This window comes from Uloborus diversus, chromosome 1 (genome assembly GCF_026930045.1).
Source record: "Uloborus diversus isolate 005 chromosome 1, Udiv.v.3.1, whole genome shotgun sequence".
In the NCBI taxonomy this organism is placed as follows: domain Eukaryota; kingdom Metazoa; phylum Arthropoda; class Arachnida; order Araneae; family Uloboridae; genus Uloborus; species Uloborus diversus.
This window is the reverse complement of record NC_072731.1, coordinates 68848780-68909727: the sequence shown is the minus strand read 5'-3', so window position 1 is coordinate 68909727 and position 60948 is coordinate 68848780. Positions and strand designations below refer to the sequence as shown.

At 33.0% G+C, this 60948-nt stretch overlaps 1 protein-coding gene across 2 annotated transcripts; it reads left to right on the top strand.

Annotated features, from left to right (window-relative positions):
- The first annotated feature begins 426 nt into the window (after window positions 1-426).
- Window positions 427-33370, top strand: LOC129234638 (nucleolar protein 56-like). 2 transcript variants are annotated; one of them, XM_054868674.1, is made up of 11 exons: window positions 427-611; window positions 6367-6571; window positions 11641-11811; window positions 12658-12859; window positions 19592-19779; window positions 26201-26352; window positions 26706-26806; window positions 27591-27739; window positions 29250-29368; window positions 30210-30394; window positions 33225-33370. In XM_054868674.1, exons 1-11 carry the CDS (start codon window positions 609-611, stop codon window positions 33343-33345), a joined length of 1596 nt encoding a protein of 531 aa, XP_054724649.1. In that variant the 5' UTR covers window positions 427-608; the 3' UTR covers window positions 33346-33370. The 2 variants fall into 2 exon arrangements, with proteins under 2 accessions (XP_054724649.1, XP_054724648.1); XM_054868673.1 differs by having other exon boundaries at window positions 33222-33370.
- The last annotated feature ends 27578 nt before the right edge of the window (window positions 33371-60948 follow it).

Genomic DNA, 60948 nt, shown 5'->3' with positions numbered 1-60948 from the left:
TACGGATTGATCCAGAATTTTAGTTTTCATTTTCGTAAAGAAAAAAAAAAAAGTGAAGGACTCATGTGTGAAAACAAAACAGTAGTCTGTAAGTAATCTAATGTGCAAAATTGTAGCTTTTTTAAAATTTGCATTGCATTCCCGAGCAATTCAACTATTTTCAGGGGCAAAACTTTTAAATTGAACTTGAGAACTGTCCCTAAAATTTGAAAACGTATACCCAATTTATTAACACGAAATTTCTTTCCTTCAGTTCTGAAACCAGCCAGAAATAACCCAAATAGTCAGTTATATTTTAAGTTTATATCGAAAGTTCAATATCACTCGTTTACTTGACCATGGAGGAGCTTTACTTCATCTAAAGGTAACCTTTCAGAGCAGGACTACTTCATCTAAACTCATCTCAATATTGACCATGTGGTTTTCGTTTGCGAGATTTGTTTATTTTCTTTATGTTCAATCAGTAGTAAGCGCGAATACAAATGTATTAAATAACAAGTGTTAAGTATCAAGTGCAGTTAAATTATGAAACGAGCTTTTAGAATCTGATTCAATTGCATTTATGCTTTCGTTTCATAACCTTTTTTGACTTGTTTCTGTAACAAAAAATGGTGAGTTGACAATTCCTAAAGCAATACTTGAAGTCTACTAAATGGTGTTTTAAATACCTGTATTTTGTGTAGCTATGCTCAAACTGAAAATTAAATGTGGAAGTAAAGCATTAAAAAACTAGTTTTCAGCTTGCTAAGACATATGATTAATATTTCACTTGTCTGTCACGCTCAGAGTCTACAGTTGTGACAGTTGCAGGGACAGTTGCAATTCCGATATTTTGATATATTATGTATCGGATATTTTGATATATATCCGATATTTTATTGTTCCCACAGGCCCTCAAAAGTCCCTATAAAGGCTTTATTTTCGAGTACAGTGAAACCTGTGTAAGTTGACCACTTGCGGTGCAGTACTTTGGTGGTCAACTTATAAAGGGGGTAATGATTTTTTTTTTTGTCATTTCTTGCACTATGTATTCATTTTTTGACTAATTGACACGTATTATTTCTGTTCAACTCACTTTCATTGTTTAGCATTACTTTGAAACAATAATTTAAAATGTTATTTAAATATTTTTAGAGATTATTTTCCCAGAATGACATATAATGTGTCATGCAAATTTAAAATTTCAGTAAATTGATTAAAAAAAAGTCTTATTGTTTATGAAAAGTTACTCATTTGATATTAATAGTTCTTAAATATTCATAGCTACTCAAAAATTACAAATTTTTCGCTTTATTTTTTTCTCATATACATTTATAACCCCATGATGATCTACTCAAACTCAAAAAGAGGTTTAGTTATGCTGCTGTTTCATTTAGTTAGTAAAATGCTGGTCTGACATCAAAAATATTCTTGGAAAACTATAAAAAAATAATAAAATAATAATAATTTGCTAAATAAAATTTTAAAAAATAAACCAAGTGGTCAACTTACAAAGGGTTTTTTACAATACTCCAAACCAAATTTAGTGTTCATTAGTGGTCAAGATAGACAGGTGGTCAAGATAGAGAGGTGGTCAAGTTACAGAGGTTTTCCTTCATTATATAAGATAGGACTAATTCCGTTCCAGACAAAAGGGGTCAACATAGACAGGTGGTCAACTTACAAAGGTGGTCAACTTTACAGGTTTTACTGTATTGTTATTAGGGGCCCCTCAAAAAGCCATATTTTGTAGTCAAAAACTCAAAAAATTAGTCAAAGGACCTATTTTTTTAGGATTTGTTTCATTCCATGTCAAATCAATAAAAAGAAAAATTCTCAACCTTACATCTCAAATTTTCATGAAACTTTCAGAAATCTTTCTCTTTGATGTCTACCTCAAATTTATGTATATATTTTTAAAATCTTTCATGAGTAATGTGTACCTAATTAATTTTTGAAATTTGTTAACTTTTTCTAAACTTGCCAGCAGTGTTTTATAGTGTTTAATTAAATACTGTTTGATTTTTAATGCATATATTTATAAAAATGTCAAAATATTTTGTGGGACCGTGAAAGGTTCAGCAGTTGCTAAAAGTTTTAACAAAAATTGCGGTAATGTGTCTTACATTATCTTCTGTAACTGATGATTCTTTAATGATCCCACTCTGAAATTCTCTGTATTCATAAATACAAAAAAAATCATGTTTTTTTTCCCAAAATTCAAGTTACATAAAAAATTAATGAGGCATGTAATTAGCTTTAAAAAAAGCTATCATACAACTCTATAGCTATACATCAATTACAAATGATAAATTTAAAAAAATACATATAAATAAATTTAAGACATCAAAGATAATTGGTGTGCACCATTGGCGAGAAGAGGCCCTATTTAGGGCCAGGCTTAGCTTAAAATGTGCCGTAAAAAGACCATATCTTCTGAACCCTGTATTTTCAATCTGCAAACTAAAGTCTTCGAAATAGTAAATGCGTCATCAAATCACTCAACTTTATTTTCTTATATTATTATTACAATCTGTAGACTTAAAATTAAGGTTTCTTTCATTACTTACATTCTAATATTTCATTTTTATCAATTTTTAATTGCATTGATGTAGCATTATTTGTTTTACTCATTTTTCTTCTTTACACAGTTGTATGATTCAGAAATAAAAATTTGCATTAGTTGCTGCACAGTCATAAGACATTTTCTTTTTTTTCTGACCAATGTTTAATATTTAATTAGACACTTTTAATATGAATTCCAATTGTTACATTGCTAATATATTTATGAACATAAAATAAAAATAAATAATATCTTACTTTGTTATATTAATCATGTGTTAATACATCATAAAAGTATAGTACATAACTTTTTGGTTATTTTTAATAAAAAATAATTAAAATTACTATGATTAATAATTTTTGCATTGAAAAAATAGTAGTTGAAAAAATAAATATCCAAAATATCATGATATTTTAGAAATAAATATCGTGATATATGTCATGATATCAGCAAACCCTGGACAGTTGTGTAATTCAAAATGATGTTATTCAAATAATTAGTAATGTCAATTAACTTGCAATTGGAAAATATTTGATTTGAAATTTCAATGCACACTGATTATGAAACAAATTTGAAACAATTCATATTCAGTTATGTATGAGGAATCACTGCTTTATTTACAAGTATATCCATTATTTCTGTGATAGAATTTGTTTTTGGAACTCTTTTCTGCGATTTTCAAGTGCTCTGAGATTGTTATAGGTCAAAAGTAATTTTATTTTGTCTTCAGTAATTCAGGACTAAATTTCAGATTTTTGAGCAGACCACTCCAATATTTCATGTTTGGTTGTCCTGAAACTAAACCTAGAGAGATGCAAAGTTTGGTGAAATTTGAAGCCATGGAAAAATAACTTTTTTTTTTAAAAAAAATTGATTTTTTATGAATTAAAAGGAAGTTTAATAATTTTATTTTCTTACAAAACAAATTATGCATATATGGGCAGTTCTCAAAAGGTGGGAACAAAAAAGTTAACTTTGAGCAATTTCAAAAATTTTCGAATTTGACATCAATTTTGATTTTATTCTATAGTATGCATACCTAGAACACAATATATGAACATGAAAAGACAGCAGGTATTTGTAAAAATCAGCAAATTAAATCAGCAATCTGTAGGTAACAGATTTTGGACATTGTTTTCCTGTAGGTAACGGATTTTGGACATCATCATAACGTAAGTTTCACCATTTTTGACAATTGTTAATCTGATTTTTAACTATTCCAATGAAAATTTTATTTACTACTTTTTAAATTTTGCAATTTAAGCAAGCAAAATTTGCATTTTTTTTGCAAGAGGATATTAATGAAATACTTGAATGGCTATACATGCTGCTCCTTACATTTAATAAAGTTTTGGAATGATTTTGAAGAAATTGATGCAAGGTTAAAAAAAAGCTTCAAATTAAAAATAATACAATTGTAAAAAGTGACATCAGTTTTAATAATGAATATTTTTTCTAATGTCATAAGAATTAAAATGTCTAAAAAAATTATTGAAGAAAGAAATTCGTATTTCTATTTGGAGATCGTTAAATTATGTTTCCAAAAGAAAGAAGAGAAAAAGAATTCTAAAATAATAAAAGCGGAAAAAAAAAAAAAAAAAATTGCTAGCGCAGGTGATAAAGTCGCCAAAACTGGTACAGCTGACGATAAACTACATTTGTCAAATTGGAATTCCTCTCTGGTAACCTTTAGCTTATCGTATACTGTGTTGTCGCCAACGGAGGTTTGCTTGGCGATTTTAGCGCAAAATGGCTTTTGGTTCGATCATAAGCAGCCATGTTTCTACTGTAATTTATGTATTGTTCAATGTGTAACATATTAATTATGCAGAATACCAATGGATTAAAGAAGATAACATTATAATAACGTTTTTTATTGAGGTTAGAAGACAGTAGATCATCAAAAATTATGAATAAATGGACAGAATTATCGGCTTCAAGATCGTAACGCCATTTGGACATCTCACATGTACGTTTAAAAAAATGGCTCTCCTCTGATATGCCCCCCTCTTGGCGAGATTTTAATTTTTCGCTCGATACGAAAATCGCCAATAAGGCGATAACTTGGCAACCCTGGTTTTGCAACTTGAACGCTGGAAAGTAGTTTCTCGAAGTCTCTTTTTGCACGTGTATGTGTGGTAGGAGGTAGGTGCTCATATGTTTCGCTCTTAGGGAGATTTTAAGTTGAATACTCTAAAATAAAGTTTCAATTCAAACTTTATTTTAGAGTATTCTTTTTCTTGTTGTTTTTTAATGTTAATTTAGTTGAATTTTCTATTTTAATTATGAGTTCGGTTTGTGATGTTGTCCAAATGTATCAATTGAAATTTTTGAATGAATCTTCTTTTTCTTTTTCGTCAGGTCGTCCAACGTTTGGACGTACCGGAGTCCTAAATAGATTTTTTATATTTAAACTAATTGAAAATAAAGAGGTTAGGTAAGTGAACATATTTTGAATTATTGTGTTTTTAGTGTGTTTCTGGTAGTTTGTATTTTGGTCTGGTTGGCATTTTTGTAGCACAAAAATGGTGTTAATTTCACATAAAATCTGTGACTTTATTGTATACTGAACGGAGGAGATCTGTGACTTATATCCGACTGTGATGTATATTAAAAGTCGGAGGGATAACGGACCGAGCGGCAGCGAGGTCCTGGCGAGCCCGAGGTCTCATAGTACTTTCGTAATGAGACCGAGGCAGAGACCGAGGGCTCGTATCCCGGAGAAACAACGGAAAAAAATTAATGCATTAATTTCATTAAATAATTAATGACATAATTTGAATTTTTCCTGTTGGCGCTGAAAAAGCATCGCTAAGAACGATGTATGACATATGACGTCATACATAGTTTTCTTGGCGACGCTTTTTTGGCGCCAACAGGAAAAAGTCGCCAAGAGGGGGGTATATCAGATTTGTCCCAAAAAAATTTATTTTTCTTCTAAGATACTGCATAAAAGCTTATGAAAACACTTTTAAACAATTAAAAATTGATTCCGAGACTCGATAAACACCTTTAAAATGAAAACATCATATACTTAGTTCTCAAAAAATAGCATTGTAAAGATCGTAAATTTTGGACATGCATCAAATTTCAAACTTACTATTTTCTAAAATCGTTTACAAAGTGAATAATCTGTCTTTACTTTTGTTATTTGTGTAAAATATTAACAAAAAATTATTCAGTGTAAGATTCATACCTTTAAATTTTTTTTGAAACGTATGGAAATAATTAAAAAAAAATTTTCTTTAATGGTACATTTGCTCAGTTAACGTTTTGGTATGTCCAAAATTGCGCCTTTTAGCAAAGAAAATATTTTTTTAAGGGCATTTAAAGAGCATTTTTTCCATAATTTATGTCAATTCTTGTCTCTATACGGTATTATAATTTAACTCAAAAATTTTTGAGTTAATTAAAATGAAAGTTATTTGGTGTTGAAGCTTCGAAGTTGAGGTCTGTGTTTGCTCCCACCTTTTGAGAACTGCCCATATCAAACATTGGAAAAGCAGTGGATATTCATTTTGTCTAGTTTTTTGAATGTTCTTGTAAGTTTTGTCCATATTGTTCAATTTCTTCCGGCATCCTGGACTTTTTACAAAAAAAGAAGGCAAAATAGCAACCCTACTCTGCCTCTGCGTTATAAAAAATATGGGAAATGATTTTCCATACAGCTGTTTTTCTTACATAGAAATTAATAAATTTGTTTGAATTTCAAAAAAATACTCTCCTATTTTAGTTTAATCACTGAAAATTTAATCATTACTTATACTTTCAGAGTAGTTTCAAATTTTCTGTTTGTCTTAATTGCTGTATTGTTTTATTTTTAGCCACAGTTATACATAATTTTCGAACATGCTACTGGTTATGCTCTTTTTCGTACTACTGAATTTGAGGAAATAGCAGCATTTTTACCTCAAGTCCGAAGCAGCATTTTAGATGTAAGCAAGTTTCGCAGCCATGTCTATTTGGTATCATATCAAGCTTTTAAAACAAAATCTGATGCAGTGAATAATTTGAATGATATTGCAAAAGGTAAAAATTTATTTTCTGTTTATTATGGTTTGATTGCTGAATATTGCGATGCACCGTTCTTATCTTAAAGTGTTACAAATGAAGTGGTTATTAGTAAAATGATTTGTTTATACCAGTGCAGGATATGGGAGGTAAGGCGGGCTTGCACCAGGCCACAACTTTTGGAGAGGGGTGACAAATTTATTCTATCTCTTTTTTTTTTGTTGAAACTCAGCAACAAAACTTAAAGATGTGTGGATGTGGGTTTCAATTCCCAGATTTGCACCAGCTTGGAAAAATTATTGTTCCAGCACTGGTTAATCCTTTTGAATGACAATTTTTGCTTGCATCTACATAAGTAAACTAGCAGTACCTGCACATCGATGCTCGTGCTAAGAAGTTAAAGGAAGTCCGTTGAACAACACTCTCCTATTCTGATGTGAAATGATCATTTTTCTTCAACTAAAATGCATACACACCTTTTCAAAAGACCTGTTGAAGTCTTTTCGGAATTTAAAACTATTCAGCAAAGCACATAAAAATAACAGTTTAGCTCTAAAGCTCAAAAGAATCCTTCAACTACATAGTGCATCGCTTAATGCGCCAAGCAGCCACGCTACTGTTACACTGCCCTTAGCGAGTGAAGCAGTTTTTTCTTCAGCCATGATTTGCGACCCATCTCAAAAGTTTTTGGCATCCTTGGAGTAGCACAAGGTAGTTTTCTTCAGAAAAAGGCAGAACTTTTTGGAACATGTAAAGCTTCAAAGGGTCAGGTGGGGTAAAATGGGTATAAAATAGCCTACTTTTGGATTTTCACTCAAGTATTTTTTTCAAAATATTTTGTTTCTATTTTTGTTTTATGTATATATTACATATGTTGATTGTAGAATTAAATCATTTTCACGTATAATTTGATACAAATTTATTTTTGAGAGGAGTGTCTATATGTTTTGTATACTCGTTTTACCCCATGCAGGTGAAAATGGGTAGCCTGTGGAGTTAAATGGGTATGAAAGGCTAAGAAGTGGTAAAGAAGCATACTATTTGTTCAATGCAGTGTGTCTGTTACGTCTATATCAGGAAAAATTTAAAAATCCCCCATCTTGGGTTTTTAAAAATATTTCACCTCATAAGTATTTCTCTCAACAGCCATATATTTGCCAATAAAGTCTTTCATGCTTGTTTCCTCTAAGTTTAATACTTATATCCAGGCACCTGTGGTTAAACTTTGCTTTAAGCATATTTTTAGCAGTTTCTATTCCAGATAGTTTCTATTCCAAACAGGGTTGGCTTTTTGCTGGCAGAAACTGGTTTTTGCCCTGCCAGTGGCAGAAACTGGTTATAACCGGTAAAAACCGGCAGAAACTGGGTAGAAACTGGCGAAAACTAGAAAACGTTTTTAATAGCTCTAGCAATTACTTAATGACAGGCAATAAAGTAAAATAAAAAACATAACTCCATTTTGTCATTGCAAAAACTTAATATAATAGTTATTTAATAATTAGTGTAAAAATATGTTAAATAACAAGACTGACATTTCCAAAGCAAAGTAAAATTTATCATAGTTGAAATTGCTATGTGTTAGAAATTTTAGCCTTGTAATGTTGTAAGTAACAAATTTTTCAGTTTGTTTATAATTATTTTGTTTGTGTTTAATATAAAGTATAATATATCAAATATTTAAATAAGTACAGATTTTTTTTTTTATTTCATTAAACTCTAAAATTCAGGAACTTGTCATTTTACACTTAATATAACTGAATAAAGCTATTCTCAAAGAGCTCCCCCCTCCCCGTCTTGATTTCTATGGAAAGCTAATAATCCAATTATATAAGTACTAACACAGTCTTCAACTTTGTGTACGTAAGAAACAATATAATTGGTTAGATTCACTGACTCATAAATGTAAAGAGTTTCATTGGTTGAAACAGTTCTACATATACATTTCATGTAACCAATTAAGTAAGCAGTTCTGTTTTTGTAAGCTGTTCTATCTACCAAAAGAGCTATTTGTACAAAAAGATTTTGTTTTGAGTACAGTTTTCTCTATGCTGTGAAGCTTTTTTAATCATGAGTGCTAAAGGTGGTAGACCAATGGATCCTACATGGGGATTTTTTAGTCAGAAAAAAATTAATAATAAATTAGTAGTTAAATGTAATTGCTGCAAAAAAACTGTGAGTGTAAAACCCTACAGAATGAAAGAACATCATAAAAAGTGTAATGGTGCTACTAGTGATGCGTACCAGCAAGCTTCTGATTCGAACTTACAAGCTACGATAGAATCAAGTGATAGTGATTTGGTGATTAACAAGATTACTCCTCTTCCTAAAAAATCAAGATAAGAAAATGTGTCTGCAGAAATTGGACCTTCTAGAATCCAAAGTTCTCTGAGTAATTTTATTATGAAAACAAACTCAAAAGAAAAAGATGGTTTGGATGAGGCAATTGCCAAGTTTTTCTACAGCTGTAACATACATATTTTAGTGAGTGAAAATCCATCATTTATAAGCATGATTATATAGTAAGTTATAACTAACTGAGACTAGGTTATAAACCTCCCAAAAGAAAACAGTTGGCTGGAAATCTACTGGACAAAATACATAGTTAGTTGCAACTACACCTTGAAAAGAAAGTCAGTGGTAAAAAAGTTTCATTGATACAAGACGGTGGATCCGTAACGAACCTGTTGTTGCAAATTGTATTCACACTGGTTCTGAATGCATGTTTTATAATTCTGTAAATATAGGAAGTGAAAAAAAAAAAAAAAAACTGCAACTTACTGTGCTGATTTAGCGAAAAATGCAATAATAGAGCTTGAAACGAAATATGACTGTAAAGTATTATCTTTAGTAACTGATAATGAACACAAGATGGAGTTAATGAGGAAAATTATTGATTATCTGTTACAACTTATGGGTGTTCAGCTCATTACTTAAATCTTCTTGAACTGGATATCGCACCAAATTCTTTCATTAAACATGTGGTTTCAGTCCAGAAATATTTCAGAAAGAATCTTCTCAAATTTCTCCTTTGCGCACAACAAATTGAGAAATTGTTTAGATTTAGAAACAGCGTCAAAACTTGTGTTTTGTTACAGGCAGCTGCAGTGTGAAAACAATGTAAAATTTGATTTTGAATGGTGATAATCTTTTAAATAAATTGTATTTGGGTTAATATTTAATTATTTTTCTTATACATTTTCTATTGCATGTCAGGAATTACATTTAAGTCATTTTTTGAGTTCCTGCCAGTTTCTGCCATAAATGTGGCAGAAAGGGGTTTTTGCCATGCCGGTTTTAATCAGTTTCTACCAGTGGTTTTTACCACCTCGGCAGAAACCTGCCAACCCTGATTCCAGATAGCTTACTTCCTCTGAATGGAAACTTTCTTTTTCCTCTATTTTTTATTTTCTTGTTTTTTAATTCATTATGTTTTTCATTTTCAATCTTAGCCTTTCTAAAACATCTTTGTCAATACGTCCTGTATTTGCCAGCACATGTTTAAGTTGTTTTGAATAACTCATGCAAGTAGTTGTCAAATCTAAAGCTCTTGTTGAAATTCTGACCATATTGCACTTTTCAAATCTTTATAAAGTCACCAAATCGTGCTTTGTGACATATTCTTTTCGGATTGAAACGAGGATGTGTTCCGAGAATTTAAAAGTACATTAGAGAAATTGATAGCATCTGATTGCAATTAAATACAAATGTGACCACCAGCAACAGGCTGGGCTTTACATATTCTGAGGAAACTATTATTTTGTGCGCAAGTGCACACCAACCCTAGAATAAGTATACTTCTGGCTTATTTTATTTATTATGATGGAACAAAGTTTGTTATAAAATCATGGCATTGCATATTATTATGTTTCAATCATTTAAAATTAACCACAAATGAATTAATATTCATTTAAAGAAAAATACCCTGTATTTTTTAAACAACTTGCTGGAATGATAAGCCTAACCATATATACCCATTTTATCCCATTTTCAAAATATGAGATTAAAAATAGAAAGAATTATTATTTTTTCTTTCCTGTAAGTTGAAGCAGCATCAAAAATGTCCAACTAAAGATATTATGACATAGTAATAAAAATTCCTCAAAAATTAGGAGCTGGAGATAGAAGTTTAAGCAGACAACATGCAGCTTGAATTTACTTCAATTTAAAGTGTTACCACTCACTAAAAAATAACCTATTGAAAAAATATATTTTGTGAAATAGAATTCAAAACAGCCAAGTCAAACTCAAAGAAATGCAAATTTAATTTAAAATATTTTTTTATATACCATATATTTTGACTACCCATTTTACCTCACCTGACCCTATAAGCTCTGTTTTTGCCCTTAGCCGCACTGATTGGTCACATATTCCCAATTCACCAGTGGCCTCTCTCGTAGAAATGCGAGGATTTCATTGAACTCACTTTTTGTTGGCCTTATGTTCAACAGAAGTGTTAATTGTATGTTTTTGTACACTTCCTAGCCATCGACAATCATTTTCAGGCTCCTTGAAATGGCATATTGCATTAAACACTTTGCTGAGGTAGATCGAGCAAAGAGTTGTTTCCTTGGTTAAACAGCTTTAAAATAGCAGATGTTTTGCTTGACATTGTAAAAAGGCTGAAAAATAAAACATGAATTGGGAGATTGATTATAAAATGATTTCTAATTGAAGTGAGAGACAAAAAGAAATAGACACTCATTAAAAATAAATTACTTTACTTCCATTCAATGATACAAACTTTGTCCGATTCTTTTTTTTTTTTTGGATGCATTCTGTATTTATACATTTACAGTAATTTTGTTAAGCTCAATTTACGACAATTATTCTAGTATGAATTTTAAGTTGAAGTAAATTTACAACATAATGAACATTTTGTGCAAAACAATAGATAAATAATTGAATGAAAATGGTTATAAATTTACGTAGAACCGTATTTCATGTTAAAATACATTTCAAGTTAAGAGAACCAGTCATTCTGTTTGTGGACCAGTAAATCTTCCAGCTTACTGGTCCAAAGGACAAGTTGTTCTTTCTAAGGATTTCTATTGAATTTTTATGCATAACTAATTACATATATTTTTTAGGTGTCTTACCAAAACAGCTCCAGCTTTTCATTGAAAACAATGTGCCAAAGACTAAAAAGTCCAAACAAGCTGTGGTACTTGGAATTCAAGATCCAGATTTAGGCAATGCCATATCTGAATCATTAGGAATAACTTGTGCTACCTCAGGAGTAATTTTGGAAGTTATAAGAGGCATGTATTAATGTTTAACTCAGATATTTTTTGATATTTTGTTGCACAAATTAAGTAAAAAATTGTTTTGTGTATTTTGTCCTATAATCTCTATTCCAATATTCATGATATTCTAATGGTGTATTAAATGTTGTTTATTTGCATAAATGTTGAAAAGTGAAAATAAGTGCTTGATAAATCACAATAAATGGCTGCTACTGTATCAAGGGTGGTACTCAATTCAATGCAATTGTTGGAAAAACTGTGTGTGATTTTTTTCTCCCATCTGTTTTGATAGAAAATCATGTTCCCATAAATAATTTAAACAATTTTCAGTTTTGAAGAAAGTTTTTATAAACTTAAAACTGAAATGAGCCTAAAGTTTTAGGAGATTTTAAATTGATCAAGATGTCAATCAAAATTGATCAAGAAGAAAGAAATTTGCCAATAGAGGTTTGCAGGGTGTTTAACCCACAAAATCCGTTCTCTCTGCAGCCTTGCAATAAAGTAATAAAAAATTAATAAGGTTATGAGAGGTTGATACCTACACTTGTTCGGTCTTTAGAATTGATTTGACAACCAGAGAGGGATTGAGTGATGTCTCAAGAGAAAAAGAGTTGTTGGAGTGCAAGAGGGCTCTCTAACTTTTCTAATTCAGGGCACCCTCTCTGAAAAATTGGAATTTTCTCAAGGCACTTTAGTCTATTTCTTTTGTGTATACTTGCAAAAATAAATATATTTTAATTGAATTTTTACCACTCTGGAGCTTCAGGATTTATTTTAATTGTACTTACGTGTTTTTATGTATGAGTGTGTTAAGGCCATAAACAAAAAAATGCATTAATATATAAATTCTGGCCCTTCCAGGTATTAGGAAACATTTCCATAAATTGGTTAAGGGTTTCAGTGATGAGGCCTTTACTGCTTGTGCTCAACGTTCCTTAGGACACCACTATTCAAGATCTCGCGTGAATTTTGATCAGACAAAGACAGATATTATGATATCAGGAATTTTAAAATTGATTGATCAACTTAAGTCCAATGTACAGAAAAATGGTCTGCGATTGAGGTAAGTTTGCTAAATAATTTATTTAGTAACGAAATGTATCTCCCAAGTTAAGTATATATAGTGAGTTTTGAAATAATTCAAAATGTAATAAGAAGTTCTGAATTTGATAAAATTATGTTCCATTATATTTTGTTATACTGTGTCAAATTCTGTGTTCCATATTCAAGCATAATCTGAAGTGCTAAGATTAGTTTTGGTAAGGACAATGAGTAAACTAACGTTGTTATAGCACCAGCTGCGAAAAACATTGCATTTTCAAAATAGTAAATAAATGTGCATGCTAAGATACAAGGGAAGAATGCAAATAAGATTCGCCAATTTTTGCTAATATACTAACAATCTAACAAATAAAAATATGAATATATACACACTATAAAAAAATCAAATTAAAAATTTCAATTTGAAGATAAACTTAATACAGGACAAGAAATTATATTTAAATAAAGTAGGACACATAAAATAAATGCAATTTTGCATCGTAAGTTGTGTTTCGATTAATAATGCAAATACTGAAAAATTACCGGAAAATATTGCGGTTTACACTGAAAAGCAAGCAAAAATTAGGTTTCCATAGTAGAATTGCATGAAAGCCGACCCTAGGAAGGCAGCGGTGACAATGAAAACTTTGCCTTGTACATGATTTCTTTTGTTCTCAGTTTCGTTTGGACAGCCGGTATAAGGCACGGGCAGAGAATCGCAGATAGCCATGGGCAAGTGGTCAAATTACAAGGGTGGTCACCCTTCACAGGTTTTACTGGATGTTTTTCTTGAAATAAATGTGTAATTAAGATGATTTGATGTTAATTCTTGTGCTCTGCTGAAATAAATAACGAAAGAAAAATTAAATGTAAGCAAAAACAATAAATGGTAAGTTGTAAATAATTTTTCGATAATTTTGAAATGTAATATGCACTTTAAAATTATCGATATCGGAAAGTACATCGTGGATAGATGGAAATAGATGTTTTTATTCTTAAAAATATTAATATAGTCGACGTTCGTTATAACAAACCCTGTCATCTGAACAAAACCTGTCACTACAGTTAAAGGCGGCTATAACGTAAATGCACAACATATTGCATGTTATTAGTTCGATAAAAATACTGGAATAACTTTTACAAGTTTTGTTTCAACCAAACTACAATCATTTATTCATTTCCAGATTAGTGAACCACAGTATTCGGCATGATACAATATGCCTGGTAAGAGCATATTACAAACGGAGGTTATTACAAACTCGGAAACCTCCATTTGAAACACCTTTGCAATTTTGCTTTTCGAAGGAGTTTGACCTCTGCTCTATCTGTACAAGACTTAAATTGATGAAATGTTCTTGGTGCCACAATTTTCTACCTTTTAAGCATTATTTTGTTCAGTATCATATTTGTCAGAGTTGTGTCAGTAGCATATTTCTTTTCTCTTTCAACATGCTTCTTTCATTTTTATTTTCTTTTTCTCTTATTAGTATTTCATTAATCTGCTAAGTACAATTTCTCAACAAGAAGTTTTTTCTTAAATTCATATTGCCTAAAGTAAACAAATTAGTTTTGCGCAGAACCTAGAAGATATACTCGTAATTAATACTTATAATAAAAACAATAAGAAATTACTTAAAATATATTACATCAATAATGTAATTACGTTAAAGAGAAACGTTAGAATCAGACTTGGAGTCAGTTACGAGGCAATGTAATCAATTACGATTATGATTACGGGCGCAAAAAAGGGGGATTACGATTATATTCCTCTAGCAAAATTCAAATACGATTACAGCAACTATCTGATTATGTAGAAAATGTAATTGATTACGATTATAATATGCCGTTTATGATTTTGATTACGATTACAGATTTATATTATAATGTATATATATCACTCATTTTCCTCAGCAACGTGATTGAAATTATGATTTTTGATTTGATATTAAAGAGATGATTAAAATTACCGTGTAGTATTAACTTAAGGATTATTTATTCTATATTATTGCGCGGTTTCAGGAAAAAAGCAATAAATGAAAGATAAAAAAAATCTAGAAAATTCAAATTGCGTACATTACACAATGCTGCAATGACTGCACAGATATAGGTACACTCTTATTCTAATGTACACACAGTGCATATTGTTTTCGACTCTGCTCAGCTATTCATTATTATTTTGCCATTGCAGTAGTTCTGTCTTAGCCCTAGCTTAAGAGCGATAACTTACTGCTAAACTGCTCAATATTTTAGAGCTTATAATTTCTGAAAATTGTGTGGTAATTTCACATTTATGTGGTATTCTCAATTAATTTGGTATATTATTACTTAATTTAATACGCCGCTATTTATATATATTATACCTCAATACTCAAATTTTGAATTGGTAGCCAATGGCTACCAGATGTTCACAAAATGGTAGCCAAATCTCAAAAAATGATAGCCAAACTTTATTTTAGTTTAAATTATTTAATTTATTTTATTACGTTTATTTATTTAGTATGTGTTTATATGTCATTGGCGTAGCAAAGAACGTTTCTTATAAAAAAATAATTAAAAATAAATAAATAAATTAAAAATAATAAAAGAATAAATAAAATAAAAAGCAAGCTAAAAATAAAAAAGGAAAAGAGGGTTGAGGAAAAATTTTGGAGGGGGGGGGGATCGAACTTGGGGGGGAACGGGCACCCCTACCCAGATATTATTTAACACATCTTTTGCTAACTATAATCTGTATTAATTCATCTTTAAACAAAACACATCACGATAAAAAAATAAATAAATAAAAAATATTATTATTATTATTATTAATTTTTTTCAGCTTTCAAAACTTCTAGAAACATCACAGCTTTCAACCAAAACACGAGTTAGTTACTTGATAAAGAAAACAAAATACCAAAAACTTGGAACAGAATGTAAAACCTAAACCATTTGGTGTATGAAATTTGTGTATATTTATGATCGCATGTAAAGAAAGCCGAGTTTTCAAAATAGCATGTTCAATAGCAATCAAAATTTGCCGTCGTGATTGCGATTTTTGTTTTCTATTCAGAATATGAACACATAGCACAATTAGCCACAATTGGACAATACTCCCCCCCCTTCCCTCCTTCACCCCCGGCGATCCGATAGCCGAACTTTTAGTGGACAAAAGAATTTGGGGAAAGGTCATATGTCAAGACTATAGGTCAGGGAAGGTTGCATTGGCGAATGGTAGCCACATTGGCGACTGAAATGAAAATAATGGTCCCCAAAATTTGAAAATTGGTCGCATTTGGCGACTGGCGACCGCGAGTTTTGAGCTTTAATATATATAAAAAAAGAACCTCGTATGGTTCTTTATGCTGAAAAACTGCAATGTAATTAAAATATGCAGAAAGTGTAAATAAAAGATACAAAACTAAACAACTGAAAATTAAAAAGAAAAAGGGAATTAAATGCATTTAAGTGTAATTAATACTTTAAAGATGTCTGGTTTTTTTTACCTCATTCTTTGAGAAGTGAAAAAATTTCCAGCAAAGCTAAACAATCATTGAACTGGAGCAGATGACGCAGTTTTTTTTTAAAAAAATACTTGATTAGTATTATTTTTAGCAAAAGGATATATATATGAGTGTTAGACCACAACAATTCTACTTTTATAATCATTTGATAAGCTATTTTCATATGCTTTGATTTCATTCTTGAATCAATCACTTACTAAAGAAATTGCACTTTTACAAGTGCTAAAAGGTTTAAACTTAACACACATAGAAAAATAAGATTTGGTGTAACATGTTTTGCTATGATTTCCACTTTTTAGTCATAATTTTTTTTTTTTTTTTTTGCATAAGGGGCATTCCACGGTATTTTTGCAATTTATGTCGAATCCGTAACGTGACCTTTTTTGCCATAACTTTTTAATTTACTGTTTGATTAGCATATTATTTTATTTTGATCTTTTCTTACCAACACACCAGCTCAAATTAAAATAATTTGCAAATCAAACGGTAACTTAAAAAGTTATGGCAAAAAAGGTCACGTTACGGACTATACATAATGTCAAAAATACCGTGGAATGCCCCATAAATGAGTATTTTATACTAATAACTATACATCACAGTTTTAATGCAGCAATGAAGTGCAATTTTTCTCACTTTAAAAATGTGACATGAAAAGATAATTAAATTTCAAAATTTGTGTGAATTTCTTGATACAATAAAACGCAAACAAATTTTATAAAATCTATCAATGCAAACTTTTTCCTTTCATACATACTCATTAATTAGAGATAATATCAGTTGTAAACATATAAACATACATTTAAGATGAAACTATGCGAGAAATTATTTTGAAAACATGCAAAAAAATCTTATTCACCAGGGTTTAGATTAGATGTCATGTAGCGAAACATAAATGCAATACGTGTAAACGTAAAAGTGTTTAAAGAATCACTGAAACACAATTGCGAGTTCGGTTTTCTTTTGACAAAATCTTTTTTCAGTCATTCACTACTTTCTCATGAAAGTATAAAAAAAAACCAAAAGCTTTTTAATGCACGAAACTTAGTTGTACTTTTGATATCATTGTACTTTTTCTGCTAAAATACGATTTTGAGACAGCAATGTGCTTCGCTTGATTACCTAACATATACAGGTGAAAGGGAAACGGATGAATGACCCCAATTGTAAGGATTTGGGAAGACGTTCCCAAGAAGCTCCTGTCAAAAGCGCCCACAGGTTACTAATTGTACTAAACACTTAAGATATAGGGCTCGATTTATGACTCTCGTTTGCAAACAGGGACAAGTGGGGATGAGCACTGAATAGTCGTTTAAAGAAAGAAGTTGTTTTCTATGTTACCATTGAACAATGTTATCTTTCCATACATTAATAAAATGCGGCTTAATTTTTTTCACTTTTAGAAAGTCAAGATTACACGATTACAAGGGGGAAATAACGGATTATTTTACTTAGATTACAGTTACGATTACTCATGAAAATCCTGATTATGATTACGATTACTGGAGTATCCCATCGACAAATTATGATTATGATTGAACAAAAACATAATCGATTACTCTGATTACGACTGCGTAATCGGCGATTACTCCAAGCCTGGTTAGAATACAATGTTCTTTTGGTGCCTTATTTTCAGTGGAAATCAAATAAGCTAGTTCCCTAAAGCTGAATCACAAAAGGTGACAAAAAGGCAAAAGAAAAAAGAAAAGTGAAAAATTTGCAGACAATATGCTTTATCTTCCCACTTCAAATGCTTATTATACCAAAAAGCAACATAAACATGTACATCTCTACAGTTGGAAAAAATGTTTGGTGAAACTGACCTTAGGGTTTAGGAGATTCGTCAAAAGAGAGAGAAAAAAGGTAGTTTAAAATCAATTTCATAATCTTTGCATTGTTTTTACAATAAAAAAAAAATAATTCGGGTGACGACGTTCCCCCAAGTCCCCCTCCCCCATCATACTACACTTTTGCAATTACATGCAACAACTACTTTTTCTTTAAATACCAGGAGGACCAACTGCCATCTCCTGACCCCCTTAAGTGGCCTGTCTGCTTTCATCACCAATAATAAGATAAAAATTAAGTTTAATTTTGTTTTAAAGTTGTCATTTCTGTGGAAAAATCTTCCATTCAATAAGCATGATAGTGGTTCTAAACTTTACCTCACACAAGTAAAGCAGGGGTGCCTATTTCCTCCAAGAGCAATAGTGCTACCCCCCTCTCCTTCATTCACTTGAAGGTCTCACAAAAACAAAAGCCCCCCCCCCCGAGACGAGAGAAAAATACCCCTAAAAACAACCCCCTAAACATTTTAATGGAGCAGTCTGTGCCACGCCCCTCCCCCGGTAGTTACCCCTGAGTAAAGAATTGACTTAAAACATCTTTTTTGCACTTTGTCCAAAAATGAAAAAAAATGGCAATGAGATGTCTTGTCAGATGCAGATGTTGAATTCACGCTGTACATTCCATTTCCAAACAAAACTCGCTAAATTTGGCGACTTTACTTAAAATTTCGGCAGACTTTAAGGCCTCATATTTCGATCACGTGGGAACGTATTTTTATGCCACAAACATATTTTACGATGCTCTTCCAAATGCTACCAGTCAGGATTTTTTTCTGAATTTCCTTGATCGTGTGGTTTCTTGGTTAGAGTTAAATTTTTTTCTGACTATTTCTCAGCGGGGGGGGAGGGGGGGGGAGATGTTTAAATGCTTCCTTTTATAATGTGTTTTATGTACAGTATACCAGATTTAACAATTGTCGAGGGACTGGAAAAAGTTATCGTTAAATTGAAGAGCATTATACACTCAATACAGTTAAATCCGAACCAATGAAATGTTTCCTTAAGTTGAGGGCATTGCTAAATTGGGTATTGTTAAATTGAAGTTACACTGTAGTTCAATAATTTGTTTCTGTGACTGTTAATTTTTTTTTATATGATAATATAGATTGAATTTGGAAAAGTTTGTCATAAACTGCTGTTATTTTCAATGGAGCGAATAGTTTCAAGGGTGCCCTTGTTCATAATAATAAATTGATTGGAAGGAGAGCCAGTTTCTGGTCTCTTCATCAGTACTTGTATATGAATTCTTGACTAATTTAGTGCAAAATATAGTTTTTATATTTCTTTTCACTTTATCTCTTGTTTAAATGTTCAGAATATTGTTTATGAAATAGCTAGAATTTTCTTGAGCTGAGTTTTAAAAATCGAGTCTGCCATTGTTATTTTAAATTATATCTCTTTTTGATCTAGAGAGTGGTATTCTGTTCATTTCCCCGAGTTGAGAAGCATTGTGTCTGAACTTGCTGCATATGCTAAATGTGTTAATGTATTGGGTGATCGCAATAATTTACCTGCTGATATTAATGAGCAATTAACATCAGTATTGAAGAATTCTACTCAAGTAGATGATATTCTAAAAGCAACTAAGAATTCCATGGGTAAGTGAGTGACAAGTACATTTCAGTTGTGATTAAAAGTTATGTATTAAAAAATGTCTCGTCATTTTTTAAATGATATTCTTTTTTTTTCCCTTTCAATATAATTTTGTCACTACTTGCTTGCTACTTGCTGGAATTTACCTCTTAAAACTAAAAAATATTCAGTTTTCTTTCATTTTTGTAAGATTCCTAAAAACTAGCTTTTCTTTTTCCTCCTTGTCAATGCTGTTGAATAATGTTAGTGGATCACAAAAGGAAAAAATAGTGATTTTGCTTTTAATATTCAAAAATATATTACCATTTTCGGTGTGGTGAATTTCATGAGATCTTCATTTAATCAGTAACTTAATCGGAGAGACATGATAATTTTTTACTGTAGTTTTCGCCCGTTGTGAAATACTGTACTATTCCCAAAGTACGAAAGGAGGTAAAAGTAGTTTTATCGGAAGTATTTCAGTTATTATGAACGATTTCAGCTAGCAGTATTTTAAAAGTACTGCTGCAGAAAATACTTGTAACTGTTTGTGAATTTTATCACAAAACTATTCTACGTTTAAATTCCTCTGTATTAATAATGCTCTAACTATTGTAGGTGCAGAGCTTGTGAAAAAAAAAAAAGAGGCATAAAACCCAGTTATACTGCAGACTCATTGTGCAAAATCCTTTTGCAAAATCTACTAGTAACTGTTTGACAACATATTCATGGCTCTTCTCTCACATTTTTACCTAACTAATGCTTAGGACATTTACTGCACAGGAAACTAGTTTTGCAGTGATTTATGCAGTCTTTTAAAAAAGTAGTATTGTCAATTGAGTTTAAATCTGCCGAATGCCCTTTTCCATCTTATGGTATCCAATACTGTACTAATAGTTGACAAAGAAGCCCTAAGTTGCATGTACAAGGGTAGTCACTTTATTTTAATTTTATTTTTAAAAACAATAAATGCAAGGAAGTCCCAGTGTACTCTTTATGTTTACAAAGTATTGTTATTTTCAGTATTATATATGAATTACAGTACTGTTATAAATAATCATTACAACGTAAGTATGGCTTAAAGAATAAAGCTTTTATTTACTGAAAACCAAGCTAGATAAATTAACTAAGCTTTCTTTAAACATAAAATGACAAAAGAACAAAAGCTATTGTTGCCAATTAATTTAGTTAAAATCAGTATTGCCAAATAGCGTAAACAAGTTTTATATTACATTCACCCCCTCCTAATTAATTTTTACAGTCTATAACAAGATTGTAGCTCTCAGCCTGTTACATAGTCAGCCAGATAGGATGGTTGGCGCCTTTCTCTGGTAGAGCGAAAGACAACTTCATCATTCATTGATTCTGCGAAACTGTTGCGTGGCGTTCCTTTATGATATTCTGGAGAGCTGAGCGATAATGAAGATTTTTCCAATGTAGTATGTTGGGTCGCCTCTTCCGGTAGATCATCAGTCGGTTTGATATTCTGACGAAGTGGGGAAAGATGATTCGACTCATCGTCGCAAGTAGAGTCCTCATCCCCTCTTGGAGCTAAGTGTCTTAAAGAAACAGTGGTTTCGCGTCCGTCAGGATATTTTACATGAGCGTACTCAGGATTTGCTTCAATAAGCTGGACTTCTTGCACAACTGGCTCATACTTGTTGGCTCTTGCATGGTTTTTCAAAAGAGCAGGACCAGGGCGGGAGAGCCAAGTAGGCAAAGACCGACCGTTGAATGATCTTCGGGCATGAATGAAAAGACGTTCGTGAGGTGTTGAGTTGGTGGCAGTGCACAGCAGAGAGCGAATTGAATGTAGTGCTTGCTGCAATACCTCCTCCCAACGTTCTATTGCAATATTTTTTGATTTAACAGCAAGTTGTATGGTTTTCCAAATTATACCATTGTACCTTTCAACTTGACCATTACCTTGAGGGTTGTATGCCGTAGTACGGCTTGTAGCAATACCAAGCGAGGTCAAGAAGCTTTTCAGTTCACTGGACATAAATGATGACCCTCTATCCGTATGTATATAGGCAGGCATTCCGAAAACCGAGAAAAGGTTCTGGAGATGTGAAATAACTGTGGCAGCAGATACATCCGAACATGGAAACGCAAAAGGAAACCTGGTGAACTCATCCACAACCGTAAGGAGGAAACGGTTCCTTGATACAGCTGGTAAAGGTCCTTTGAAATCAATATTTAACCTTTCAAAAGGAGAAGTTGCTTTTATCAACTTGCCTTCGTCCCTGCAAAAAACGAGGCTTTACTTCATTACAACATTTGCATGAGTTTATAACTCTTTTGATGTCTTCTAGAGAAAAAGGTAAGTTCTTTGCTCGCACCCAATGGTACATTCTCGTAATGCCAGGATGGCACAAAGAGTCATGCAACATATTCAAATCTACTTGAGGAACAGAGGCACCACTTACTCGCGAAAGAGCGTCGGCTGTTGCATTTTTGTTACCAGGTCGATAGATGATGTCATATTTAAAACATCCCAGTTCCAGTCTCCAACGCATAATCTTTTCATTTTTTATCTTACTATTATGATGCTGATCAAAAATAAAAGCAACTGATTTCTGATCAGTAAAAATCTCGAAGTGTCTGCCGATCAGGTAATGTCGCCATGTTCTCAAAGACTCTACAATAGCATATGCCTCCTTTTCAATGATGGCATGCTTTCTTTCTGATGGGCTGAGGGTTCTGGAGAAGAATGCAATAGGTCGATTTGCTTGACTAAGTGTAGCCGAGATTGCGAATTCAGAGGCATCTGTTTCAACTCTGAACGGAATTTTATCCTCGATTGCAGCTAGTGAGGCATTGGTAATATCAGATTTTAGAGAGTTGAAAGCTGTCACAGCTTCCTTGGATAAAGGAAAAGGTCCATTGCTCAAGAGAGGGCGTATTTTTTCTGAGAAGCTGGCGATCCAGCGAGAGTAATGTGCGAACATCCCTAGAGCTCGCTGTAAAGAGGCCGTGTCTCTGGGCACAGGCATATCCATTAAGGGAGCCAATCTATCACGATCAGGTTTAATCTCCTTATTGCAAATGGTATAACCTAGTAACTTGATACATTTCACCGAGTATTGGGACTTTTCTTCATTTAGGGTTAAGTTGTACTTCTTTACTGCAGCTAAAAATCTCTGTAGGTTGTTATCATGTTCAGTTTGAGTTTTACCACAGACCGTTACATCATCTAAATAGGGGTAAACACCGTCTAGTTTTTCATTTGCGATAATCATATCAATTGTCCTCTGAAAACTGGCTACACCATTAGTGACCCCAAAAGGAACACGCAAGAATTGATAGAGTTTCCCACTCGCTTCGAAGGCAGTATACTGCTTCTCAGAATCCTTGATTGGTACCTGATGGTAGGCGCTCCTCAGATCTATTGTGCTGAAGATTTCATATTTAGAGATTTCGGAAATTAATTCTTCAATCCTTGGGAGAGGGTAAGCGTTCAGAAGGGTAAACTTATTTATGGTTTGTGAGTAGTCTATTACCATGCGATTCTTATGAGTGTCTCCTTTGACAACAAATGCTTGAGCTCGCCAAGGGGAGTTACTGGGTTCTATAACGCCTTCGCTCATGAGCTTAATTATTTCAGAAGCAATGAACTGCTTGTCTTCATTGGTTTGCCTCCTGGGCTTAGTAGCGATAGGTTTACAGTCGGGTGTAAGGTTTGAAAACAACGAAACAGGTGGGACTAAGGCTACGGCCAGGGAGCATATACGTAAAGGAGGTCTCTCTCCTCTAAAGTCAATCTCTACCGACGAATGATCACTTAATACGTTGTGACCTACTAAAAAGTCTACACACAAGTTTCGCATGACTAATGCCTCCACATTGTTGTATTTATGACCTTGCATTTTGACTGAAACAGTACAACAACCAGAAACTTCCGTGGTCAACGACGAATTCGCCATGGTTATTTTTCCATAGTAAGGATTCACTTCTGCGCGGCATCTCTGAACATGCAACGCATTGATAAAACTTAAAGAGCTCCCAGTGTCTATCAGTGCATTTAGCTTCACTCCATTAATTTCCACTTGAGTGACCGATTTTTGAAGGCAATGGGGGAAGACAGAAGCAGAAGCGAGGAGGTAGGACGAAGCACTGGATTGTGGTGATTTGCCTTGTTGAAATGGGGAGGACTTACATGATCTCTGGAAATGTCCTTTTTTTCCACAATTTCGACATATCGAATCCTTTGCTGGGCAAGCACTCCGAGGGTGATAGTCATTCCCACAGAAATAACACCTCTTTGAGCGATTTGGGGTAACTGCTGCAAGCTGATGAGCATCGTCATCTTTCGAGCTCTCCGTGGTTGCCCCAGTTGTACAAGGGTTTTGTAAGAGGTAAGAAGCTGAGTGATGCTCAGCCAGCTCCAGAGCTCTGGCTTGATCAAACGCATTCTCCAGGGTGACAATGGAGTTCTCCAGCAGTCTTTCGCGAATGCGCGAGTTCTTGAGGCCACGAATGAAGGCATCTCTGACATACTCGCTTTTGTTCTGTTCTGCATTGACAGCTTTGAAACTACAGTCCTTGCTAAGTTGCTTGAGTGCTTGAAGGTATTCCTGTACTGACTCACCACTCTGCTGAGCTCTTGATGCCAGGCAGTGTCTCGCAAAAATTTCATTGCGCTTTGTTATGTACAAAGCATCTAAGACTGCTATGGCATCTGTATACTTTGTGCAATCATTGATATACATATAAACTGTTGCAGAGACATAATTGCATAATAGGGAAAGCTTGTTACCGTCTTGGATTTCCCTAATTTGCGAAATGAAGTTAGAAAAGGTTTGGCACCAGTGCTTCCACTTTGCCTCTGCGCCAACGCTTGTGGGATCCACGTCAAACCTTTCCGGTTTTAGTAATTGCTCCATTTAGTTGCTTGCTCAAATGTTATCAGTAAATAAAATTGTTATAAATAATCATTACAACGTAAGTATGGCTTAAAGAATAAAGCTTTTATTTACTGAAAACCAAGCTAGATAAATTAACTAAGCTTTCTTTAAACATAAAATGACAAAAGAACAAAAGCTATTGTTGCCAATTAATTTAGTTAAAATCAGTATTGCCAAATAGCGTAAACAAGTTTTATATTACATTCACCCCCTCCTAATTAATTTTTACAGTCTATAACAAGATTGTAGCTCTCAGCCTGTTACATAGTCAGCCAGATAGGATGGTTGGCGCCTTTCTCTGGTAGAGCGAAAGACAACTTCATCATTCATTGATTCTGCGAAACTGTTGCGTGGCGTTCCTTTATGATATTCTGGAGAGCTGAGCGATAATGAAGATTTTTCCAATGTAGTATGTTGGGTCGCCTCTTCTGGTAGAAGTACAACCTCATTTTTCTTGACTAAAAAGTAACCCGAAGAATTAAAGATCCGAATTATCCAAGTAATGTGGGTAATATGCAAAACAAACCCTTATATAGTCATCCTTATCATTTTTTGCAATGAAAAATAATGCTTTGTTGCAAACTTCCAGAGTTGTTGACAAGAGTTAAAAAAAAATTACATTTTACATTATTACTTAATAAAGAAATGGTTCATTGTCTTTGGTTTGACACACATTTAAGGTCACAAAAATGTCTAATCATTTACACATCAAAATAAAAAGCAGATAGTGTTTTTTTTCCCAGTGGCACTGTGTAGGAGGCCATTTGGCCATAAACAGACCTAGTGCGTTCCCAGACAAGGCATCAGTCTCTCATGTGCCACCATTAAAGTGCTGATGCATGACACAAGTAGTTTTTGACGCCCAGTTTCCACCAGATGGAGGCACCTGGACTCTCTTTGATGCGAAATTGCTCAAGGAATTAAATTTTACGGAGGGAATTCTAAGCTAAATGAATACTCAATTGATCTTTTACATGCCGCATAATCATACTACATGGGTGCTGATGATTTTATGCATCTCAAAAATCCACTGACTGACCACCTCAGGCAGGAAAAGAAAGCAAATAGTTGACATGCAAAAATGTTACATTCTTTTTATCACAATTTAAAATTATTATTTATGTGAACATAATTTTTTTAAAAGTTAAATTGATCAAGGTTATCTGGATATCCAAATCAATATCGCCATAAACAACAACATTCTTTGGTACTTTTTATCTTTTAACTGTTTCATGATACCTTTTATGTAATCCGTTGTACAATAGTGTAATCTCAATAACTGTCTCTTCTTTCAATTTCATCTTTTGCATTAAAACTATTCATTTATGACAGAAATTGCTTTTCTGGTTGTGTTCCATTGTCCTTTAAAAAACTTTCCCCCCTACTCTAATTTCTTATACATGTTAATGCTTCATAGTTTTCTAACAGCATTCGATTCTGCTTTCTACTCGAAACCATTTATTGTCTTGACTATTAAGGTGCACATAATTTGGATAAACTTTATGCAAACATTTAATTATTTGCATTTTATTATTTACAGGAATGGATATTTCTGAGACAGATCTTGAAAACATAAAAGCTTTCACAAACTATGTGTTTTCTCTTATGGATCGTCTTCAAGATACTGAAAATTATTTAAAATCAAAGATGCATCAAGTAGCTCCAAATTTAAGTAAAATTAGTGGTGAAATGGTGAGTGGTAAATGGATACATTACTTTTAATTAGACATTAACATTAAATATTTGAAAATATCTGAGCCCCTCCCCCCTTAAAAACTTGCATATGGGTGCCCATGCTTCTGTTGTCTTCCGTAGTAAACTGTCTTCCGTAGTAAACCATAGAGAAGGGTGCAGGTTTTGAGAGAGGAGCGTTTTGCTGACTGTTTATCTGTTAACTGTGGAATTCCCCCCCCCCCACACATAATGCATTTTTGCAAATTAATCTATATAAAATGTATCACAGTTACACTAATTTAGTCGTTTCAAAAACTTCATATTGTCAAAGTAAAAATAAAAACCTTGCTTTTGTATTCTTTTATTTCAAGGTTGGAGCACAGTTGATTTCCAGAGCTGGTGGTTTAATGAATTTAGCTAAGTTGCCATCTACAACTGTACAAGTACTTGGAGCACAAAAGTCTTTATTCAGGTTTATTTATCTTATTTTTTAATATTTGATGCTTTTTTATGTGAAGAAAGCATAATTTTTAAACTGTAATACAATTTTCTCATTTTTCTTTTCTTCTGAAGTTTATGATGTCTTATGGTTAAGTAATCTATTTAGAAATATCTGATGCTCTGCAATTATGTTCACTTTAGTTTTGATTTTGATGTTTATTACATTCTTAAGAAAATAAGTAATTAATTTTAGTGTTCTGTGCATTTTTTCAATTTCTCTACTTTTTTTGAAATAATGTTTACTTTTTTTTTTTCAGTGATTAAGTTAGATTTTCTTTGTGAGCAATTATATAAAGTTAAAGAAAGAAAATATCAATGAAAATTAATAATTCATATTTGAGAAGAATGTTGTCCTACAATTTAGGAATATCATATAGAGTACAGACATAAATAAAGAAGGGGTGTTTCCAAATTTTAAAGTAGAGGGTAAAAACTGTAAAGTTAAAACCGCAAAGAAAAAACTAGAAGTCAAAAAAAATCCTGCTTTATCAAAATTTCTAATTATTTACATGTGATTTAACTGAACAAATAAAGAACAAATAAATTTTATAAAGTTATTATTATTTATTAAATTTAAAAATGAGTTCTAAAGTCTGAACTTTAAAATTTTATCTAATCTGCTAACAAATTATGGTGCTTTTAAACAATTATAGTTACATAACAGTAATGCATACTTTGATGTCACATTTTTCATCATTTTGTCAGACGTCATTAGTATCTTTTTTGCTTTGTCTGACAACTTAATTTTACCCTAGGGTAAAGCCAACATATGATTCGTCAAAATTTGGAATTCTGAGCGAATGTGAAGCGATTAAAAGAACAAAGAAATTAAGCAAGAAACTAAACATCGGAAGACTCTTAGCTAATAAGTGTGCTCTTGCGTGTAGAACTGACTGTTTTGTTGGTAAGAGATTTTATTATTATAATATTGCAGAAGTCAAGTAATGTTTAATTTAGTATAGTATATTTACAATACAAGTATGCTGTTACTCACATGGGAAATGCTCTTTTTCTTGTTTGAGCCCCTCTGGATGACATTCATTTTAACATATTTTAAGCTTAGTATCAAAGTCAAGTAAGAAATGCTGCAGACTTTGAAGTCTGTTGAATCTGTATTTAAATAAGAAATGTTACTAATTGAAAATTGTTTTTACCATTTGTATTAAGCCATTGTTATATTTAGATGATTCCACAGTCCTTGTAATAAATAATGAGAAAGTTTACCTTTAATTTATGAATAATGAAAAGGATTTGAAAAAAAAAAGTCTAATAGAAATATTTTTTACTTTTCAAATGAGATTGAGGGAAAAAATGATTTGTTAAAATAGTCAAGCACATGTTTTTGCGTAGCAGTTAAAATTTTAAATAATGTGTGCCTAACATTTTTATCTCTTGTTTTATTCTTCAGTAAGTACTAAACAAATAAATAAAATGTTCCTTTCATACTCCTGTATGAAAAGGTTTTAATTTTGAGACAATGATTTTTGGAAAAGGCCACATTTCTACCTGTAGCATGCTTGAAGTACTTCAGAACAATTTTTGTCAGATGATTTACATTGCAGAACATGGCACCAGCAGTTGTAAGCTCAAGAATGTACTCATGATGACTATATTCAGGACACCAAAAATTGTCGGTCTAGCCGGATAGTTGTCCAAAATTAGTTATTGTGCTGAAATGTTAAACATCAAAATATCTCCACTCATTGAGAGCCTAATTTAACTACAATTGATTTTGCTAAACAAGCTCAAAATTATTATGCAACAAATTTGTGTTACACTGCCATCCCAATATTATGATTCTATTACAAACTATTTAATAGTAAATCTGTTTTAGCCATTGTTTCAAGTTTTAAAGGTTGATAATGAAATAGAATTTGTCTCCATGTTTCTATCTTATAATCTTTCAATGACTGCAATAGAATTTTTCAATTCAGTTTTCACTCTCTTCCTGTGCTCAGATTCTTTTAAAATTTGGTATGCGACCTCATACCTGGTGACAGTTCAATATTCTATTGTTAGATAAATTATCTATCCCCTAAAAATAAGTTTATAATTGTCTAACTCTATAATAATTAATTTTATTATTAAGCAAAATTTTCACACAATTTCTTTAATATGTGCGGGAAAAAATACTCATACATATTAGATCAATGGAAAGCCCTAATTTTTCTGTGTGACATGAAATTTGCTCAAATTTTTAAGGTATTTAGAATGTGAGTTATTATTTTTTTAATGAATTCCTAGCTAAAGTAAATATGAGTTGATAAGAAAAAGTAGTCATTGTGTGTTAAACACAGTCATTGTTGCACATTACTTTTATTCAATGTCATGGTTTTTTTTTTTTTTTTTTTTGTGCTACTCTTAGATACCTTCAATGTTTTCCTTTTTTTATTTAATGAGTGTAATTTTTGTAGGTAAAAACACCAATACATTTTGCCAGCTTTGGAATGAGGAAATTGAAAAACGAATTAAGTTTTATGATAAATCCAGCAAATGGAAGAATGTTGATGAGGACATTCCAGATAAAGATATAGTAAGTTAGCGTGTTAGAAACTGATGTGTAGTGTTAGATTTTTGTTTTTAAAAATGGTGTAAAATTTAATAGCTGTTGTGTTTCTGTAAAGTTTTTCTATGTTTTTGTTATTAGTTATAAGTTTTTTCCCTTGAAAAAAATGCAGGACTATGGATACAGTTTCAAAAACGTGCTATGCAATGCTTGTCCTATAATATAATTTTTCAACCAATCCATTTAAAAAATTGTTAACAAAAATTTTAAAATCTTGCATTTCGTGAAATATGTCAAGATCTTATTTTTCAAAACGTTCCTATAATATTTTGCTAAATTCCTATATTGTTTTCAGAAAATTTCTATATTTTCCTATATTTTTGTTGGCAAATGTCACTTTTATTCCTAAACATAAACCTGGCTACGGCCTTTTCTGAAAATTTGGTAAGGGGTGATATAAAACTTGTTGTGAGCCAATAACCTTCAAATAAAATTTATTTTTAGAAGAAATGCTTGTATCTTGGTGAACATAAGTGACTATTTCCTAGTAATTGTTCATAGTAAGTAAACTAATTGCTGAAATTTACAGCTCATTTCCTGCTATTTACCATCAAGGAGATCAAATGTCGTTTTTGGCTTCATCAATTTGTTGTTGGTCCCCTAAATGTATGGGTGATTTAATTTTCATTGAAAAATATTCAATAAAGCATATCTTTTATGTGACAAAAGTTACGTAACAACTGCTCTCTTTTTCCTGGAGAAATTCTTTGAAATGTGAATTTTTGAAAGTTATGCAATTTTTTGTCCACCACTGTATAGCTTTACTCTTTACAAATTAATAAATTCTGTGAATACTATTTCCTTATAGATCACAGAAACCAATAAAACTGTTGCTGTTGTTGAAAATACTTCGAATGAAACAACAAAAAGTATGACTCATGTAGGCTTAAACGGTGATTTAGATGCTGATGAAACATGTCCCCCTTGTGATGATGGAAAGGGTTCAACAGAAAAGAAAAAGAGAGTCACAAAAAGAAAATCAAATGTTCAAAGGTACATATTTCAATATTTTGTGCTAATTATTTGTAATACAGTCGATTCCGGATAATAGGACCACATCGGGACAGGGCCATTTTGGTCCTAATAATCGGCTGGTCCGATTAAGCAAAGTTACTTCAGTAGTGAAACAAACATGCTACACATTATATTTTAAAATTGTAATATGCTGTTTTAAATAATAATGTATACTGTTTTAAAACAGCATTCAAACAAGTAATAACACTGTGTATAAAATTTATTCATTGAAAAAATATTAAAACAAGTTAACCTAACATTCATCAGTAGATGAACAATACATAATACACATGAATTATACATTTTTCAAAATCCTACCAAACGTGTCAATCAGCGGTGTAAAAAATTTTCCAATGTAATTTGTCGCATTCTTTTGACGGACTGCACTTGAACAAAATCAGCACAAATGCCTAAAGCATCCATGGGACTGCCTTCATTTTCATCTTGCATGAAATAGGGACTCAAAGTTTCAACACATCTCCTTGCATCTTGGGTTGTTACTTTCTCCAGCATGTTAGACATATCATCATCGCTTTCCTGGTTTTCCGTTTTTGTTACGTGTTTTCATGCTATTCGATCAACAATCACTGCTTCGTAATCTTCATTTTCATCGGAGCATTGAAGTTCGCTGTCGATGTTTAAAAACTCTTCGCAATTTTCGACATGTTGAAGTCCCAAATTTTCTGCAATGTTTTCACATTCAATGTCAACGCTTATCCCCAAACTCTTAAAACCACAGTGAGGAAAAGTTTTGAATGGTCTCATGCTTCACTTTTTTCCAGCTATCAGCCACAAATGTGATAGCTTGTAGAATGTTGACCTTAGTACAGACTTCTCTGGCTGTTGACGATGAGCTCAGCAAACCGTCTTCAATAGCTTCAAGGATGTGATTAACTACTTTTGCACCATAGATGGTCTTCAAATTTTTGATGATTCCCATGTTCATAGGCTGAAGTAAAGCTGTGGTCCTAGGAGGAAGAAATTCTAGTTCGATGTTCTTCAAGCAATTCGAACGGGAATGTGCTGAACAGTTGTCAAGAAGGAGTAACACTTTTCTTTCAACACTTTTCTTGACTGGCGTTGCAAATCTCTGTCCCAATCTTTCAGCCATTTTTGAAAAAGGGCAGATGTCATCCATGCATTTCTGTTTGCCTGATATACAACAGGCAAACTGTCAATTCTGATTCCCTTAAAGCATTGAGGATTGGAGCTTTTTTCTATAACCAACAGCTTCTTCTTGTCCGTTCCTGACATGTTTGAACAGCACAAGACAGTTACGCGATCCATTGCTGTTTTAGACCCAGATAGTGCTACATATTTGTAAATTAAGGAGCCATCCGGTGATGGACGATAATACAGCCTGGTTTCGTCGCCATTGTAGAGGTATTTGGTGAAAATTTTTCAAGAAGCTCGGGTAGCTTTGAAGATTTCCATTCTTCAGCTCCAACACTGTCGGCACTTTCTTTTTCACCATGTGCTCTTTTGAATTTTATGTCACGTCTAACTTTCCATCGAGATAGCCAACCGTCCGTAGCTTTGAAATCATTGTGACCCAGCTTTTTGGGTCTTCTGCTTTGCACTTTAACATTGGGCCACTTACTCGCACACCGCATCCAGTAACAACGTCAAACCATTCATTAAGGGCTTCTTCGACATATGGATCCTTGCCTTCACGCTTCCATTTTTGAGAAGATCTTCACATAGTGCCCATTCTTCTCGCAGCTCTTTCTCCTGTTTCATTAATCGTACAATTGTTGTCAAACCTAAGCCGGCGATTTTCGCCAACTGGCGCTGACTACTACTTGGCGGATTTTTCTTAATCTGATCTAAGAAATCAATTTTCTCAGCTAAGTTAAATCCCTACATGACATTTTCACTATGTAAACAAACCTTTTTCTCCCCTTTAACAACGTGTTGAGAACGATACGGTTTCAGTTACGTAATTTTTGATCGATATCAATTCAAGTCGATAAGCAGAAGGAAATAAAAAACAAAAGTGAAAAATTCTAAACAGTATTTAACAGTTACTAAAAATTCCAAAATAATTAAATTACATGTTTTACAATTATAGCATTTCATTGAAATAATTTTCTTTATTATACGTGTTAACTAAAATGAAGAAATGAAAAATTTCACTGAACTTTGACCTTTGCTGAAATAGTGCCGCCATCTGGCTGAAATTTGATAAAATAATCTATTTGATAAATCACTGGACTTTATTGAAATTTACAAGAACTATTAATTTTAATGAAATATTTACTAAGTTTGCTGACCAAATTTGCTCTAAACGCACAATTTCTAGTCTTTTCTCTCATTTCTTCTCCTGTTTTTTGGTCCAATTAAGTGGATTTTTGGTCCCAATAAGCGAATTATTTTAGGCTTATGTAATGGGAAATGATTTGGTTCTTTAGTATTTGGTCCGAAAAAGAGGCTGGTCCTATTAACCGGCGGTCCCATTAAGCGGATACCACTGTATTAGTATACTTGAATAAGAGATAAAATGGAATTCTAGCTTAAAATGAAATTTAATTTTTATATATTTATTGATTTTTTTGCATACTTTATTCATTTATTTTATTTATTTATTTATTATTACTATTTTTTTTTGAGCAGTTTAAGGCACACAATAAAATTTTAACCATTGGAAACCAATGGCAATGAAATACTTATGTTTATATTAAGCATACAAGTATATGGAATACTTCACATATTTTCTAAATTCCTAATAAATTTGATTAATTTAGTTCTTTTTGCTTTTTTTTTTCTCTCTCACATCATGAGTTAACATGTTTTCCGAATGTTTTAGCAGCTCCGAAGTTTTAAACTCTGAAGAATGTGATGAGAATGCAATAGAGGCGAATGAAAGCATCTTGCCGGGAAGAAAAAGACTTCGATCATCTAGAAATATAAAATGTAAAGCTATTGAATAAATTGTTAATTTTATTTAAAAAGTAATTTTTGCTTATTTCTGTATTTTAAAAATAATTCTGCATGCATTATACATTTGTGATAGAAGTTGTTCTAAAAATCCTAAAATTTTAAATTTTGTCCTAAAATTATTAAAATTTTGAGTTTTGTCCTAAAATTTTCATTATTTATTCCCTATTTACGCAGAAAAATAAAATTCAAGCTAAAAACAAAACTTTTCATGATGATATGCCTTAAAGTAAACTTCGTACAGCCTAAGAAATTTTCTCTAAAAAAGAAACAGAAAAACTAATGCTGCTGCTTTTTTTCTGAAAGGGAGGGGGGAGGGGGCTGTTGGTTGTATTTATACTTTAACTCTTGCAATCATTACTCTTCTGCAAAAAATATATAAAAATAAAATAATTAAAGAAAATAGAAGCAGCTGTGCAAAACATTTTGCAGAAAAAAAATTAGAGGAAAAGTATAATCTGATGTTTTTGATTTTTTCCCCTTTGAAAATAAATGAAAAATATGTGAACCGGGGGGGGGGGGGGGGGTTCCCTTTTCCTCCTTCTTTCAAATTGCAGTTCTGTGGCAGAGCGTGGGAAGGAGGGGTGATAGGAATCATAGCCAATTGAAATAAAATAAATACAATGTGTTGAGTTAGAACCTAGATATAAACACTTGGTTCAAAAAACTTATTTAGGTTCAGTACAAAGAGTCAGTTTGCTTTGTTTCTGTTCAATGATGTTGTATATTGCACATATAATTTTTAAATTTAGTCACTAACTTTAAAAATGTAAATAATAGTTTGTTTTATTAAACTGCCACGGAAACGAAATTATCTTCTTTGTGGTTGGAAAAAGCAGACAGAAATGGATACAAGATCAGCTCATGGTGCAGTGCAGAAAAGGATGAATTTAAAGCATTTTGTTCTGTTTGTACATTATTTTTCCAATATTGATAATCAAGGATTTTCACAGGTATTGTCTCATGCTGATGCGGTGAGACATAAGAGGTTGACAAGCAGCTTGAAAAATCAAGCTGTATTTTTAATCCCTTGTTCTTCGTCTTCTGCTGAAACTGAATTTATTATGATGAAGCAGTCCAAAGCTTTTGTTCCAAATTGACTCCAAGACAAAATTTCGAAAGCAAATGTTTTCTTTATTTTATTTGCTGTAAAAAAATATTCATTTGCATCTTTAAATGATTTATCTGTAAGTTACTGGGATATTCTGATTTTGAGATAGCAAAAAGCATCAAATTATCTTATAAACTTAAGTAGGTACATAATAAATTTTGAACTTGCCCTTTATTTTAAAGCCCTCTGTATTAAGGATATTTTTTCATCATTCTTTGTAATTCACTTTGATGAAACAAGGCAAGTAAAGATGCAATTAGACATACATTTACATAACTGGTATGTATGTACTTCTACTTCATAAAGTGTTACTGCGTTGAAGAATAAAAGATTGAATTTAATTGTAGCTTTCAAGATTGTTTTAAAATGTTTTATCATCCACAACAAAAATCAAGCTTATAAATTGCATGTAAGTTTTAAAAAAGAACTTTATTTTTACTGTCCTAATAATATTCTAAAATATTATCAAAATTGTGTCCTAAAATTTTTGAAGTTACCACTCCGACCCCTGCTCTTCCCCTAAAATACACTACTGACCATTAAAACTGCTACACCAAGAAGATTATCGTAGTTGTGTGAAGAAAGGTGACACTTGATTATAACATTACATTTATTCTGAAAGATAATTTGAAATTGAAACATTAACAGGAACAAGAAACATGGAACAAGATTTAAATGTACGTAACAAGTACACACATGAGATTCAACATAGCCGATTCATTCAGTTCACTTCTTCAATCTATCTGTTGAGTGCTATTCAATGTTGCCAGATATGACTTTCCTCCTTATTTGTTAGTTAGTAAACAAATAAAAAATACGTAATGACAAACAAAATAAATTATTACAAAGTAATATATACATTTATGAATCAATGCCATATCTTCGAATGGGTTTTACATTTCGCTTTGGTCTGGTAGAATGTATCGGTGATCTATGCGATTCAGCTTTCGGAGGATTTTCTGGCTTAACGATTGACAATTCTGCATTAGGTAATGTTTCATTTGCACAATTATTTTGAGCAATTTCTTCATTATGTTTGCTAGCAATATGTACTGCAGGTAAAATAGCATTCGTAATGGATGGTACATTAACATCACAGTTCATATTAGTTAAATTTGAAAAACTAGATTTTTCTTCATCTATTGCAGACTTTCTAAGATGATCAGAATAAACATATCGTGTTTTGTTATTAACTTAAACTAAAAAGGTATTCTGGCTTATAACTTTAGTAATTTTACCAGGGAACCATTTAATCACATCACCTCTAGTTGATTTAACCCACACCCTCTCATTTATTTCAAAATTTCTTTTAATAGAGTTGCAATTGAAATAAGATTTTTGATAATCCTGATACTTTTTTTTCTTTTAACAAATGATTACTTCTAACCTTCGTAAGAGCAGTCTGTGGCAAATAGCCAAAAATTAACTTTGCAGCAGTTTTTAACGTTACTGATGAAGGAGTATTCCTATAAGCAAAAAGTACCGAATCTAATCTATTTTAAAAAATTTCGTATTTAGGATCAGAAAATGTTTGTCTTTTCAATGAATAGTTTGTCTTTTTATGGTGGAGAATTTACCAGATTAATTCCGTTGGATTTTATAAACTTTAAAATTAAGTCAGATTTAAATTGCTGAGCATTATCAGATACTACATAACTTGGTAAGCTAAAACAAGCAAACAATTTTCGTAATTGAGTTATTGTCAACTTGAATCAATGCTGTTCACTACAGATACATAAATCCATTTCGAATAGGAATCTTTAACAATTAAAAGATTTTTACCCTCAAATTCCGCAAAGTCTATGTGTATTCTTTCAAAAAGGCTTGCCAGTCAAAGGCCGAAAATTTGATTTTACTTTTGGAGCTGAAGGTCTTGTGAGTTGGCAAGGTATACATTTATTTACAAAATTTTTAATAAACTGATCAATTTTTCAGAACCAAAAATAAGCTCTAGCGAACTGCTTCATTCTAAAAATACCTGGATGCTCATTGTGCAGAAGCTCCAGTATTTTGTTATCCCTTATTTCAGGAACCACTAACCTATTTGCTTGAAGTAAACAATTTCCTTCAACACTTAATGCATTCTTTACCTTTTTGAATTCATTAAGATTTTCTCCAACATCTCTAGCCCAACCAAACTTAGTGTAATTCAACACTTTTGATAAGCAAGGATCAGGAGATGTTGCTCTCTGAATATCATCAATTTTTAAATTTTCAAAATCAGAAAAGAAACATTTGAAATGTGTGAGCTCATCAATTGGTTCATCATCTTGACATGGTAATCGAGATAGTGCATCAGCGAGCAACAACTCTGTACCCTTTTTATGCCTTATTACATAATCATAATTTGAAAGGATTATGGCCCATCTTTGCATTCTTGCATTAACCATAGTTGGTACAGGTTTATTATGACCAAATAATGTGAACAATGGCCTAGAGTCTCTCTCTATGGTGAATTTCTGACCTTGTAAAAATTTATTAAACTTTTTTATACAAAAAATTATGGCCAAAGCTTTATGCACTTGAGCATAATTTCTTTCAGCTTTACTCAAAGTTTTAGAAACAAAAAATATTGGTTGAAGGTCACTGCCAGGAAATTCATGACACAAGACAGCCCCCATGCCATAGTCTGATGCATCACATTGCAAAACTATTGGTTTTGCCATATCAAAATGAACCAAGATATGCTTTTTTAACAAAGTTTTGCTATGTTCAAAAACTTTTACACAATTTTTATCAAATTTCCACTTAACATCTTTTTCTAGTAATTGATAAAATGGACGAAGAGTATTAGATAAATTTGGAATAAAATGAGAATAATACCCTAATAATCCAAGATAGCTTTTCAGTTCAGTACAATTTGTAGGCACCAAAGCTTGACATATATCATTACACTTTTCATCTAAAGGATGGACACCAGTGAAATCTTTCTTATGCCGTACAACTTGAATACTGTCTTTAAAGAGTTCACATTTAGAAAGATTTATCTTCACATTGTAAGAATTTAGCCTATCCAGAACAATTTCAGTTCTTTTTATACATTCTTCATTTGTGTTTGCCATTATAAATAAATCATCTATGTAACAATTTGTGTACAAAAAATCTTTCAATATTTCATCCATCTTTTGTTGGAAAAGAAAAGAAGCTGATTTGATTCCCAAAAAAGTTTAGAATACCTGAGTAAACCTCTGAGGATATTTAATGTTAACAATTCCTGTGATTCTGGGCTAATTTGAATCTGATAAAAAGTTTTTGATAAGTCTATTTTAGAAAAAATACTTCCCACTTCCCGTACTAGTTATAATTTCTTCTTGAGATGGTAGAGGATAAAATTGAGTTTCACAAAACTTGTTAACAGTAAGTGAAAAATCTCCGCAAATTCTAACAGCTTCCCTACCATTTCCATCAAGTTTGGGAACAGCAACTATTGGTGTTGCTCATTTGGAATGACCAACAGGGTACAAAACACCATTGTTAATACGAGTATCCAACTCCTTATCAACAAGATTTCTTAAAGCATAAGGGACTGGTCTACTTTTGCAAAAAATGGGAATAGTTTCCGATTTCATTGCTATATTAATAAGTTCACCCAAAAAACCAGTTGAATCATTTAAATTAAAACAATTTGGATATTTATGTGTAAAATACTCAACAGTGGAAGAAACATTATCAAAATTTACATTTTTATCAAATATCATTTTTATACAATCATCAATCTTAATTTTCAATATTTTGATCCATTTTCTACCCAACAAAATAGGCTTATTATCATTATTACAATCAACCACAATTAATGGTAAAATGTAACACTTATTCAAATAAATTACGTCTACATCATAATTTCCTACAATTTTTAAATCATTGTTAGTGTAAAATTTCAATTATTGGCGCTGGTTTTGACTCTGTGCAATTTAATTTCAATTTTTTAAATTTATTTAACGAAATAATTGAATATTCACTGCCAGTGGCAATTTGCATATTCACTTTCACCCCATTGATATGAACATCAGTAGTGTATGGGTTAACGCTACCCGAATTCTTAGACATAGCAATGTTATTAAAATGTTCTGATTGTTCACTCACCCTTACGTTACCCGAATTTTTAGAAATTTTTTTTATTCAAATAAGGTTCTGATTTATCACTTACATTTGCAGCACCTTCAAGAAAATTCGTATTTGAAGCTTTACATGAAGGCTTAATGTGACCCTTTACATCACATTGATAACACGTGGCATTCTTGAATTTACTCTCCTCTGAAATTTAGTACAGTGCTTGCACGGTTTTATTCCTTTTGCAATTTGATGAGGATATGTTGACTTTCCAAAATTCTTTCGTGTTGAATCTTTTGGTTTTACTTTCTTATACTCATGAATTTTGAGGACGCTTTTTCTTCTTTTAGTGACTTCTTTTTAGTGTCTTCTTTTAGTGACTTCTTTTAGTGTCTCTCTAGATGCTGTTTCCATAGCAAGAGCCAGTTCAGAAGCTTTAGCAAAATCAACGTCTATTTCACTGAGTAATTTGTTTGAACTGTAATCCACAAACCAATTCATCTCAAAGTGCGTCGTTTAGAAATGCACCGATGTTGCACTTGCTGGCGAGTTCCTTTATTTTTACAATAAATGTTGAAATATCTTCATTACCTTGTTTGAGACTGTAGAAGCGAAACCTTTCCATAATGGTTGAAGAAGCCGGGGAATAGTAATCCGTTAAAACTTTCACTATGTCGGCATATTTTACATCTTTTTTTTTTTTCGTCTGAAGTTAGTTGCAAAGCAATGAGAAGGTCTTCTTTCCAATTGCAGTCAACGAAAGGGGACACTTTTCATCGTCGGAAGTGATTTTGTTGGCCTGGAAGAAAAAACTGCTCTCATGAGGTATTCCACAAAGTTGTCCCGTTTCGACGAAACTTTGCAAATGAGCAATACCAGTTGTTCGGCATCTTACTATAATATTTTCCAATTTATTCGTCGCCAATATCGTAGTTGTGTGAAGAGAGGTGACACTTGGTTATAACATTACATTTATTTTCAAAGGTAATTTAAAATAGAAACATTAACAGGAACTAAACAAGATTTAAATGTACGCAGCAAGTACACACGTAAGATTCAACATGGCCGATTCATCAGTTTTTTCTTTCTTTCTTTTGGTGCTTAATTGCACAGGTTTATTTTGATGAGGACTACAATCTGAGTTTGCCTCCCTTACGCATGATATATTTTTATTAGACATATAAACAACACATGAAATAATTGACATCACAAAGAAGGGAAAGTACAACCGGAGCGAGGGTGGGAGTCGAACCCACCGCCACCCTCAATGTCAAGCAGTCACATAGACCGCTCGGCTTCGCCGAAAATTGCTTGTCTTGCTTGAGATTACAATCTCTTTGCATCTTGTAAATAGTTTGATATTTTTGGCAATCGTAAGTTATTTTGACCTACACCATCTTTGGTTAGCTTATTTTATGTTTAATTTCATTAAATAACAATTACTTTTTTTTTTTCGAGACCATGGCTTCATCAAGCTTACTCGGACTTCGCCGAAAATTGCTTGTCGTGTTTGAGATTATAATCTCTTTGCATCTTGTAAATATTTTAATATTTTGTGCAATCGAATGTTATTTTTACATATGCTATCTTAGGCTAGTATATTTTATGTTTAATTTCAGTTATGTTTAGTTCTAATACATAATAATTAAAAAAAAAATTTTTTTTCGGAAAACATGCCAACACTGCCAACAGTGAACGTACTTTGCGAAAGTTTGATTCTCTTGTTCGAGATTTCAATCCTTTTGCATCTTGTTTTATTGCATCAAAAATTTTAATATTTTTGGAAACTGGAAGCTATTTTGGCATGTGTTACCTCAAATTATATTATTTAATTTTATTTTTAAATAACTAAAAACAATAACTTTTGTATTTCTTTATATCCTTATTTATTATTGAAAATACTCGTAATGAGTGTTTTAATTTGAAAAAAGAGCTCTATGAATCTGAACTTGCACATTTATTGATTACATTGAGTTATTCAGTAAAATCGGGCTCAAATTTACATTTAGTGTATTTATCATTTAAATAGCGTTTGCATATTTTTGGGTGTGGCGACTTCAATAAAATATTTTCTTTCTTACTAATTTTTATTACTTGAAAACAATTACAATACCTTTAGAACAGCTAATACATGCACATGAAGAAATGATTTGGACACTTAACATACTAATAAATGATTTGGGGCAAACCTCTAATTTTTTTGAACTTAGACAGCAGCGTTGCCAGAAATAACCTACTGGGTTGTGTGCTTGGTCATAAACCCTCATGTATAACTAAACTACCATATTAGAACTGGCAATATGTGTTAGAACCAAGGGCTCGGGGGGGGGGGGACCTCCCTCCTGGCCTCTTAAACTGTATCTTGTCTTGCAGTAAATTATATCAAAATTCTGTTTAAACTGGTAACGTGAAAACTTTTGTAAATGTCTATGTGCTAAAAGATGTTTACTATAATTATTATATCTAAAAGGTCTTAATTAAACTAGGTATGCAATGATTCATCAGTCATTTTGCGGATTATTTATAGTCAGCCAGTTTTCACCTGTTAATTAGTAAAAAATTGATTTTTGAACTAAAATTTCTCTGTAAGATCGTTCGTGCTTGCGTGTCACCCATGTTTTTGTCATGTACTTATGTTTTTGTTTTTGTTTTCTAATTAAATAAACACGTACGTCGTTCAGGGCAAACCAAACCGAGAAGATCTTGCAATCATTCGATCCCTGAAGGATGGCGCTTACCTTACCCCCCCCCCTCCCCCTCCATATAAATGTTTCTGTAAGTAATATAATTCAATGGATAAAAAGTTCAGTTATACAGAAGGTGATAAAGCAATTGTATCATTAAAAATCATTATTATGGTTAATTAATGAATTATCTTAACAGATTTATCATCAGGCAGCTAATTTTCCTGTTGGTGCTTCCCTTTGTTTAACGGTGAATGGTTCCCCAAAGGTCCTCTTTTTAATCCTAATTGGTCCTCTTTAGTTCCCTTTTTTATTTAAAGTGGTCCTCTTTTACCCTTTTCTATGGCTAAAATGTGTTGGGAGCCCTGATAATACTGAATCAGCATCGCATAGTTAAAGAAACACTCTTCTTAATGGGCATCTGACAGAAAAGAGCTATCGAAATCGGAGCTCGAAATTTTCCGTTTGATACAACATTCCGTTTTGTCAAAAACTGTCGACTAATTCCTCCGAACTTTGTGTTTAACCTTGATTCTGATGGCCTCCTCAGAGTGGAGACCAAATTTTACACTACAGATAACAAAGATTATTTTAGAATACCAATACTGTTGCCGGACAAACACGAGCTTGTTTGCAAGCTCATCGAAGATACGCATCGAACGTATGCGGTTGTACAGACGCTCGTTTCCATCTTACGAGAGAAGTATACTATTGGATACTGAGATCCAGGAGAACTGTCCAATCTTTCGTGTCCAAATGCGTGATTTATCAAAGATTTAAGTCAAAACATGCCACTTCTGTATTTGCACCTCTTCCCGAAGATTGTGTGAGAATGTCAGCTGTGTTTGAGACGACTATTGTCGACATAGCTGGTCCTCTGCACTTACGAAATCGTGATCAAGTCTGAATAGCAATTTTCACATGTGCAGTTTACCGTGCCATTCATTTCGAACTTGTCTAGGACATATCAACCCAAAGTTTTCTTCTTGCATTAAGAAGATTTATCGCACGTCGATGTCGAGTAACAACAATTTACTCTGACAATGGTAAAAATTTCGTTGGACTAAACAATAAGCTCCAAAACATCGATAGGAGTGTCATTATTTCTCACTCAGAGTCAGACTTGAAGAACTCTTGGCACTTTAACCTTCCAACCGCCGCTTGGTGGGGTGGTTGGTGGGAGAGGGTAGTCCGGGATGTTGAAAAAAATTACTTAGACGCAATGTTGGAATGGCTTGTCTCCAATACGATGAACTTCACACCGTCGTGTGTGAGTGTGAAGCACTGTTAAACAGTAGACCCCTCACTTACCTCTCGGAATACCCCTCTGATTTAGTAGCTCTTACACCATCTTTATTTTTGCAGGATGAGACTGAATTCTACGTCGAAGACTTAGAACAGAATGACTTGAAAAACCTTCGCAAACGTGCGAGGCATCTTCACGTCGTTAAACAAAAGCTTAAAAGTAGGTTTCAAAAAGAATATTTTTCCATTTTAAAGCAAACCAGCAAAGGGGTGCAAACTCCACTTGTAGTACAGTAAAATTAGGCAAAAATGGCCAAACCCAAACATCCAAAAAAAAAAAAAAAAAAAAAAAAAAAAACCGTTGAAACCTGTTGCAAATTACTTCTTACCCTTCCAGCAAGAAGGGGTAAAAAGTCTCAGCACTTAGCGCGTCGGGTTTTGGGGGAAAAGGGGGCGAAATAATCCTCTTTTTAAATAAAAATAATTTCTATTACTTAAAAAATACTCAAATCGCTGAAACCACACTCTGTAATAGTAAAATGATAAACTCTCATAGAAAAAAATGCTAATTAACCGATGTGCACAGGCGGGGGGCGGGGGGGGGGGCATGGCACAGATTGCGTCATTGGAATTTTTAAGGCAGTTTTTTCAAGGGGTATTTCTTTCTTTCTTTTTTTTTAGGAGAGCTTTTATTCAGGATGGGGACTCCGTCACACTGAGGGGTGCGCCTTCACTTTGGGGGGGGGACCCTTAATTTGCATTCTAAAATCAACGATTGCAGAGAAATTCACGATAAAATTCCACTAAATTTAAACTTTTCCGAAATAAAAAATGCCACACAATGATATAGTTATGTCAGAAGGATAATTCTAAAAGATCTAAGCGAGCTCAGTAACCAGTTCAGTTGTGACTGCAGTTATTAAACTGTTTAGAGAGCTGCAGTGATATCTAAAAGAAAATCCCTGTGTAGCATAAAAACATGTCCAAATTGACTGAAGTTTCCCTCCTTCTTCTTTATTAATTTACTTCAACTTGTCTATATAATCTTTTGCAATCACCGTAAGGGGGGATAAACCGAAATTGCCAATAGTGAGACGGGCAATGCTGCAGTTCTGCACCCTCTAAGTCGGTAGGGGTTCTCGTTTGCAAACACCTAGCCGCCCTTTTCTTAAGCAGCCGGTTACGTGAATTATGCTAAATATGCACATATATACTTGTAACACTATCTGAAACTTTTGAGTACATTATGCGATTAAAAAAATTGATAAAGGTGTTACATCAGCTACACAAAGATCCAACGCAGTGACAAGTTTTGGTGGTCCAGAACCTGCAGTGATTCAATGATAGAAGTCTTGATGAGAGCAATGAGCAATACAGCAGTAGAATGCTAAAAATACTGGTCTTCCCTCTCTACGGGTATTGGCTAAGTTGATAGTGGTGTTGCTCGCCGATACAGATCGGTCGCTGATAATAAGGTGAAATGTGATGAGGCCTTTAACGTTGGGGTAGTAACATAAAATGCTATGGAAGGTAAAAAATTTAGTGGCATTGCTTTGTGAAGGAGGTATGCAGTTATGTTTCTAGCTTCTGTTACCATTATAGTTACTATCTGTAAAAATGTGTAAGTCCAAATCATCTTTTACACCAAATGATATGAACAGTAAAGATGGAATAACAAATTGCTAAAAACTTCTAGTACGAGTAATACGCTGATCCTCCATCAGTATTCGATGAATCTGGTTTCAGAAGGAAAGAAATCTTGCATCGTTAAAGTGTTATCTTCTCAAGCAAAAGATTCATCCACCGTTACAAAACAAACAGCTGGTATCATATATGTAATAGATGGAAGATACCTTCTCGATCATGTTTTTTTTTTTTTCGGTAATGATCTGCAAGCTTCAAGGAAATATGCTATCAATGCAGTGTATATGCGTGATATACACTGACGGGGTATATATCACTTGTAAGGATGGGAAAGCTAGTGTCATTTTTGATGGGTACAAAGAAGGAGAAAGCACCACAGAAAGATTATCTGCGTTCTATTACAACAGCCAAGCCTTCAGCTCTAGGCTCTAGAAGACTTTTTGCGCCTCATATCTTGTGCTTGCTCTGAAGGATTCATTGGATTAGTGAATGTTTGAAAAGTGACTGTGGATTGAAGTTCTCATCTGCGTATATTCAAACTGTGTTAGACATAGTTCACCATAAAAGATTTTGCCGAGGATCTAGATTCCAAAAATATCCTGATACAGAAGACTTTTTGTTACAAGCTTAGGAGAAATCATTTGAAAACTTCAGCTCTGACGGAGAGTTTATCTCAATCTGATGACGCATTTGAGGCATGAATGTTATAACGCAAACTAAAAGTTTTGATTTTAAATAATGCAAAAAAGCAATTAGTAAAAGGGGGAAAAACAATTCGGCGTAATTTTCCGCCATTTAATCAAATGTGCAATCAGAGAGGGGGGGGGGGAAGGGGTAATCTTTAAGTACATTATTTCGTTTTGGGAGGTGAGTTACTGTTCTTGTGGGGTGAAACAGTCCAGATTTAATGCATTTTAAATTTGTATTAAATAATACTTACTTGAAATGGAAAGCAGGGGGAGGGATTGGGGGATTATTTGGGGGAGGGGGTGTTGTAGCTTTGAGAGGAGGTTCACCATCGCACTTGGAGGATGGACACACTTGGTTTCTAAATTTAACTTTCCATAAAATAATATTTCCACTTGAAATGTATGGAGGAGGAGGTGGTTCGTTGGTACTGCTTCGTTTTACGGGGACAGGGGGGCTCTGTAGCATTGGTGGGTGTTGTCATCCTTCTTGGGGGGTAACACCTTTAATTTAATGCTTTTAAATTTAGTATGACATAGCATTGACACTTGAAATTTTCTCTAAAAATTCGGAAAAAATACCCGAAATAGCAATTTTTAGATGCCCCCCATTCCGAAACCCGACTCACAATGGGGTGGGACTTTTTACCTTTTCTTATTTGGAGGGTAATAAACAATTTGCAACAGGTTTAAACTTTTTTTTTTGGATGTTTGGGTTCGACTCCTATTTTTACTGTACTATTTTTAGCTGTTGGAGATATTGTATTAATCAGTTTGGATAATAAAAAACGTGTAGATTGACCTTTAGCCAAATTTTATTGAAATTTACAAAGGGTGTGACGGTGTCTCCCGCGTTGCAAGATTGAAAACTCAGAGTGGTGAACTTGTACGACCATTTCAACGTTTGTGTCGCTTGGAAACTTCAGGTAAAATTTCCGAGATTATGAGAGAACCAATAACAAGAAGTAGGATCAAACTTACGAGAAATTGAGCTGATATTTTAAATATTTTAATGTTAACATTTTTCACTTGAATGTTTTAATTGTGTACCGTAATTTTAATTTCGTGTTATATTTTTGTGAGTTAACTTCAAAACAAATGTTTAACTGTCTAGACATTAAAATTTATATGTTTAGGTTTGAACTTTTGTGGGCGGAGGATGTTGCATCTCCCCCATTACGGAAGAGGTGGTGCTATTAGCGCACGGGAACTTCAACTTTCACTTTTGTCATCCATCTTGTGTGTTCTACTGTCCTCGTGTTCTTGTGTGCGCCGTCCTTCTTGTGCTGTACGTAATAAAAGCTTTCGCAAAATAATGTTTGGGTCCTCTTTCCATTAAATCAAACTTGACCCTACTCGTGTTCCCACAGCCATTTTTGTTAAAACATTAAAAAACACATTAATATAAAAAATGAACGCGGAAAAAAGTATGCATTCTTTTAGTAGAAAATTCTAATCGCACAAATAATTCAATTTACTTCTTTTTTTTTATGGTTAGGACGAATAGTACAGGACAGATGAACTTGCAACAAGAAAAAATACTTTTTTGCCTGAAATAGCATTACATATGATTGCTCCTTGATTCTTCTTCAAAATGACTAAAAAGTAGAAGCAACTATTGACGCCACTTGATACCATGCTATCATACGATGTTCATCAGTTAAATAAATTCTTAAATATGAAAAAGAGATGGTGGGTTTAATTTTCCCTTTTTTCAGACCTCTAGTATACTTTCTCCAAACTATGTCTCTGCCAATATTTAAATTTCATTCTTATTTTTGATGATACATATAATTATTACCATCATCATTATTATTATTATCGGAGCTTAATTGAATAGGTACTTACAGGAGCACTTTTGTTTTCAATTTTATGCGAAATGAAACATTTTATTTGTATTAAGCCCTGATTATTATTATCATCATTATAATTATTATCGTTGTTATTACGATTATCTTCGCTGTCATAATCATCTTTATTGATGTAATTATTATTAATTTATAGTAATAATTGGTTATTATTATTACTCTTACAATTAATTGTTATTACAGTCATTCAAATAAATCTTTACTTAATAAAGCTTACCTAAAAATAACATTAATAATAATACTGATATTATTATTATTATTTTTTTTTTTAATTTAGCTGCCGATGCGCTCTCTTGCTTCCCAATAACGGTCACACAGGCTACGTCTGTAAAGCTGAGTGCAAGTGTGCAGGTGACGAATGTCCATTTTTTCGTTTGAATTGCAAAGGGGACAATTGGGACTCTTGACAATCCTCAAACGGTGAAGATGTTTAAGTAAACAGTCATGGCCAGTTAAAAGTCGAAACAAAGCTACTGACTCTGCTCTTGGTGCTGAAGGGACAAAATCACGGTTTATAAACCAAACTTTGTGGTTGCTTCTAGCTTTTAGGCCTTGCCAAAAAAAAAAAAAAAGCTCTTGATTTTTTTTCTCATATATAACTTTATTGCAATGAATGAGACTGGCTCATTTGATTGTTGAACAATAGCAGACCCCCTCTTGGCCAGAGCATCAGCTAGCTCGTTTCCTTTAATCCCACAGTGTGCAGCGATCCACTGCAACACCACTTTAACATTCTGCATCACCAGATCGTTAATGAAACTGCGACATTCTGAAATTTCCTGCGAATTTGCAGTTCTTTATTGATGCTATCGCCTCAATAGCCGCTTGAGAATCCGATAAGACGAAACATCCCTTAAGTTTAAAATCACGGTACTTCAACTGATCTAGAGCCAGGTGTATAGCTTTTACCTCTCCATCGAATGCAGAGACATATTTACCAACAGGAATATAAAAAGAAAAGAGCTCACTGTAGACGCCCGCATCTACATTTATATGGTCTGCTACTCTTGACCCATCAGTATATAATGTATCCATTCACTTTCGGGGTAGTGTCGGGGTAGTTTCGGTGTAGATCGTCTCCAGAGCAATGGCCCTGAGAACTACTTGATCAGTCTATACTGATATTATTATTGTTGTTGTTATTTTAATTGTCATCAGCATCACAATCATCATTATTGTTGTTTTTATTATCAATTTAAAAAATAACAATAATTATTCTTACGTTTATTATTATTATTATTATTATTATTATTATTATTTGTTATTTTTACAGTTATTCAAATAAGTCTCTACTTTATGAAGTTTGACTAATAATAATAATAATGATATTATTATTACTCTTGTTATTATAATTTCCGTAATCATCCATATTGCTCTTATTAATATTAATTTATAGTCTTTATCTAATAAAGCTTAATTAATAATAATAATAATAATAATAATTTGAATAATAATAAAGTCTGTTGTAAGTGAATATTTCGTGACTACATTAAATTTATTATTCATTGCAATGCATTACTAAAATATTTTGCTTTATTTTCTTTCAAACTATAATTACCTTCTTTGAATTCAAAAGTACTGTTCTTTCTCATTTTTGACCGATGATTTGAATTGATCATTCGTTTTACTTACTTTTCTTACATGATGGTCTAATTCAAGTAATTTTATTGCTATTGCAAAAGGAAGTTATTAAATTCAGTAGATAAAAAAAATCAAATTTTAACCACGACGACATCGTGATAAATTACTTTTGCATTTTTTCGCAAACTGCAAAGTCATATTGCTTCTGAGAATAGAATAAACCATTTCAAGAAACTATGAATTTAATTAAATTGATGTGTTATTCAAAAATATATTCCAAACTTCTAACATAAGTTTTTCTCAAGAAAGAAAAATGTAATTAAAAGAGCGTGCACTAAAGAAAAACCTCCTATTTTTATATTCCCTTTGTTAGAAATGGTGAAACATTTCGCATCATAAACTATTTCTTTGTAATTAGAATGTAATACAGTTGGAGCACAACTACATTATTTAGAGATACGATAGTCCTCATATCTATGATATTTATTCATGTACTAATTGATATTATTACTATTATTACTGATAATATGTTGCCCCATATCTGTGAATAATATTTATTCATTTACTAATTGATATTATTACTATTATTACTGATAATATGTTGATGTTTAGGATCATCACTGACTTTTGGAGCTGAGAAATCGACTAAAAGCTTATTCTTTTATGCACGTATGCATATATAAAATTACAGATGAGATTGTAGTTACAATTCTTGTGTGAACGTGGAGGGAATTATATTTTAGTAGTCTCTCAATGAATGGACTAAACTGTTTTTCGTTATTTATGTGATGAAGAAAATAGAATATGTAATGTGACGATACTATATTAATTGAATGCTACTTACAATTTCTGTGCATGTAAATTTTAAGCAATACTGTCGATAAAAAAAAGTGTTTCCAAGTGATATAATGCATTGATAGAAGTGTTTCTAGGAGATTTACTTGCGAAAATTTTCATCATTTATGTGATTAAGAAAATATAATTTTCACTTTAGAGAAACTATACTAATTAAATGTTATATAGCATTAATATGCATGAAAATCTTACGTAATCATGCAAATTAAGAAAAAAATATTGCAGAGCTAAGATGCACTAAATTTTGCGTTTCCGCATTCATGTTATAGCAGATATTTACATTAGAAACTTTTCACCATCTATGTGATTCAGGAGGTATAATATGCATTTTAGAGAAGCCATAATAATTAAATACTAACTATTTTGCGCATGTAAACTTTAAGCAATACTGTCGATAAAGAAAAATGTTTCCAAGTGAAATAATACATCAATAGAAGTGTTTCCAGGAGATTTACTTCTGAAACTTTTCATTATTTATGTGATTAAGAAAATATAATATTCACTTTAGAGAAACTATACTAATAGAATGCTATAAAGCATTAATATGAATAAAATTTTACGTAATGATGCAATCAAGGATAAAAGTATTGGAGTGCTTAAAATACATAAATTTTGTATTTCCGCATTCATGTTATCACTCACCATAGAAACTTTTCATAATTTATGTGATGAAGGAAGTACAATACGCATTTTAGAGAAGCTATAATAATTAAATATTACTTAATATTTTTGCGCATGTTTACTATAAGCATTACTGTCGATAAGGAAAACGTTCCGAAATGATATAATGCATCAAAATGAGTGTTTCATCATTCGTGTGATTAAGGAGATTTACTTTAGAAACTTTTCATCATTTATGCGATAAGGAAATATAATTTTCACTTTAGAGAAACCATAATAATTGAATGTTATGTAGCATTAGTATGAAAATCTTACGCAGTGATGCAAACAAAGAGAAACTTATTGACGTGCAAAAATTCTGTGTTTCCGCATTCATTCTATTGCGAATATTTACATCAGAAAATTTTCATCACTCCCTACAGAAACGTTTCTTCATTTAAGTGATTAAGGAATTATAATATGAATTTACGAGAAACTATAATAGTTGAATGTTCCTTACTATTTTTGTGCTTATAAATTTTACGCATGAAGAAAAACGTCTCTTTATCTCTTTACAATTGTGTTAAATGAATGTAAAGAAAATGCGCAAAAGCGTAGCGATTTAATTTTTTCATTTAGTATTTAGGTTCTATGGAAACTAAGAGAGATTGTTTTTTTTTTTCAATTATAAAAAGAGTTGTCGCTAAAAATAAGTTTAGTGAATTGAATCGAATGTAGAACTAGACAGTTGTCATTGATTTGGTAACAATAACTCTTGTTTTTTTTTTTTTTTTTTTCTAATTCAGGGGTTTTTACAATTCATACGAGATGGAGTTTATTTATTTAAAAATGATTTAGTAAAGCGACATAAAAATATTTTCTGTTTTTAAGATCGATTTCCAAAGTCACAAAACCTAACCAATCATGATATATGATAAAAGAAAGAAAGAAATCCATTCCATAAAAAATAAAGCATTGAATTTGAATGTTCGCGAATGGAAATACTATCTGATTAGCTTTTGTTGCATTGGTATCGCCATTAATTCTGAAAAACGTCCGTCAAGTTTAGTAAAATGGCGAAACAGAATACTTACATGGACATTCTTGTTCTCATGTATTTTTAATCTGGTATCGCTTATAAGTTTCGCTGTGGTTTCAGGCTTGACTCCTTTTTATGTCACCTTACTATTTAAAATTTCAAATATATCAGCTTTATTTTTATGGATTAATATGTATTTTCATAGAAAAAGATTGGGAAAATTGCTGCAAAAGCTTCATAAGCTCACGGATGGCAAAAATTTCTATCCAACTTCAAGAGGATTCTTTACGACAAAAATCCTGATTGGTGCAGTAAAAATTATCATTATATTTCTCCCTTTTGCATTTTCTGGCTCAGTAACCTATGCAGTAAATAATGGTAGTCAGCGCACTGCTTGCACTGTGGTCCACTTTGGATTTAGTGATTGTACCAAAACAAGTGCCGATAATATTTTAATCTTTGCGACAGTTTTCATGAGGTATATGCAAATGCCATTCCTTCACTTATTGACGACGCTTTTTTACTCTGATTTATGTTACACAATTTGCTTATTACTATCACTTTATAAGAAAATGATCAGCAATAGAAAAACTGATGCCTATGTATTTCTTAAAAAGTATTCTGCACTTGCGGAATGTGTTAAACAGATGCAAGATATTTTCTCCAAGCCTTCATTTTTTATCCTGCTGTCATTTTCTCTTACACTGTTTTACCATTTAATTCTCATTGTGAGAAACTTAAAGCTTGATGGATACAGTCTTGCACATGGATTGTTACAAACACTACCAAGTCTATTGCATCTTTTTATGCTTATCGCTTTTAGTTCACAAGTTACGATACAGATGAGCGACAATCAAATGTTTTTTGCTAAGATATTCGAAAAAATGAACATTGAAGTCGAATACGGTTTCGCTAAAAAAAATTCATTTTTTATTTTGATGAAAAATTTGAAAGATCTCTCGCCATCGACTGCATCCGTCTGCAATATGTTTTACATCAAAAGGCAACTTTTATTAACCTTTTTTGCGTCATTTCTAACTTATGGCTTAATATTTTTGAGCTTTCAGTAACTTTGTTGTCAAAACTCGATCATCGAACAGAACTTCGGTAAAAGTATTTATTTTAACAAGCAACTTAGCTACTGTGTTTGAATAATAATAAGAAAAAAAAAAGCATTTCAAATCTTTAACTTTTGAAGGCGTTTTTTAGAGGTATGGAGCGGAACACTGCTCAGTGAACATGGAACTTTCTGTCAGAGCAAGAGAAGTTCAGAGGTGTTAGATAATCTGATTTTTATCAAAAAAAAAAAAAAAAAAAAGAAAGAAAAAGAAAAAATCAGTTTTTTTAAAAAACTTATGAGAATTTTATTGAAACCTGCAATGGTTTTGTTTCATAAATTTAGTTGCTTCATTTTTACGTAATTTTCATTTTCTCCACAACTTAACTCCACCTTTCGCAAAACGTCAAGTAAAAAAAAAAACTACTTTTAAATAGACTAAAAAAATTTTTAATTGTAATTTAATTATTGTTTTACTTATACTCTGTATTCGTGTAATTTTTTCTAAATAATTAAGAGGTCGGATGAAAGGGGCTAGGAAGGGGGGGGGGAGGACCTCGTTGACTCCAAACAAAACTTTTATTGAAAATTGTGATTTTTTTTTTTTTTTTTTTTGACATTTTTGTTTTGTGCACTTTAATATGAAGTCATTTTTAAATTTTTAATGAAAAACGTCATGTATTTAAAAACCACTCCCCTTTTTCTCATCTACACTTTATATCAAAGTATGAAAAATGCATGGTGTCTCAGAAAGAGTTTTAACATTATCTAAATATTAATAACAAAAATAATGTATGAAATGAAACGTAATTTGCTGCGAAGGAGAGAAAAACTGATTTTTACTTCCTTTTACAAACGAGTTGATGTATGCATCACATGACTTCCTTTTACTCAAATTTTAATGTCATTTTCCCATTATTGGCAATTTTAATGTGATTCATTAGTTTACTCTCTAAATATCACCACCAGTGGCCAAATTGGAATCAGATTAAGAAAAAAAAAAAAAAATCGCGAATTCGTCGCCAACTTGGTGACAAAACTTGGCGACCAAAAGACTGGCGATATATTGCCAAGTGTCCGCGAAATTATAACTCACTTGAGTACATCAAAATTAACAATGATTTTCCCTCAAAAAGGGACAAAGGACCCCTTTAGAAACACCCGAATGCAACCAAAAGGGGAGGTGCACAACTAGACCCCACTAGGAGTCTACGTACCAAATTTCAACTTTCTAGGACATACCGTTCTTGAGTTATGCGGCATACATACGTACGTACGGACGTCACGACAAAGTTGTTGTAATTAACTCGGTTAATGTCAAAATGGATACTTCGGGTTTTTACACTTTCTTATGCACTTATCTGCGTGTGGTCGGGTTCAAAAAAAACTCAGCATTAATTCAGGGGTGAGCAAAATGGAATTAAGGCCGAAATTTGAGTGAAATTTTTTTCGCAAATACAATACTTCCTATTTTGTAGGAAGTAAAAAAGAAGTATTGTATTCGCGAAAAAATTTTCACTCAAAAATCGGCCTTAATTTCCATTTTTGTCGCCCCCAGAAGAATATTGAGTTATTTTTTCAACCCGGCCACACGTGGATATATGCCTAAAAACGTATAGACCCCCAAAGTATCCATTTTGACGGTCCGCGAGTTAATTACAACGAGTTTTCTCGTGACGTCCGTACGTACGAATGTATGTGCGTATGTATCTCGCATGACTCAAGAACGATATGTCCTAGAAAATTGAAATTTGGTACGTAGACTCTTAGTGGGGTCTAGTTGAGCACCTTCCCTTTTGGTTGCATTCGGATATTCCCAAGGGGGACTTTTACACCTTTTTGGAGTAAAATCAATGCAAACTCAAGTGGTGTTATAATTTGGCAAACACTTGGCAATATATCGCCAAGCTTTTGGTCGCCAAGTTTTGTCGCCAACTTGGTGACAAATTTGGCGTTTTTACTTCCTTTTACAAAAAAGGAAGCATTGTATTCGCAAAAAAAATTTCACTCAAAAATCGGCCTTAATTTCCATATTTCTGGCTCCCCCCCCTCCAAAATATTGAGTTTTTTTTCCAATTCGACCACACGTGGATATATGCCTAAGAACGTATAGACATCCGAAGTATCCATTCTGATGATCCCCGAGTTAATTACAACGAGTTTTCTCTTGACGTCCCTATGTACGTGTGTATGTGTGTATGTATCTCGCGTAACTCAAAAATGATATGTCCTAGAAAGCTTAAATTTGGTTCGTAGACTCCTAGTGAGGTCTAGTTGTGCACCTTCGGTTTTGGTTCATTCGGATGTTCCAAAAGGAGTCTTTTACACCTTTTTAAGGTAAAATCGTTATTAATTTCAATGCAAACTCAAGTGGTGTTATAATTTGGCAAACGCGTGGCAATATATCGACAAGCTTTTGGTCGCCAAGTTTTGTCGCCAACTTGGCGATAAATTTGGAATTTTTTTTAATAATCTGGTTTTAATTTCACCTTATTTAGAGAGTTTCCTATTGAATCACATTAAAACTGCCATTTTTTTTGAAAATTAGTCTGTATAAAAGGTTCTCTTTGCTTCGGTTCGCAACAAACTTGGGGTGAAAATATTTAAAGTGTTTCTTTGTTTACTATGAGGCACTTTATCATGACATTGGAGTAAAAGGAAGTCATGTGATGCACACATCAGCTCGTCTTTTCTGGCGATAACTGCCTGGTGTAGATGTAAAGGGCGATATATTAATCCTTCGCTACATCGCGCATTCGGATTTATCGCGCTTTTCGATTGTCTCTCGAAAAGTTAAAAATAAAAACACGTTGATTTAAATTCGGAACCACTGATCGAAAAGTGTTGCAACTATCAGGAAAAGTCTTTTCTTTTCATGAGCTAAACAAAACTGGTGTGTCTTAAATTCACCATAACTTATTGCAGTTTCTGTAGCAACTCTGGATTTTCATTTGACCAGGAAAAAAATCGGAAGTTTGTTAGACCGACTATTGAATGAACACTTCAGCGATATTACATTTTCAAAAATTCATAGCATCCTTAAAAATTGTAGTAATTTGCCACATGACAGCAAAAACACTTTAGATGATGTAAGTAATTATTTTTTTAAAAAAAAATTAAGAACTTATGGGATTCTGCTTGGGGTTTTTGGGTTGAAATAAAAAAAAGTGCCTCGGAACCCAGTGAATGAACAATCAGAAGATGCTACCAATGAATGAACACCCCAAGCAGTGGACAAACACAGCATTGTCTAGTCGTTTTCTTTCTGAAAATGTGTAGAAGGAAATGATTACTGTCAATTGATCTAAGAATAATGTTTTAAAAACTTAGTTTTTCAAAACAAATTACTAAATGTTCAATCACTGGTCGGTCTACCCTATTTGAAATTATAATTTTTCTTTACTCTAAAAGAACAATTGATGAGCTAAATTAATGTTTTGCGTTCATTAAAATTGTCGTCCTCATGTGCAAAATTAAATTAATTATTTTGAAGTCACACACATCATTTATTTGCACACCAAATAAATCCTTATTTTTATGACCTCGGTTTTATCGCGTTTTTGGCTATATCTTGCTTTTTTGTTGTCTTCGGACTAGCGCGATATAACGAGGAGTTTCTGTACTTGCTAGTCAATTGAGCTAAGAAAAGAACGCAAGAGAAAGCGCTGGTGTATGAAGTGGTCACCTGAAGGAAAATCACCGACCCCGTAGGGCTCGACCGATGGCACTTTTTGGCCGATGGGCCGATGCCGATTGTTGGCCGATTGTTCAATGATGGCCGATGGCCGATTGCCGATTGTTTTCCTCCAAATGGCCGATTGCCGATGGCCGATGGCCGATGCCGTTGGCCGATGGCAAAAAGAAATCTAACGGAAATAAATTGATAAGATTGTCAGGGATTTAAAGGATCATTTATTCATTTCACTTTACTTCCTTTCTACGAATAAGGACTTGTAATTAAAAAAAAATCAAATTTCGACCTAATTTCTATTTTACGATCACTCAATTCAAACTTTACAAGTGTTTTTCGGCACATCTGTACACGCATATGTACCTAAGAACATATAGATGACCAAAATATCCATTTTGAACACCTCCTCAGTTAATTATCACAAATTCTCTTCTGATGTCTTCATACGCTAAAATTTGCGTCACTCAGATACGTTATAAAGTAGTAAGTTGAAAACTCATACATACGTAGCATGATCTAAAAATTCGATGACAAGCAGTATAAAACCTTACCCTGAATATAGTTCACATCACCGAAGCACATCTATCTACAAAATAATCACCTTGAACGACTATGCCCTTCTGCCAACGTTCGTATAGCTTTTAGAAGCACTCCTGGCAGCCATTTTTCACAACCTCCTGTAAGGACTCTTCCACTGCTGCTTTAGCTTCATCGTGGGGAAGATGGCAACTCTTATGTTGAGGATGCATGGTTTGATTGATCAATGCTCTGATACGACAAACAAATAACCTAACGTTTCGTCGGTCTTAGCTCCGTATGACTCTACTTGTACCCAGCAAAAAAACATTTGCATGGACGCCGCTTTCTTCTGTCAGGAGAAGATAAAGCTGCATCATAGTAGGTTGCGAAAAAGGCTTCCAGGAGTGTTTCCAAAAGTTATATGAACGCTGGTACATAGTCCCTCAAGGTGACCCTTTCAAGGTGGATGTGCTTCGGTAATGTGAACTATTCTGGGTAGAATTTTTTACAGCTTGTCCCCGAAATTTTGGATCGTACTACGTACAATGTACATAGGATGTAGTTATGCTTCTCTTTTTGACTGTTGTATGATGATAGAGAACGAACAGCAGTGACATAAATTTTACTGAAAAAAGAAATAGCCATGAAAAGAGTGAGGTTCTTAAAACGCAGCTACAATAAACAAACTCGATATTTACTCCAAGTTAATAATGTTACAAATCCTGTAAATAGTAATTATTGTAGTAACGTAACCTGTAAATAGTTTCCCGTAATGAATATACAACCCCTTTTCATGTGGCTAAAGTATACGATCCCCTATTTCCTTTTTGTTCATTGATAAAATTTGATAACGGTCTACTATTTTCCAGAAGCGTGTGGAATATTTGAGAGATTTCTTTTCGGTGTGTATATAAACCGTTACGCTGGATAAAGAGGAGAGTGTCGATTGAGATTTCGAACTGAGAGCGTATTTGCTCTGTTTATAGCGAGGCATTTCGCTGTGTTGTTTTCGTATTTGGAAGTAAATACGTGTGTAACCGTTAAGTTTACGGTGTTGAGTGATATTTGCTTAATTGCTGATGATTAATTTAGCAGTTGTTAACGATTTCTACTGTACATAGTGTAAATAAAACTCCTGTGTTTTTATCAAGAACTGTGTCTTCATTTCAAGAAAGTGGAAGTCGCACCGAATCCGTTACAATAATAACTGAATGCATATACTACTTGATCTGATGTTTTCACACATGATATCGAACAATTTGATTGTTTAAAATCTTTTGTGAAGCACTACAAACAAGTTCAAATTAAATTTTTCAATTTAACAATAATTTGCTGAAATTTAAAAAATTGCTTAATAGAAAATCCTTGAAACGTTTCTATAACATATCATTAAAAATATGATGAAAACGAAAATAATTCGTTCATTGATTTTATAAAAATACATGAAAATAGTTACTTACAATAGAAAAAAATCGACCGCTATAAATGATGCGAAAAAGATGGCGCATTACGAAACAAAGATGAAACAAGAATGAGAAGTACGCAAAATGACATTTCTTGAGCAAAATAAATAATCGCTAAATATTTAAGAAATGCTTGAAACGACAAGGGAGGGGCGGGGGGAGATTACCCGCTGATTTCGGAGTAACTCACAACATTAAAAAACTTCGTTCCCAACTTCGGCCTCATTTGTTTAGTACCACCAACGCCTCGGAAGGGTTTCTGAGTCGACTTAAGCACTTCCGAAGAAAAAATTCAAAAGTCCCTTTGATTTCCGAATTATGTCACCATTCAAAACGTCTTCAATCAATTTCGTACATTAATGCTCTAAATTCTTCCTAAACGATAGATTAAGTTTAAAAAAAAAACTCTAATTTTATGAATGGTGTTAGTTTTAAACAACTCGGAAGTGCAACTAGAGTTTAATTTCAGAAATACAGGGAGGGGGCAATGCAAGTGTTCTAAAAATTACCGTCGGTTCAACAGGAATCTAACAAAATGACACAAAAACCTGTTTCAACATCTCATGCATGATTGTTTTGACCAGATGTGCAAATGATTAAAATTTGGTGTCCATTGAATGAATTGTTTGATCTCTAGCGCATCGTAACTGCGCATCCAGCAGATGAGCAGTTCTTCAACAGTTGTTAAAACTTTCGGTTTGATTGCGATTCAGATTACCTTTCAACAACTTAAAAATACCTCGCCACATGGTTCGTGCTCATTACGCGGAACTGTCAGAGTTTAAACGAGGTCATATCATTGGGTTGAAAGAGGCCGGTTGGTCAAATTGGAGAATCGCTCGTCATTTGCGTCGAAGCATGCGGCGATTCGAAGATACTGGCCAGGATGGGTGGTAAGTGGCAGAGTTCAGCGTCAGGATGTTAGCGGTCCACCTAGGGTCACAACAGATCGTGATGACAGATTGATTGTCCGATCAGCTGTCACAGTGCTTTCTTCATCTCTATGAACCATCAGATATTCAACCCAAACACCAGTGTCCATCTTGACCATTTACAGACAGTTGGGAGAAAGAAATCTACGCTCGAGCCGACCATTACGCCACCTGCCACTGACGCCTACACACTGCCGATCCAGATTACAGTGGTGCATGGCTTGATCAGGTTGGAAGGGTGCCGACTGGGGATGTATAACCTTTAGCGACGAATCCCGCTTCAAATTGTGTCATGACGATAATCGAAGACGTGTTTGGAGACACTCAGGGCAGAGGAGGGATCTTGGTTTCACTTTTGCACGCCACACTGGCCCTCAACAAGGCATTATGGTCTGGGGGGCCATTTCCTTTGATATCTGGACCCCTTTGGTTGTAGTTAGAGGTACACTTACTGCACAGTGGTACGTCTGCGACATTCTAAGACCTGTTTTGTTACCGTTCCATTCGCAGTACCCTCGTTTGGTTTTCAGCAGGAGAATGCCACATAACATACAGCATGTGCTGCTATGAACTGTCTGAAAGCTTGTCAAACTCTTCCGTGACTTGCCAGATCGTCAGATCTCTGCCCCATCGAGCATGTCTGGGATATGATGGGATGGCGATTGCACTGGCAAAGAATGTTGGTAACCTCGTCCGACAATTAGAGCGAATTTGACTGGAAATACCGCAGGACAATCTCCGGGGCTTTATCGGTGTTTCCCACGTCGTGCTTCAGCTTGTATCTAGGCTAGAGGCGGATCAATACCTTATTGAACTTTTCACTGTAACTCTGACATAATTTATTCAATTGTTCTAAGAATTTAATCATTTACTATTCTGTGCATTGTCTTCCTATCCACCAATTTTCGTCTCAATCGGATCACTCCTTCTTGGTGCGTCGATTTTTTTGTTATAGAGTGTATCGTCAGTCTGAGACGCTATATTTTTGTGTTGAAATAAGTAATTAATGGCCACAAAAATGAGTAAATAGGCTTTTTAGAACACCCGATGGAAAACAAAAATTGAAGTGCACAACTGGAACGTACGCACACCCCACATGCGAAATTTTAACCTTCTACAGCTTACCATTTTTGTGTTATGACTTATAAGAGATACATACGTACATCCAGCCGCAAGAAACAACGCAATAATTAACTTGTTTGGTACCTGAATGCGTTATTAAAAACTCTTTCAGGGGTGACTAAAATAGAAATTCATACTTTAGTTTAAGTAAACAATTTTATATCAAAACAGAAACGCCCTTTACTTTTGCATTAAAAAGTAAAACAGAAAAGGTATTTTTTTTTTCGAAAACATCGGCCAATTCCATCGGCTTTTCGATGTTTTTAAGGCCGATGGGCCGATGTTTCCTGCAAGTTTGCATCGGCCGCCGATGCCGATGCCGATGGCTAACTTGTTGAACCATCGGCGCCGATGCTTCGGCCAGGCCGATGCATCGGTCGAGTCCTACGACCCCGTGCAAACATGGATCTAAGAATCCAAAGGGGAGTGGGACAACTTTTTTTTTTTGAGCAGTTTAATGAAATATAACACAGTTTCTACGGGCGGAAATGAAAACATGTCTACGTTACCTATTACGCTAGCAAATAAATTTTAGACGCAATATTTTGAAAAATTGTGAGTGTTCTAGTTGAAATTTGAATTCCTATTCTTGCATGTCAAAATAAAGGAACCGTTATAGCCGAAAATACCAAACAAAAGGCTCTCTATTTTAAAATTCTGAATTTTTAAATGTTTTGTAAAAAGCGACAAATACTTCTTTTTTTGATGCAAATAGATATCAATCTGATAATACGATTATTTAAGAGTTATATTCTTGTTTTTTTAAATATCATTATTAACTTATGATTGTAATAATAGTAGTTATTATTTCAATCATTAAAAATAGACCTTTGCTGCAGTAAAACTTAACTTTTTTCAAAAATGTATGTGATGGAAGGAAATAAGTATTTCGTGACTGACTTGTTTTCAAAAAAAAAAGGGGGGGGGGAGGGATATATTTATTATAAAAGTTTACTAAAATTGCGTTATGCAGTGCTTTGACTACATAGAGCAATTTTAGTAAACTTTCATAATAAATACTTTATTATTTAATTCAAGAAATGTTTCTTATCCATTTTCAATCGATGATTTGCATTGAGCATTCTGTTCTACGTATTTTTCTTGAGTGATAAATTATTCAAGTATTTTGCATTTCATTTGAGGTAATTGAATTACAGTCAATATGAGTCAATAACTTTAGTCACGACAAGCCTCGTGAAGTATTATTTGCTGTGTTTTTCATTAATCGCAAAGTGATATTGTTTCAGAGATCTCTTATTTTAAGGAAAATTTTGAGTTTAATTAAACTGCTGAATTATTAAAAAATATTTTTTGAATTGCTAACATGAATGCAAGTTTTTCTCCAGGGAAAAATTATTTAAACGTATTTCATTGGGCTGCGTTCTGAAGAGAAAGTAGTGATGCCCCGCTTTCTTTTTATATGTCCTTTGGTAAAAATGGGCAATCATT

Coding starts and splice junctions, on each gene's coding strand:
- LOC129234638 (XM_054868673.1), top strand. Junction 12,860..19,591: donor AAAAATGGTCTGCGATTGAG/GTAAGTTTGCTA, acceptor TTTTTGATCTAG/AGAGTGGTATTCTGTTCATT. Junction 29,369..30,209: donor ACATTCCAGATAAAGATATA/GTAAGTTAGCGT, acceptor ATTTCCTTATAG/ATCACAGAAACCAATAAAAC.